Source organism: Hordeum vulgare, chromosome 6H (assembly GCF_904849725.1).
Source record: "Hordeum vulgare subsp. vulgare chromosome 6H, MorexV3_pseudomolecules_assembly, whole genome shotgun sequence".
Classification (NCBI taxonomy): Eukaryota; Viridiplantae; Streptophyta; class Magnoliopsida; order Poales; family Poaceae; genus Hordeum; species Hordeum vulgare.
This window is the reverse complement of record NC_058523.1, coordinates 242,376,561-242,448,649: the sequence shown is the minus strand read 5'-3', so window position 1 is coordinate 242,448,649 and position 72,089 is coordinate 242,376,561. Positions and strand designations below refer to the sequence as shown.

At 43.9% G+C, this 72,089-nt stretch overlaps 2 protein-coding genes across 6 annotated transcripts; both read right to left on the bottom strand.

Moving 5' to 3' along the window:
• Positions 1-20,719: 20,719 nt before the first annotated feature.
• On the bottom strand, positions 20,720-45,378 carry LOC123401431 (E3 ubiquitin-protein ligase GW2). Of its 4 annotated transcripts, none has more exons than XM_045095242.1 (9): positions 44,915-45,378; positions 41,607-41,658; positions 41,465-41,510; positions 41,283-41,364; positions 41,031-41,193; positions 40,835-40,937; positions 31,159-31,299; positions 24,649-24,715; positions 20,720-21,500 (listed from the first exon to the last, which is right to left on the bottom strand). In XM_045095242.1, exons 1-9 carry the CDS (start codon positions 45,110-45,112, stop codon positions 20,934-20,936), a joined length of 1,419 nt encoding a protein of 472 aa, XP_044951177.1. In that variant the 5' UTR covers positions 45,113-45,378; the 3' UTR covers positions 20,720-20,933. The 4 variants fall into 4 exon arrangements, with proteins under 4 accessions (XP_044951177.1, XP_044951178.1, XP_044951179.1 ...); XM_045095243.1 differs by having other exon boundaries at positions 20,720-21,497; positions 44,915-45,377; XM_045095244.1 differs by lacking the exon at positions 31,159-31,299 and having other exon boundaries at positions 44,915-45,375.
• Positions 45,379-66,021: 20,643 nt separating this feature from the next.
• Positions 66,022-68,814, bottom strand: LOC123402697 (protein ALP1-like). 2 transcript variants are annotated; one of them, XM_045096636.1, is made up of 3 exons: positions 68,529-68,814; positions 66,558-66,996; positions 66,022-66,474 (listed from the first exon to the last, which is right to left on the bottom strand). In XM_045096636.1, the coding sequence occupies exons 2-3, from the start codon at positions 66,994-66,996 to the stop codon at positions 66,050-66,052; spliced, it is 864 nt and encodes a 287-aa protein (XP_044952571.1). In that variant the 5' UTR covers positions 68,529-68,814; the 3' UTR covers positions 66,022-66,049. The 2 variants fall into 2 exon arrangements, 1 of the variants encoding a protein (XP_044952571.1); XR_006611328.1 differs by lacking the exons at positions 66,022-66,474; positions 66,558-66,996 and adding exons at positions 67,085-67,838; positions 67,921-68,242 and having other exon boundaries at positions 68,529-68,811.
• Positions 68,815-72,089: the final 3,275 nt, after the last annotated feature.

The window sequence follows — 72,089 nt, the reverse complement described above, 5'->3', positions numbered from 1 at the left end:
GGTAGCCGAAACTAAGGCGACAAAGGTGGAACAAAACACCAGGCTAGAAATCCAAGCCTTCCAACTTTTACCAACTATATAGGTGCATTTTAATTAGCAATAAATATGGTGATATAACATGGAACCCATGTTATCACATGGAAGCAACTCCACATGCAACTAGCAACATTATCCAATGGTTAAGCAAGCGGTAACATAGCCAATAAGTGGTTTGCTAGGTCGTAGTAAGGTTGAAGGTTTTTATGGCAATGTTGGGAGGCTCATATTTAACACGTGGTAGGCAGCGAGACATAATGATAGAAATGAAACAACTAGCATGGCAATGGTAGTAATGGTATCTAGGGAAATGTTCATCTTGCATGTAATCCCTCTTGGAAGAAGGACAAATTCGTGAAGCAGACGAACCGACGTAGATGAACGAATCCTCACATTCTGACGTGCTTGCGGAACTCTATCGAGACGAAGCAAACCGGAAACAAGCATCAACACACGATATTCACCACGACACATGCATGACATGATGCAGTTCACATATGATGCATCATCAGTTTCAAATATACAAGGTAGGGTATGGCAATTCACACAATCAAACACTACACATTAAGTGAAGCTCAATATGCAACGAGTTTTGTATTAACGAAACTCCACGTTTAATTAGTTAGTTCACTCCCGTTTAGGCGCACGACAATATTAAACTTTGTTAAACATGGCAAGGGGTGAAGCACAAATTAATCTACCTATCTAGGGACTTTAAATGAGGCCAGAAACGACATATAGCATCTCCGAACTGACCTCATGCGCTAACTTTTTAATCTATCCAGATTTGTCCTAACCACATTTTATGTTTGTTAAACGGCAAAACAAAGTGGTTCACGTGATTCTACTCGTCGTTCTAGTCCATTTACACATATGGCTCATCTCCAACGGAGCTACGGTTAAATAACTATGAGCTAAACTGTTTCTAACACATCAACACGCAAACCAATGCAAACACCATGGCTAACACTTTAAATATGCATGAGAGTGGGAAAATATTAATCTACGTGAAATTCTAACGTTTTACATATATAACTTGTCATGAACCGATGCTTGGTTTAAAAGATAGAAAGTTTTAAGATCGATGTTTTTTCTGAAATCTGAAATTCCTCGGTTAATTGAAAAAAACGCAGAACGTGAAAAAAACACTAATGGGCCGAATCTGGTGGCGCTGGATAACAGTTCATTGCATATGGCACTCAATAGAGGGGGTTGGGTGCTCGGGGCTCACCCAATGGGCCAGAACCGGCCTGCTGGTGGAGGGGTTGGGCTAAGGCCGCGGGTGGGCCACGAGGCCTAGGCCTGGCCACACAGGCGCTCGGAGGCCGGCCCACGCGAGAGGTTGCGGGCGTTGACCATCGTCTCACTCGTGCCTCCGCATGAGGCACAGGACTTCGCGGCGGCGGCTCGAGGGACAAGGTGCAGCGACCGAGCAGGGCCGGTCGGGAACGAGACGGCGGAGACCGGAACCGACGGATCCGGTCGGTGGCATCCGGATCAAAGCTCCACGACGAGCGACATCCTGCAGCAGAGAGAGAGATTAGAGCAGGAGAGAGGGAAGAAAGGTAAGAGAGGACAACTCGAGGGCATGGCGCTCAGGCCAGGCTGGTGCGGCGGCGGGCGGCACGGCTCTGGCAGCGCGGTGACCTCCATGGTTGATGCCAAAGACGGCGGCGGAGGCTCACGCCGAGGCGAGAAGGAGACCGAGCTTGGGCACAAAGGCGAAGCGTTCCACGGGCAGCGGCGCACGCGGGCTCGTCCGAGCCCCACATGGGCTCGGGGGCGCGGATGGGTTCCCTAGGGCTGGCACGAGGTGGGAGGAGGCAAGGGTGACTGGGTGCACGCGGATCGAGGGGGGCTAGGGTTTTCCCAAATTTGGCATGTGGAAGCTGTTAAATAGGGAAAGGGGTTAGGGTTTGGGGAATTAGCCCGTTTTCGATCTGTACGATCTCGATCGGATGGCTCAGCACGTGGGGATGGTGTTAATGGGCTAGGTGGGTTGTGTAACCATGATGGCTGAGAGAATAGAGGGGTTTTGCGGCCCGGCAACGAGATTTTTAAACACCGAAAAACGTCCGACGATAAACCGATGACGGTGCCGCTACGGTCGACCGTTCGGGTATCAAACGGACTCCGATTGCGACAAAAATTGGTAGGAGGCCTACCTACACTATATTAAGACCGCACGCCAAGTTTCAACCCAATCCGATAATATTGTATACACACTTAAAAAAACAATATTTTATCGATGTCGCGGGCGCGTGCGTGTGTGGTCAAGCTCAAAACGGTCAATGACGAACACGGAGAAAACGAGAAACTAATAACGGATGCAAGTTTTGAAAACACGCGGCAACGGAGTGCCGATGCAATGTCGATGATGCGCATGATGCGACAATCAATAATTAACCCGACGACAACGGAGTAGGAGGGGAATCTTCTGGAGCGTCGGTCTCGGTCTGTCACAGTACAACGCGCAACCTCTACAGAGTGTAAAACTATTCAAATAGCCGTGTGATCAAGGACAGTTGAGTAATCCTTCTTAAACTACGTCTAGTGGTTTCCGCATAAACCGAGTGTGTGTGTGTGTGTGTGGAATATGAGGAAAAGATGGTGACATGGGAATGATGATGCTTGAGCTAAGTCAGATGACTTGACATGATGGGTGGACATGGGATGTCCGACCCTCAGTTAATATTGATATATGTAACATGTTCATCGGGTTACTGCTATGTCTTGTGATGCATGTCGCCAAGGAATTTGATCATACTGTTGCACTAGGGAAAATCATGCTTTCCGTAAAATCAGCATACTCGTGTTATATCATGTTTCAATATTGCCTTGTTTCACAACATGGGTTGTTTGTGAGTACATTCAAAGTACTCATTGGCTTGCCACTGGTTATTTCATTAACCGGGTAAGAAAGAACAGGAGATGATGAAGAGTACCATGGTAACGTTCCTGCGAGCTAGGATGCTTTCTAGTCAGAATGCCTGTAAGTTAAGGCTGATGGCATGGGTTCACGCTTTCAACCAAGATTTTCGCTATTAGTTGAGTTGGTGTGTTGGCCTCAAGGCCCTATCTATGTAAGACTTGACCTCAATGGTCCTTATTTGTGTCAACCAATATGTATTGATGTAACTCTTGTTATTCTCTGTGTATTCGGTGAGCATTGATCTGTGGGATCACTAAGCACGTACATTTAATGATCTCGACTTACAAGTCGGGGTCACCACACACATCGAGCTTGACATTCATTTTGTGCATGAGCAGATGGCTCTCGGCCGCATTCGCGTCCTCCACGTTACTACCGCTCAACATTTCATCAATGTTATGACGAAGGAGTTACCGACTTCCATCTTGGAGGAGTTTCGGTCCAGTCTTCCATCTTTGAGGAGTTTCGGTCTAGTCTGACGCATTGACTAGCGAGGGAGGGGGAGGGGTATTGAACAGTATATTATCACATGTACTTACGCAAGTTAGGATCTCCTTTATTCTTTCCTAACTAAGAGGCATCTCCCGATCCTTTCCATGTAACTAGGATACGGTTGTGATTTGTATTGCCTTTGTACTCTGTATATATGCCACGTCATATGGTCAATGGAAATCGTCGATTAAACATTCTTTTCCCACATTTAAGAATGTTAGAATTAATCCGAGGCACTTCGTCGATCTACCGAGAACCAAGCAATCACACAAGCACGACACCGAGATTTGTTAACGAGGTTTACCGATATGGCTACATCCCCGGGGCATGACTACGGGCGCTCCTCCCCGTGACACCGTCACAATACCGCACCTCGACAGCCCGGGTGCTGGCACTGAAAGTGCGTTATATCGACTAATGGGGGGTGAATAGGAGATTTTTAGAATTTCATCACTGAGGAAATTCCTCACTGATGACTAACTTACAGCGGAAACAGTTAAGGATCAGTTGTGCAATCGTTCACAATAGCAGTATTACAGAGTGAAGATTATGAAAACAGATTGCACAGCAAGCAGGCACGCAGAATACAGATGATGATTTACTCAAGTGAAGAATTTGGGGTTGAGGAAATTCAGAGAAAGTCTTCAGCAAATTCTTCAAACAGTCACAGTGAAAGTCATCAACACATAATACAGAGAATGTAAAGAGTTGAGGAATTAGAACCCGATTCTTGGTGAAGACTGTTGTTGATGACCCAGTTCCAACTGTTGTGACAGTTGTACATCTGGTTTGGAGCGGCTTGGTATTTAAACCAAAGGACACCCAGTCCCGGGACACACAGTCCCTACCGTATTCTCCTTGAGCTAAGGACACACAGTCCTCGCCCAACACTCGTGGTAAGTCTTCAGGGCAGACTTCCAAACCCTCACAAACTCGGTCACCCGGCGATCCACAATTGACTGCTGGATTGCTCTAGACCATGACGCCTAACCGTCTGGAGGATGCACAGTCCTCAAAGGTAAAAGGCTTCAGTCCCACACAGGAACAACTTCTTCAGTGATGCTCAATCACTATATTTGGTTTGTGGTTTCGGTGGGTGGTGTATTTCCTCACTGATGATTTACTCTCGAAAGCTCTGAGGAATTGGGTTGCTCTTATGACAAGTGTCAGTTTCTAGCGGAGCAGCCAGCCAGCTAGTGGTTGTGGGGGGCGGCTATTTATAGCTTCGGAGCATCCCGACATGATTTGACATTAATGCCCTTAAATAATATGACCGTTGGAGTGGATAAGATCAGTGACTTGGTGTGGCTTATCGAAACGGTCGGGACTCTCAACTGTGAGAGTCCTCATGTCACTCATATTCCTCACTTGAGGCTTTTGGTAGGATTTGGCTTGGGTTGAGCATCATGAGGAAATCCATTCCATAGTGTTACTTTGACCCCCTTTAACAGTACGGTGTTCCTATTCATCAAATGCGAAGAAAGTAAAACAGAAAACGTAAATCTTCACGCTTCAATTTCTTCAGAACGATTTTCTTCAGGAACCACCGATCTTCTCAATATCAATATCTTCATGAGGAATATCAATTTCATCGCAAATTCTTCGCGATTCATTTCTTCAGCTTCAGACCAATTTCTTCAACTGAAGACATATATTTTTAGGGATCGATATTCTTCAAATATCTCAAACTCCTCAATGACTTATAGATCCTGTGTACACTTAAAAACACATTAGATACTTAACCTATAAGTCTTCAAACCACCAAAATCACTAAGGGGCACTAGATGCACTTACAATCTCCCCCTTTTTGGTGGTTGATGACAATTAGGTTAAGTCTTCAACAGGGATCAAAAATATGAAGTGTAAATACTCATTTGAGGAATTTGAAAACAAGATTCACAGAGACTCCCCCTGAAGATGTGCATACCTTGAGGATTTTGCTTTTATAGCATATGCACATTGATGATTTATATCATGGAGATCTCCCCCTGAATCTTGTAAATCATGCATACATATAACATATTATATGAAGAAAATGAAGATGCATGATGACAAATGGTATCTGACGAATTTCAGCATGCGTGCATTAAAACTTGAGGAATAAGCATGCGAAGAAAAACGTTCAAAAGCGTCAGAGTACCATCGGGCTTAAGTTACAACTCATTACATAAAAACTTCAGAAGAGCCAAGAGTTTGTAACTTAAATATAGTTCATAAGCCCCAAAAATAATTCCCGTTTGAAGACTAACTCTCAAGTTTCTCCCCCTTTGTCATCAAGTGACAAAAAGGGACAAACTGAGGACTAACACCCGTGAAGACTTCATTGCTTGGCAGTTGATGAAGATCCTTGGCGCTTCTTTGGTGTAGTCTTCTTCCTTGGGCCTGTCGCGGTATCAAGTTGTTCCTCATCAGATTCGGCGGTGCGGAAGGACGAGAAGGAACTGTCTTCAAGATCTGGCACAGGAATGGGCCTGAACTTCTTCTTGGGAGGCCACGACCAGTCAAAGTCCTGCTCAAAGTTCAATTCTTCAAGCTCAGTCTGGGTCTTCAGATGTGCAAGGGTAGCCCAGGTGCGATCAAAAACCTCATGCAGATAGTGATGATTAAGCTTCACACTGTTCTGTGTCTCAGTGAGGGTTTTCACAATGGCACCAAACTGGTGTTTGACCCATTTGTGATTGTGATCCACCTTCTGATGAAGACTGAGAAGAAGTTCTCTGGTGGTTAGCACACGAGGAGGAACAGGGCTTGGCGGACGTGACTCAGTGTCGTCCCATGAGGAATATGCATCTGGTTCTTTGAACTGGCCATCAAGGGGCCTGCTTCCTTCATCAATCACAGACTTGCCTTTTCCCTCAATGGGCTCGAAAGTCTTCTTGTTGACCCGGATAGGAGGCATATAACCAACATGGTTCTGGAAATCTGCGTGAAAGTTGATGCCTCTCCTTGTCCTGAGGAATCTCATGATCCATGGTGCATAGATTTTGTGATCATAGGGGCACATTGCATTGTCAGCCAAAGTCCTCAAGAAGAAATCATGGATATTCATGGGGATACCGTGAATGATGTTGAAGAGGATGTTCTTCATGAGGCCGACGACATCTTCGTCATCATCATGGCCTTTGATTGGCGCTAGCACACTGCAGAGAATGCGGTAGACAGATCGTGGTGTGTACTTTAGCTCATGGATGAGGAATGTGGTTCTTGAGGGTTTTCCTGCAGCCAAAGGCTTCATAAGGACTTCCATCATTCCATTTGGCAGCTCACGCTCACCATAAAGCTTCACTGCCCCTTCTGAAGGAATTGGTACGGGCAGTTCTCTGAGGAGTTCAGACGCTGGAGCCTTGTAGTGAGTATTTTGAGTCATCCAGTCGAACACCCAAGTGTTGATGTCATCAGCATTGCCCGAGATGTGCAGAGTTGAATAGAACTAAAGAATTAGTTCACTATTCCAATCTGATATGTTGGAGCACATAGGGAGCAAACCTGCATCATGTAGTACACTGAGGACTGGTTCCATGCAGGGAAATTCTTCAAGGTCAGCATGAGGAATGTGCCTGTGCTGGAATATCTTGTTGCGGCCACAGAGCACAGAAGCATAGTAGTTCATCTGCGTCCTTGTCCAAAACTTCAGATGCCTCATTTGAGGCTTGTCATAAGGATTCTCTCCGATGAAATACATACGTTCCTCAAAGAAATTCTCTTTCTGAAACTTGGGCCTCTTCGAGAATGGCAGGCGCTGAACTGGATTTAGATTGTGCTGAGGAATGGGAGGGGAAACAACCATGGCAGATTCTGGGTTGAGGACAATGAATTCATTGTGAGGGGTGGGAACATTTTCTTCAGCAGTTTCCTCAGGATGAGGAATTTCTTGTTCTAGCTGAGCATCAGGCTGAGGAATTTCTTCATCCTTCTCAGCTTGAGGAGTTTGATCAGCTTGTTCAGTGGGAGGAGCCTGCTCAGACTGGACATTTTCTTCAGCTTGATTTTCATCAGCTGACTTTGTGGCAGAAGCAGATTCATCAGCTGCTGCAGCTGAGGCTTCAGTAGTCTCTTTCTGAGGAATATGAGGTTGAGGACTGTCATCAATCTGTATTTCCTCATCAGTATGCTCCTCAGAGGCAGCATCCTTCATTTCCTCATCTGCCCTCGTAGTGTGTTCACCAACGACGACCATTTCAAATGAGGGTGCAACATTAAGAGGCACCGGGTCCAGTGGGGCAGATTCTTCAATTTCCTTGAGGCGTTTTGCCTCAATCTTTTCTTCTGCTGAGGAAGCTTTTCTCTTCTTCGCTTCCTTCTCAGCAGCCCTTGTCTTTTTCGCGTCTGATGCAGACGGGATTAACTTCTTCACCTTTGATGTTTTTGGGGAAGGTGTATTCTTAACAGATTCTTCAGCTCGCAGTGAGGAACCAGCTGGAACATAGTCATCAGCCTGCTTTGGTGAAGCAGCTGAATCGGTAGCAGTTTCATCAGGAGCAGTCTCAGTGATGATTTCTTCAATGGCCGGCTCATCAGCACGGCGCTCTTGGTATTGTTCCTCAGCTTGAGGAATTTCCTCCTCAACAGGAGATGCATCTTTTGGCTGTTCAACCAGGGGCTGAGGAGTTGGTGCTGGTGGGGGGTGACGTCTGTTGTAGTCATCAACAGCACTAGTGGCTAGCTTGATGAAATTGCTTTTGATGCTTGTTCGATCTGATAGTTTCTCACACTTGTCAGTCAAGACTTGCAGTTCTGCCTGGGTGGACACCAATGCTTCAGGCGTCAGTTTGAGAACATTTTGCCTGAGGAATTTCTCCTTTCTGGCCTTTGCAATCTTTGCCTGCTTGGCCTTCTGTTCCTTCCACTTGGCTTCGTTTATGAAAGTAGCCACCATGTGGCTTACACCAGGAGGAAGTTTCAAATCATCAATGGGTGTGTTTGGGTCTTCATACCACACGTTGATGAAATCGAGGAGGACCTTGGGGTCCATCGCCAGAGGAATAGCACTGCATGATGCTTGTGCTACCCTTTCTTGTTTGTTCCTGATGATGGCTTCCAGAGTTTCATCATCATATTCTTCACTTCCCTCTGATGCAGACGGGACTGTGATGATTTTGCTTGGGCTGGGCAGAGGTGCAGGTTCAGTAATTGCCAAAGTCTTCACATGGGGTGTTGAAGACTTTGTCTCCGAGCTAGTTGCAGCTGGGAGTGAGGAGCTGGAGCTGGCAGTCGTAGTCTTCACGACTCTCTTCTGTACTGGCTTTGGAGGTGGAGCTGAGGACTTTGGTGTAGATGAGATTGGTGCTGAGGGTTTTGGCGCTGATGGTTTTGGTGTGGACGGTTTTGGAACCGAGGGTTTTGGAGCTGAGGGTTTGGTGACTGAAGCCTGTGCAAACTTTTCTTGGGGTTTTGAAGCTTTTTCCTTTGCTGGCACAGACTTTGGTTGAGGAATCTCGGAGCCTGAGGTTTCTGCTGCTGAGGAATGAGCAGCACCGGAGGCAGCAGCTGAAGATTCATTAAATTTCTTCACTGCTGTTTCTGCTTGCTTCTTGAGCTTGGCCAGATGCCTTTCTTTTTCCTCTGGGTAGTCATCAAGTGTCATAAGACTTGAGGGATGAGCAACTTGATGATCCTCAAGCGGGGCCCTTCTGCCATGAGGCTTTAAGGCGAATTTCTTCGCATACTTTGGAGTCACAAACCTGTACTCCTTCCACTCCTTTGCCCATCTGCGTTCAATTTTCTGCAGCCTAATCTTCCTTTTAGGCATAGTCTCAGGTTCATCATCAGGCGTGCAGTAGTCCATGTATATGTCATCAGGAATGTCCACAGCTGTGTTCTGCTCCAGTTTCTTTCCTCCCTTCTGTTTCCTTTCTTCCTCCATTTTCTTCAGACGAGGAACTTTCTGAGGATTTTGAACTCTTGAGGATTCTGATGAGCCTTGAAGAGTTTCTTCCAGAAACGCTGCAAATGAGTTAATGTGATGAGAACCGAGAGATTCATCAGCTGACATGTGTGTACCTGTGAACAGAGTATAGTTGCGAGGAATTTGGAGAGGTCATATGCGTTCTCAAATTTGAAGAAAAAGGAAAGGTTTGACAGTCTGAGGAATATAACCAGTGGTTGAGGAATTTGCTTAAGCATTCTGTTCTTGGGTTCCAGAGTTGTACATATCCGAAAATTCGCACAATTGAGGAATCTCGTGAAAATCTTAGATGCTTAGCTAGTTCATCAATGATTGTGGTGATGGATAGTGTGTGAGGAATCATGTGCGCATCGTATCTTGAGGAAAAACAGATTTCACAAGGGAGAGGTAAAATTTTAGATCTAATCTGTTGTAAAAATGGGATATAATTACCCTGGAAGGTGCGAACGAAGAACAGAAAAAGGTGGTGTTGGAGAGGTTCTTCGGTCAAGTGTCCAATGCACCCTAACTTGGCAGTAGAGGACGTCTACGGCGGCGGCGGACGTAGATGTTCCGTCTCCGGCGTGATCCTGGCGGCCAGAAGGTTGAGGCAGTGAAGCTCTTCCTTGCCGGCGTCAAGACTTCCAGCGGTGGCGCTAGGGTTCGGTGTGCTGTGGCAGGAGAGCGATGAGGCGAAGAAGATGATACCGAGGGGGTTAAGGACATATTTATAGCCCGAAAGTTACTATTTGGCGCGAAAGTTTCGGACCGAATAGCCCTTGCCTCTACGTCTCCGCAGGACACGTGTAGCTCCCGTACGATGCGGTGGAGATAGTGGAGATCGTGGCTATCCAATCGTGGGAAGTGGGGGTTCAGTTACTGTTCCTTTGAAGAAAACAATTTTTCGAAGATTTGAGGATTTTCGTTACAAAATCATCAGCTGACAAGGATGCAGTGAGGATTTGGAACAAAGTTTCAAGTAGAACGCATATGAAGAATTGAATAGACTGGATAAGTATAGCATAGAGGGAAGATCGATTCCGATCACATTCACTTAGCAGAAACATCAACTTGAAGAAATAGCAATAAGTGAATGCTGTTGAGGACTAGAAATCTCAGTCTACCTAGGCAAATGAAAGTCATCAAGTGTTTTTGAAGATTTTGCAATAGATCATCACAATTAAGAACAGTTGTTTTGAAGAAAAATGCATTGTGAGGAATTTGATCATTTGAAGAAAATCAACTTGAGGAATTTCACATTGGGCGGTGGCGTTGCCCACCATATAAGAAAGTTGATTACAGACGCCGCGTACAATTGTCGTAGGGCCCTGAGAATCAATTTCTTCGTTAATTTCTTCACATTCAGAGTGACTTTCTTCATCGTTTGAAGAAAATCGTTTCATCATGTGTTGCACATCTAAGTCATCAACTTTGCATAAGTGTTAGGATGTGTGCATGTTTTTACAAAACATTTGAAGATTCTAAGATATTTAGCTCACACCGCAACTTGCAAAACCTTTTCTCATCCAAGGGCTTAGTGAAGATATCAGCCAGTTGATCATCAGTCTTCACATGGTCGATGAGGATATTGCCCTTGAGGACATGATCCCGAAGAAAATGATGACGAATCTGGATGTGCTTGGTCTTCGAGTGCTGTACTGGGTTGTAGGCAATCTTGATAGCACTCTCATTGTCACAGTAGAGAGGCACATTCTTCATGTTGATGCTGTAGTCCTTGAGGGTTTGCTTCATCCATAGTAATTGAGCACAGCAAGAACCAGCAGCAATGTACTCAGCTTCGGCAGTGGAGAGTGATACGCAGTTCTGCTTCTTTGAGGACCAGCAAACAAGTGATCTTCCGAGGAAATGGCATGTGCCAGATGTTGACTTGCGATCCACACGGTCACCAGCATAGTCTGAATCAGAATACCCTACCAGATGAAGATTGGAGCCCTTGGGATACCATAATCCTAGTGTTGGTGTGTGAGCTAAGTATCGAAGAATATGTTTCACAGCCTTATGGTGTGATTCCTTCGGTTTTGCTTGAAAACGTGCACACATGCAAACACTAAGCATTATGTCTGGCCTAGATGCACATAGATACAATAAAGAGCCAATCATAGAACGGTATACCTGCTGATCGAAATCTTTACCATTTTCATCAGTGCCGAGGTGACCGTTGGTAGGCATTGGAGTCTTGGCACCTTTGCATTCATGCATGTCGAATTTCCTCAGAACATCCTTGAGGTATTTCTCCTGTGATATGAAGATTCCATTGTTTTGTTGACGAATTTGAAGACCTAAGAAGAATTTCAGCTCCCCCATCATAGACATCTGATATTCTTCACTCATCATATAGGCAAATTCATCACTGTATCTTTTGTCAGTACAACCAAATATGATATCATCAACATAAATTTGACATACAAACAGTTCATTATCATAAGATTTTGTGAAAAGAGTTGGATCGAGTGAACCAGGTTTGAAGCCTTTCTTCATGAGGAATTCCTTCAATGTATCATACCATGCCCGAGGGGCTTGCTTGAGGCCATACAGAGCCTTCTTGAGTCTGAAGACTTTGTCTGGATTCTTTGGATCCTCAAAACCTGGGGGCTGAGCAACATATACTTCTTCCTCAAGCTTACCATTGAGGAATGCACATTTCACATCCATTTGATATAAGATGATGTTATGATGATTAGCATAAGCAAGTAGAATTCAAATAGCTTCAAGTCTAGCAACAGGTGCAAAAGTTTCATCGAAATCTATTCCTTCAACCTGGGTGTAGCCTTGGGCTACAAGTCGTGCCTTGTTCCTCACCACTTGACCGTCCTCATCTTGCTTGTTTCGGAAAATCCACTTGGTGCCGATGATGTTATGCTTGCGAGGATCGGGTCATTTGACGAGCTCCCATACGTCATTCAGCTTGAATTGAAGAAGTTCGTCTTGCATGGCTTGGGTCCACTCCGGTTCCAGAAAAGCCTCAGCTACTTTTGAGGGTTCTGTGATAGATACAAAAGAGAAATGCCCACAAAATTTAACTAAGTGTGAAGCTTTTGAGCGAGTGAGAGGACCTGGCGCGTTGATGTCGTTGAGGATTTTGTCAAGTTCTACTTCATTTGAAATCCTCGGATGAGCTGGTTGAGGATTTTGTCTGGGCTGAGGAAGTGGTGTTGTTGCAATTTCCTCAGGAACATCTTCTTGTCTTTCATCAGCGATGGGGATTGTTTCTTCACCAATTTCCTCAGTGGGAACAATGTCTTCAGTAGGTTTAAGCTTTATTGCTTCCTCAGGAGACAACTTATCTGGATCAGAAGGCAATTGCTCTCTTTGCGAGCCATTAGTTTCATCGAACCGCACATCTACAGTCTCAACAACTTTGTTGTGATAGTTGTTGAAGACTCTGTAGGTGTGCGAGTCCTTTCCGTAACCGAGCATAAAACCTTCATGTGCCTTAGGTGCAAATTTTGAGCTATGATGAGGATCTCTAATCCAGCATTTTGCACCGAAGACTTTGAAATAACTTACATTGGGTTTCTTGTCAGTGAGGAGTTCATATGAGGTTTTCTTGAGGAATTTGTGAAGATATACCCTCTTGATGATATGACATGCAGTGTTGATTGCTTCAGGCCAGAAGCGACGAGGAGTCTGATATTCTTCAAGCATAGTTCTTGCCATTTCAACCAGAGTCCTGTTCTTTCTTTCGACGACACCATTCTGCTGAGGAGTATAAGGAGCAGACAATTCGTGAGTAATGCCAAGTTCATCAAGATAATCATCAAGACCAGTGTTTTTGAACTCGGTTCCATTATCACTCCTAATATGTTTGATCTTGATGCCGAAGTTCGTCGAGGCCCTTGAAGAAAATCGTTTGAAGATTTCCTGTACTTCGGTTTTATACACTATGATATGCACCCAGGTGTATCTGGAATAATCATCAACTATGACAAAGCCATATAGAGATGTTGCATTGGTTAGTGTTGCATAGTGAGTAGGTCCAAACAAATCCATATGAAGCAATTCAAATGGACGGGTAGTGGTCATGATGGTTTTGGAGGGATGCTTGGATCTGGTCATTTTCCCAGATTCACAAGCACCGCAGAGATGATCCTTGAGGAATTTGACAGATTCGATGTCAATGACATGCTTCTTCTTCGCAAGTGTGTGCAAATTCCTCATGCCTGCATGACCTAGTCTTCGGTGCCACATCCATCCTTCTGAGGTTTTTGCTAGTAAGCAAGTGGCCGGTTGAGGACCTGTAGAGAAGTCAACAATGTACAAATCCCCTCTTCTTACACCTTCGAAGACTTTGGATCTGTCAGATTCTATGATAACTACACATCTATATCTTCCAAAGATAACAATCATATCAAGATCACAAAGCATCGAGACTGACATGAGGTTAAAACCAAGGGATTCAACAAGCATCACTTTGTTCATATGCCTATCCTTGGAAATAGCTACTTTGCCAAGTCCCAATACCTTGCTTTTACCTTTATCAGCATATGTGATTTGCTTCAGAGGTGATGGAGTTAGTGGCATATTCATCAGTAGGCTTTTATCACCAGTCATGTGATGTGTGCAGCCACTATCAAGAACCCACTCAGTATTTTTGGGTTTGTCATCCTGCAGATGAATTAGTACAGCTTACCATCTCATATGCTTCAAGTTTGAAGAATATGATACTAATTTCATCATAACAGAAATGTAAGGACGTGTGAAATATTTCTATTTCATCAATCATTAGCTTGCGTCCTATCAAGCATTTCCTCAGGTCTCCAGCAAATTCTTCAGATGATGATTTTCATCTGGAGACCTGACCTGCAGAAGTGATTAGTTTGATTTCTTCACCACCCACATATGAAGGGGTGGCAAAGCGTTCATCATCCTGCGAGCACCATATGAGAAAGGTGGCATTGAAGCTAATGCACTTCTCTTAACACTAGGGGGGTTAAAGTACTCATATGAGTATGCAGAGAACTGGTTTGAGGATTTATGAACATAATGATTTGAAGAATAGCGCTCATAATCATATTCCTTGTAGTTTCCCTGCATGTTAGACGCATAAGCACGGGTATGAGCATAGTTTTGACCAGTTGAGGATTTTGATCCTCTTGAAGACTTTGGTCCTCCTGAGGAATTTGATCTGGGGTTCAGATTCTTCAGAGGTGATGTCATGAGGACATTCACTTGAAGATTTTCAAGACAACTTTTGGGAACCCAGATTTTCCTCAGAGGAGGGCCATTCCTGCAGTTAGTTCCAACATATCGAGCAAATACTTCACCAGATTGATTTTTGAACAGTTTATAGTTGGAATCAAATGACTCATCAGAGGAATAGGATAATTCACATGAGAAGCCAGTTAGATTAGATGGATCAAAAGGAGGCCCAGTAGCAGCAACCCATGAGGTTTTGGGATACTGCTCAGGTTTCCAATAAGATCCATCAGCATTCAGTTTCCTCTCAAAGGCAATTCCTTCTTTCCTCGGGTTCCTGTTCAAGATCTGCTTTTTGAGCACATCACAAAGGATTTGATGTCCTTTAAGGCTTTTGTACATGCCTGTCAAGTACAATTCCTTCAACCCTGCATTTTCATCAGTGACATTTGTATTTTCCTCAAGTGAGGAAATAGACACAACACGTGCAGTTGAAGAATTTGTAGCAGTGGTAGCATTTGAAGATTCTGGTGAAGAATTAGCAGTTTCACGATCAATGCATTTAAGACATGGAGGAATAAATTCAACTTGACTAGCGCTGATCTGTTGAGCTAGTAATGAATCATTTTCAGTACGAAGATCATCATAAGACATCCTCAGCTTCTCAAGATCAAGCTTCCTTTGAAAAAATTCGTAGGAAAGCTTCTCATGATCAGTGAGGAGTGTATCATAACGATCCTGAAGAATATCAAATCTAGACTGAAGATTTTTCATGTCATCAGCGAGGATTTGATTAAGATTCGTTTCATCATTCAACAGATCATCACTTTTGTCTAGCAGTTTTTGAAGCTTTTCCAGAGCAGTTTGTTGTTTAGTGGCAATGATGGCAAGTTTACTGTAACTGGGTTTTTTGTAATCATCATGTTCACAGTCACTTGAATCAGATGAGGAGGCATTATGTGATACCTTTGAACCTTTTGCCATGAAGCAATAGGTTGGAGCGAAGTCATCAGCATAGTCATCAGTATGGATGGTGCACTCATTTTCTTCATGATTGAAGATGGACTTGCTGACGAAATTGGTTGCTAGTGCAAGACTAGCCTGTCCGGATTCTGAATCTTCTCCGGAGCCTTCATCATCACATTCTTCTGATTCTGCCTCGGAATCCATTTCCTTGCCAATAAGTGCCCGAGCCTTTCTGAAGCTAGTCTTCTTGTGTGAGGAGGACTTTGAAGATGAGGATTTTGAAGATTTATTTTTCTTCTTTGAGTCATCAGAACTGTCATCCTTGTATTTCTTCTTCTTTGATTCCTTTCCCCAGCGAGGACAATCAGCAATGTAATGACCTGATTTCTTGCACTTGTGACAGATCTGTCTCTTGTAGTCCTCAGATGCAGATTCTGATTTCCTCATGTCTCTTCTTGATGATTTACCGAACTGGCCTCGTCGTGTAAATCTCTGGAATTTCCTCACAAGCATTGCAAGTTCCTGACCAAATTCTTCAGGGTCACAACTGCTGTCATCTGTGTCTTCTTCTTCAGATGAGGAAATTGCTTTTGCCTTCAGTGCACGTGGTCTGGAATAGCTTTGTCCATATAGATCTCTCTTTTCTTCTAGCTGGAATTCATGAGTATTTAGCCTTTCGAGGATATCAGCAGGATCTAGCATCTTGTAGTCTGGTCTTTCTTGAATCATCAGAACTAAAGTGTCAAATGAAGAATCCAAGGATCTCAGCAGTTTCTTCACAACTTCGTGATCAGTGATGTCTCGAGCTCCCAGTGCTTGCAGTTCATTTGATATGTCAGTGAGGCGATCAAACGTGTCTTGACAGCTTTCATTGTCATGTCTCTTGAAGCGATTGAAGAGATTGCGAAGAATATCAACACGAGAGTCGCGTTGGGTTGATACTCCTTCATTTACCTTGCAAAGTCTCTCCCAGATCAGTGTTGCAGAGCCTAAGGCACTTACTCTTCCAAACTGGCCAAGGCTCAGATGACCACACATGATGTTCTTCGCTTGAGAATCGAGTTGCTTGAATTTCTTCACATCAGCTGCAGTGACACTAGCAGAAATGATGGGGACACCATTTTCCACAATATACCAGAGATCATTGTCTATAGCTTGTAGATGCATTTGCATTTTGTTCTTCCAGAAGGGAAAGTTCTTTCCCTCGTAGGTAGGACATGCTGCAGTCACTTCAAACATGCATGCAGTCGACATAACTAAAACTCCAGGTGGTTAAACCAAAATCACACAGAACAAGGGAGTACCTTGCTCTGATACCAATTGAAAGTGCGTTATATCGACTAGAGGGGGGTGAATATGAGATTTTTAGAATTTCATCACTGAGGAAATTCCTTTTGAGGAAATTCCTCACTGATGACTAACTTACAGCGAAAACAGTTAAGGATCAGTTGTGCAATCGTTCACAATAGCAGTATTACAGAGTGAAGATTATGAAAACAGATTGCACAGCAAGCAGGCACGCAGAATACAGATGATGATTTACTCAAGTGAAGAATTTGGGGTTGAGGAAATTCAGAGAAAGTCTTCAGCAAATTCTTCAAACAGTCACAGTGAAAGTCATCAACACATAATACAGAGAATGTAAAGAGTTGAGGAATTAGAACCCGATTCTTGGTGAAGACTGTTGTTGATGACCCAGTTCCAACTGTTGTGACAGTTGTACATCTGGTTTGGAGCGGCTTGGTATTTAAACCAAAGGACACCCAGTCCCGGGACACACAGTCCCTACTGTATTCTCCTTGAGCTAAGGACACACAGTCCTCGCCCAACACTCGTGGTAAGTCTTCAGGGCAGACTTCCAAACCCTCACAAACTCGGTCACCCGGCGATCCACAATTGACTGCTGGATTGCTCTAGACCATGACGCCTAACCGTCTGGAGGATGCACAGTCCTCAAAGGTAAAAGGCTTCAGTCCCACACAGGAACAACTTCTTCAGTGATGCTCAATCACTATATTTGGTTTGTGGTTTCGGTGGGTGGTGTATTTCCTCACTGATGATTTACTCTCGAAAGCTCTGAGGAATTGGGTTGCTCTTATGACAAGTGTCAGTTTCTAGCGGAGCAGCCAGCCAGCTAGTGGTTGTGGGGGGCGGCTATTTATAGCCTGGGAGCATCCCGACATGATTTGACATTAATGCCCTTAAATAATATGACCGTTGGAGTGGATAAGATCAGTGACTTGGCGTGGCTTATCGAAACGGTCGGGACTCTCAACTGTGAGAGTCCTCATGTCACTCATATTCCTCACTTGAGGCTTTTGGTAGGATTTGGCTTGGGTTGAGCATCATGAGGAAATCCATTCCATAGTGTTACTTTGACCCCCTTTAACAGTACGGTGTTCCTATTCATCAAATGCGAAGAAAGTAAAACAGAAAACATAAATCTTCACGCTTCAATTTCTTCAGAACGATTTTCTTCAGGAACCACCGATCTTCTCAATATCAATATCTTCATGAGGAATATCAATTTCATCGCAAATTCTTCGCGATTCATTTCTTCAGCTTCAGACCAATTTCTTCAACTGAAGACATATATTTTTAGGGGTCGATATTCTTCAAATATCTCAAACTCCTCAATGACTTATAGATCCTGTGTACACTTAAAAACACATTAGATACTTAACCTATAAGTCTTCAAACCACCAAAATCACTAAGGGGCACTAGATGCACTTACAGGCACACGCCGCCGGCTCCCCCGCGTACTTGTGCTACTATGTTGGCATAGGTTACATCATGTGTCTACCCCCGCTATATATGAGAGGCCTAGGATTTAAGTGTCCTGTTTGGACACGACTCCATATCCTATCTAAACACAATACAACTCAGAGTCCAACTGTAACCTACCGTGTACACAATATTCGACACAACTCTAACAAACTCCACCTTGGCGAATACTCTCCACCATCTTGAATTCGTCTATGCGTCAAACTTCCATGTACATTGGACTTGAGCTTATCCATGAGCACCGCTGCTACTCCAAAGACTCCATGTGACTCCACCTTCAACTTGTAGTTCCTTCTTTTCCAGACCATAGTCAACGCTCGAATGAAATTAAGCTCCACATTACTCTAGTTGAGCTCCCAACTTCCAGAGTATCCAACACCATCACACACCGATCACTGACCTGCGTGAAAGTGAACAACTCATATTGGGTGTCGCAGATAAGAGTTACCTGAACTCAACATCATCGCTCTTCCTTGACCGCCCGTCTGAAACTTGAAGAAATTTCACCATTGCTTGTAGTCATCCCGAGTCAAATTTGCAGTTGTCTCACCACATGTATGACCACCAGAGCCCTGGCCTGTCTCCATGTCCCGTGCGTACTGCACGCCTCTCCGCTATTACCGCATCGAGCCTCCGTTGTCCCGATCGAGTCTCGAGGGTCGCGAACCCACACCGCTCAACCCCCACTGCAGAGTACCACCGATCATCACCGACCGATGACGAGTTTCACGCTTCCATCAGACCACTGGGCTCCAGTCCGAACCACATGTCACTCGCTTTTTTCCCGCTGAATAGGCTGCGATCTCCGGATCCTTACACTATAGCCCCTCAATCTAGCTCCACCTTCAACATGACTCCATGGTAGATGATCAATCCACCCCACGCCTCGTCGACTTCAAGCTCCGTGTATACATCACCTTGAATCAACCCCGCGTCATAGTCTTGTCGAAGCCACACAAGCCCTAGAGCCCGCGCCCCGTGTTTCCACGCCCAGAAGTCGGTCACCATCGGCATCACGGTCTTATGTCGTCGTCGCCGAAATCACCGCCTCTTCTGCTTTGACCAACATTCTCGTCGATCCGTCAGACTGTCCAGTCAGACCCAGCCGAAATTAACCGACTGCAACCATGCTCCACCCTGCGTCGTGCCCTCCGCACATCTCCATGCATTGCTTGACGCCCTGTGTTTACATGATCCTGCCATGACGTGCTCCAGACTCCTCCTAGCCTTATACGTACGTCGTCATCCTTGCCACGCACCAGAGACAATCACGCTACCATCCTCGTACAAAAGCATGTACAAAAGAAATAAAAGCCAAAGTCCAGCATAACCTTCCCGTGTGCACCTTAGTGTGAAAATCCATGTAAACTCCTCCAAAAACTCCACCACCACGTGCTCATCTAGGCCTTAGGTCCATTAGCTTTCCCTATCTTTCCTCCGATGGCTAGCTTCAGCCTCTTATGTAGCCTTTTTAATCCAACAAATCCCAAATGCACGAGCAAATTTGCTTTCGGTCTTGCACCACGTCTGCACATGCAGCCCCATAGCAATCACATGCATGCACCCAGCCTCTAGCACACCGAAGCCACCAGCAGGTCCTTTGCAATCGATGGTTGGTTCCAGCTGCGCGCACCGCGCCGCCTGCCCAGCCCGCACGCGGGGCCACGCCCATCAGCATCTCTTACCGCTTGCGCTGACCCTCTTGGGCTTTTGACCCTCTTGGGCTTTAGGCCGCTACTGCGGAATCGTAACCGCCGCCAAGCCAAAGCCAATCGCATCTGTTGTTTCCGACGATCTCGTCGAGACACCCGCAGCAGCACGTTCCGCTGCCTTCCGATCTCGCCGAGTCCGGCCTCTATACGTCGCTGCCACGATCCGATTACTTCTCGAGCAGATAACCCATTGATCCTCGATTCTTCTGTTCCAAAACTCGTCTAGATCAACAACCACAACCTTCGAACAACCTAGCTCATGATACCACTTGTTAGAATTAATCCGAGGCACTTCGTCGATCTACCGAGAACCAAGCAATCACACAAAAGCACGACACCAAGATTTGTTAACGAGGTTCACCGATATGGCTACATCCCCGGGGCAATGACTACGGGCGCTCCTCCCCATGACACCGTCACAATACCGCACCTCGACAGCCAGCCCGGGTGCCGGCACACGTCGTCGGCTCCCCCGCGTACCTGTGCTACTATGTTGGCATAGGTTACATCATGTGTCTACCCCCGCTATATATGAGAGGCCTAGAATATAAGTGTCCTGTTTGGACACGATTCCATATCCTATCTAAACACAATACAACTTAGAGTCCAACTGTAACCTACTGTGTACACAATATTCAACACAACTCTAACAAAGAACACGACAGGTTGGAACTAAGTCACCCAAAATAGAAAATGCACCTACAGCTCGCAAGGGGTGCATGCCTTGTCAGCCCGAAACATTTTTTGCATCCTTCTTTTGGCATTAAGAAGACTGACACATTCTCTTTCCTATTTCTTCCTCATATTCCATTTTACAACATATAAGCAATAATGGAGAGCTATAGCGGGAACTATATCAAACCATGATGCAACACATGCAAAAAGGAGAAATAAAACGGACGAACACGGGGTGGCAAAAAAGGGCAAAAGGAGAGCAGAACAACGACTGTGCACATCATAATCACCGCGTTACAACCATGTCAACCCTTGTGTGTGCGTTCTACCATGAGCTTCTGCTAAAGAAACAGCCATGGAATACATCATTTGTTCTTCGATGCTCTCGGGGCGAAAATGGCTTGCAGCCATACTGTAATTGTCAGCAAAAGGCAACGGTGGCATTGTCCCTGCATCCGCCATGATGTCCGAGCCGGCATAGCTTGTCCCAGCCTCCGCACCCTCTGACCAGTGATCGATTGAGCACTCTCCTTCCTCTCGTACCATTTCCCTTCTGGTGCCACTTGGTGCTATCCCGCTCCAGCTATCTAGTGAACTCTCCACAGCACGCAGGCTTCCACCAGCAATGTTGCACGGTCGGCGGAACATGTCAAAGACTGGAAACGCACTACTACCAGTCATGTAAGAGAAATCCATGCTTGATGGCTGGTGCTCAGTCATAGCAGCAACAGCACAAGAAAATCCACCGGGATGGGGTATTTCTAGAGGAGAAGCTGCAACGAATGCCTGCCGCTCACGTGTTGGTTGCTCAAAAGGCATAAAGCTCCCACAAGCAGGGTTTCCTATACTTCCTTGCTCCTGCTAAGAGAGAAAATGTCAACATAATATTACAAGCATATACGTATTCAAACTTTTCTGTAGTATAAGATGATCCATGAATTTTCCCAATTCAGCAGGGTGTTGTGCAAACAATCAAAGTACATGCACTATTTGAAGGAATTTGACACGAATTTTAGATTGGGCATCTGAACAACATCCAGTTTAAAAGATAAATTGCATCTCAACAATTCTAGAAGGAAATACACCATGTCCTGTAACATAAGTTATGCTTCTTTATGAAATCGAAACAATTTAAAATCAATGACCAGTGGGAAGGTGAGACTAAAATTTGGAACATACGCTTAATTGAAAAAAACAAATAGAAAACATTGGTAGTTTGGGCACATATTTACTTACAAAAATACAAAGTAACTGCAGTGCTTTGAAGAATTTGTCACAAAAAGTAGATTACGCATCTGGACGATATCCAGTTTAAAAGATAAAACCCATCACAACGGTTCTAGAAGGTAATAAGTGTGTACTATAACACAAAATATGTTCTTTATAAATTCAAAACAATTTACTCCCTCCGTTCCTAAATATAAGTCTTTTAAGAGATTCCACTAAGTGACTACATACGAAGCAAAATGAGTTGATCTACACTCTAAAGTATGTCTATATACATCCGTATGTAGTTCCCTAGTGGAACCTCTAAAAAGACTTATATTTAGGAACGGAGGGAGTAAAATCAAAACTTTAATCATGAGTACGAAAGTGAAACTTTCCATGAAAACATATGGTCAACTGAAAAAAGTTAAGAAAACTAAAGGCAGTCTAGCCTCTTATGAAAATTAAGATTATTTTGTTTCTCGTCAAGTGATCCAGGATGGCAAAGCCTGAAAAGATCACCTTGTTCTGCAGTTGATCTCAATCTCAACAACTCTATGTAGTGCTTATGCATTGGTATTTGTATTCTTTTATGTTAGGAAAGCAACTTATCTGTATTGAAGGCCCAAGGGGCATATATATATTACACATCACTTGAGGTGCAAGGAAAGTAAACATAGACTAATAAGGACTCCTAGACTAATACTAATAGACTAATAAGGACTCCTAGACTAATACTAATACTTCCTAACACCCCCCCTCAAATGCAAAGCGTATGCAATAGCATTGCATTTGAAGAAGTGTAATACTAAAAAAACAATGATAATCCAAATCCGCGTCTTGAGAGTGTCGTCGTAGCATGAAGAGTCTTCAAAACTTGTCGAGTCGCCGAAGGAGAGAACGAAGAGATGGCACATCAGAGGTAGACACCGCATCACTTGAAGATACAAGATAAGATAAGTATCAAGAGAAGATGGGTTGTCAAAAGAAGATTGCACATCAAGAGGAAGACACCGAAGAGATGGCACATCAGAGGAAGACACCGCATCACTTGAAGATACAACATAAGTACCAAGAGAAGATGAGTTGTCAAAAGAAGATGGCACATCAAGAGAATAAAGCATTGTGCAGAAAATCATAGTCCACGACAACCGTCGGCGAAAGAAGCTCGGCGGATAAGGCACGATGGACGTAGATCGACAATGCAAAAGAAGTCCAGAAAATCCTATAGAAAAACAACAAGGGCAAGTAGGCCACAAAAGTTGCATAGAGAGGATCAGGACCGGAGAAAGGCTGACGGACGAAGGTATGGTGGACTCGCATGGCATGAGAAAACACAAAATATCAACGGATTTGATGGACGCAGCGGAAAATATAGAAAACTAGAAAACACACACTAGATTAGGGATGATGGCAGCGGAAGAGAAAAAATAATATCATGGCAAAGAGAATAGCAGTAGCACGCAAGCTGGACGTGCGGGAGCAGAACATGCAATCGGGAGCTAGGCAGTACACGCAATCGGGAGCTAGGCAGTACACGCCACGACAAGGTAGCATGCAGCAGCAAGCAGCACATGTGTAGCAGACGCAACGGTGGCCAATAGCATCATGTAGCAGCATGAGCAGCACCACATAGCAGCAGTTTTTTTTTGTTTTGTTTTTTTTTTTTAAGAATCACGTCGGGACAGGAGAATCCGGCGAAAAGACGAGATCCAGCAGGGCGGCGGCTCGATCTGGCGGGATTAGGCGGCGGTAGCGACGGGGATGGGATCCAGCAGGGTGCCCGTGCCTTGATCTGGCGGGATCAGGTAGCGATGGGGACTGCAGCCAGCAGGGCGCCCACGCCTCAGGTAGCGATGGGGACGGGAGCCAGTGCCCGCGCCTCAGGTAGCAATGGGGACGGGAGCCAGCGCCCGCGCCTCGATCTGCGTGATCAGGTAGCGATCTGGCAGGATCAGCGCTGGCCAGCACTTGGTGTGACGAGAGGCAGCGGCGAGATCCAGTACCCAGGAGCGACGCGGCAGGGGGTTGACGTTGACGCGATGGATCCAGTAGGTTGCCTCGATCTGGCAGGCAGCCAGGAGAGGCGGTAGAGAGATCCACGCAGCCAGGAGCAACGCGAGCGACTCAGACGCCAGATGGACGAGACGAATGGCGACTGCGGGGAGACGAGATTGGATCGAAGCACGAGTTGCGCGTGCGAGAAAAAAAAACCTAAGGCTCTAATACCATGTTAGGAAAGCAACTTATCTGTACTGAAGGCCCAAGGGGCATATATATATTACACATGAATTGAGATGCAAGGAAAGTAAACATAGACTAATAAGGACTCCTAGACTAATACTAATAGACTAATAAGGACTCCTAGACTAATACTAATACTTCCTAACATCTTAATCTTGTAACCATTAAAAGTTAACAAGCACACGGTTAGGAACTACTCCCTCTGTAAAGAAATACGTACAAGACTATATTTCTTTACAGAGGGAGTATATGCATGTAAGAAGGGAAATATACTCGTAACTTCAAATATACTATAAGAAGGGAAATAACAAAAATAAGTGGGACATCGTCATTAACTGCCAGCATACTGTTTGTAGAACACTAACACAAATGAACTATTGACAACTTGCAGGACAGAGGGAAAACAGTAAGAATAAAGAAAATAACCGTCATGTTTTTCACAACTCATATAGAAAACAATTTGACCAACAAGTCGCATTCATAACATTATTCAAATCGTACATCTTGCACTAACCAGATACTGTTCATTCAAGGGGCATATAAGAACCTTTTACTTTACCTGAATTGAACGCCAAATCGCTTCCATAACCATCATGTCCTCTATATTCATGTCTATGTTACCATCACTGTAAGCAAAACACAATTTACATAGTGTCACACACCTACAGCATGAAGGATTACCTTGACCATAATCACATAATGCTATATATGCTTAATACAAAAAGGAGGCGGCAATTGTTGCCTCACCGGGGGAAAACATCTAGGGAACATCCTACCACAGAAGTAGTTTTTTTGTTGTTGGGCTCTTTTTGGCTGCTTTGTTTGGCTTTGTCCACTTTGTTTGGTTATGTCATGACTAAATTCTCACCTAATTAAGGGAATGAAGTAAATCTTTTACCTCCATTTCAAAGCAAAACATGCTCATATTCCACCAAAAGATAAAGGCCTTTTTGTGTAAGACTGTTAATTACTTAGTTTACTTTTTCCAAAAGCAACACTTCAATGAGATGCTGATGTGAAGTTTTAGGTTTCAACATGAAAGGAGTTTAGTTTTCTATGAATTCTGTCCAGTCGTACCCGTACGGTGCAAAAACATCTTATATTTTGGGACGGAGGTAGTATTTAATAAAGCTTAAGATGCTGCAGTTTTATGCTGGCACTGATACCCTCCAAACCAGGGCCTTAGTGGAAGTATAAACTAACTACCAGTACAGCACACCAATCTTCTGATAAAGAACCTCAACTTCATTCTGGATCGAGCATTTCCTCCCTACTCTATCAGTTTCTGCAGTTGCACGATTACAAAAGAGGCCCCTCGTTTAGTTCAAACTGAACAGAACCTGTCATTTACTAGTATGTAGCATTTTTTTCTGGAATACGCACACTGGTGCGTATCATATATTAAAGACGAAAGGGTGAAGAGCTCTCCACGGTTATATTACAGCATGTATTACAAGGCGTTGCATCGCCATCAGCCTATGCACTAAGCTGACTACTCGCCATGGGCCCACTCCGGTGCCGCCATGAAGGACGCCGATAAGTCTCCTCGCAAGATACCCGGCTGCATCCAAACCCTACTCTCGCTTGCAATTCGATCCATAAGTTGTGCAAGGCATATACTGCCGCCCCATCAATGACTAGCATTCCTGTGTTTCCACAACTCCCACAAAGTGAGCAGACAAATGGTGCGGATCGTCTTCGCGTGATGCCCATGCGCGCTCTGCCTGGTGCACCAATCCTGCAATGCCTCACCCGCCTGCGGCGCGCCGCTCGGAGTGCCTAAGGCTGTGAAGACTCAGGTCCAAACTTCCGTGCCAACACACACTCCATTAGTAGATGACCGATTGTCTCATCGTGTTGGTCGCAGAAAGGGCAGGCTTCCTGGTGTGGCAGCCCATGTCGCGCCAATCTGTCGGAGGTCCAGCATCGGTTCATGATCGCTAGCCATGCAAAGAATCGGCACCGGAGCGGGGTCCTCGATCGCCATGTGAATGCCGCGGTTGGTGATACCTGCCCTCCGGCGAACTTTGCCGCGTAGGCCGATCTAGCCGAGAACTCGCCGTTCTTCTCCCATGACCACGAGATGGAATCCGCAGCTCCCCCTGAAGATGTACCACCGCTATACTGGGCCAGATGCTCATATATTCCGCGATTCCATCCATGTCGATTACCGGCCCGATGTCCCTGGCCCATCTACCTTGCATGATGGCCTCGAAAACTGTCCTTGCTCCTCTCGTTCGTGTCCGTGTCGGGACCATGATGTACCCCCGCGGTGCCAGCTCTTGTATACGATATCCGTCGAGCCATAGGTCCTCCCAAAACAGCGTGTCACGCCCATCTACAACGACTGCTCTCGTCGCCGCCTGGAATATTTGCATGGATTCCTTCGGCACTGAGAATGTGAACTCCGTCCAGGGCCTATCTCGATCCACTATGTAGCCATAACCACCTAGCTTGCAGTGCCGCATTCGTCCATCCCAAGTCAGGGATGCCGAGGCCGCCGGTCCACTTGGGCGTACATACCCGATCCCAGGCCACTGCACAAGCGCCTCCACCCGTTTCTGCCTTGCCAGCCCAAAGGAATCCACGACAAACCTTTATCATAGTGGAGATGGTCTTCGGTGGTAAGTCCAGAGTCAGCATGGAATGAATCGGAATTGCACAAAGCACCGTCTGGACCAGCATTGCACGGCTGCTCTTCGGAAGGGTCATTGCCTTCCAGTGGGGTTGGTGCGCGGTCGTGCCACCGTGAGCTTTCTGAGGGATAACTGGAGGCCCAAGTATTTGCACGGGAAAGTAGCCTAGAGCATCCAAGAGTCACATACTAGAGCCAACTCCTCCTAGGAGCATCGAATCGGGAGCGTCGCGCTCTTCGCCATGTTAACTTGCCGAAGGCCTGCCCAAAGATGTGAAGGATGGATTCGCAGGCTGACAAATCTCTCCGCTCCGGCTTGATGAAGATAGTGACTTCGTCCGCAAACGTTGAAAGCCGCTGTCGTTATGCCCCCCCCCACCCACCAACCCAACCCATCTATGGATCCACCACGCCCTTCACCTCCCTTCCGACCCTGCCTAACCATCAGCTCGGCTTTGATTCGGGTTCTATTGTGCCCCACTTTCACAAGCTTGACTTCCCAATATATGATGGCTTGGTCGACCCTCTTGGTTGGCTCAATAGGTGCGAGCAGTTTTTTTGTGGACAGCACACTGCAGCCTACCACCTTAACAACGACGCATAATTCTGGTACTTACAGCTCAAGGCGATTTCGGCATGCCGACATGGGAGCGGTTCAAGGAGGCTTGCCACTCAGTTTGTGCCGTCGCCTCGCCCAAATGCCTTGGGTGTGTCGGTGCTTCTGCTGTTCACTTCCTCAGTCACAGCCTACACCAGCAGGTTTCTAGCGCTCATGTGCTGCAACAATGAGCCATTAACACCGTCCCAGCAACGGTTTATGTACACAACAGGGCTGCCAGGTGGTCTTCGCATTGACATCAAGCTTCAACGGTCTTCGCGTTTACCAGCTTGTTGGCCAAGTCTTGTCTACTATAAAGGGGCTGTCCCTCTCAATAAAACAGAGAAGAATATTGACATTTACTTTTATCTACTTTTCAGAAATTAGGGTTGTGTCAGTAGTAGATCCTTCCATAACCATTTGTGTTTTGGACCGACAAGACATATCCACAACAAACAATAAACTTGGTGATCAGTTTAGCCATCAATCCAACATGACACATTACCCAAAGATGCTACTGGTCTATGCAATCTGTCAGTATTTAAAACTTTCAGGTCTGAACTCTCTAGTGTTGTAATGTGCAAGAAAGTCCATAAAAAGAGAAGGTCACTCCTCTTACAAGTACGTAGCGAATTTTTGTGCTCAGTTAATAACCAAAACTCCCTGGCGTTCACCCTTGAGTTGAAGACCAATTATTTATTTTACATAGAGAAGGTACAAATACAGTTTAAGGTGTAGTGGTTAGATCAACAAGGTTTGGCGACATTGTTTCCCCGCAAAGGCCAACCTGTCTGGTTTTCATCCTTGAGTTCTAGACTGTCAGGACCCAACGAAGAAGAAGCAGGCATTCAAATTTGAAGTGTGGCGCCAAGCTTCGTCGGCCCTCCATCGTCGATCCAACGCCTCAGAAACTCCCGTACCGCTTCACGTGTGCCAGATGACGCAGACGGCGTTGATCTCCGATCCGACGGCTTTCCTTCACCCGGGCGTCGTTGTAGCCTTTCCGACACCAGCTGGGAGCGCCGGCCACCTTCTTACCGTTCTTTATCAGTTTTTACCGCACTTTGTAAGGCTATAAAGCCGTGGATCCTAGCTCGTGGAGCTCTTATCTTGTTGTTAGGGTTTCCCCCTTTGCGACGCCAGTGTTCCTGGCCGGCTTAGGTGCCTCTGGATGTACTAAACCCTCGGCTATTTGCCCCTGAAATTCCATTGATGCACCTCTGAATTTACTCTGTTCTAGTGCTAAGACCTTCACGGTCTGACAAGTGGTAATCAGAGCCTTTGGTCCTCGGCGGCGTCTTCGATTGGGAGGCCGAAATGGAGTTGGAGGAGCCGTAAAATCCTCCTTTTCCCCTCCGATCACGGCGGCGGTGACTTTTGGTGGCGCAGGAGGCGGTGATGTTCGGTACAGGTTTGGAGTTGGTAAGTGGTTGCACAAGCTCCTTGCTTGTGTGATAAAATCCCACCTCCCACCCAGATCCGGTGTACTTTGGCGGCGTGGCGACGGCGACGGTGCAGACGGCGGCAGGATCAGCAGCATAAAGGCTGGGTTGCAGCTCAAGCTGTCGTAAAATTCCTCCCCTTGTGGCTGTTGATCTTTCTACAGAAAGGTAGCTTGGCTCCCTGCCAGTCTAAACCCTCTCTGTAGTTTCTCCGCAATGACTGGCTCGGGTGACTCTTCCTCCACCGACCAGCTGGAGTTCACCTCCTTACAGCTCGACGTTCAGTTGCTCCAAAAGAACAGAGAGCAAGACCGTGTGGAGTTTGAGGAGTTCAGAGAATATGTGCAAGCAAACTTCCAATCAGTGCAAAAGTCCTTAGGAGATTTACAGGGTTCACTTTCAAACTTCATCTCTGGCTTTCCTAAGCCCAGAGAAGCTCCACACAACCCACTTGATATGCCTCAAGCTAGTGCCGTAGCAAACACACTACAAGGCCCAGCTCAAAGATTTCAAGACCCTCTGAAATCTCCTGATACTGTGGGATCTGCCACTCTGGTGGACAAGCACACTGGTAAGGAACTCAATCTTGATGGTAGCAACAAACACCCTTATAGACACCCACACTTTGCTGACAAACAACTGCCCCAAGATGCAAAGTCACAACCTGCAGCTGCTCAGAATCAACAAGTTGTTCATTTGGAACAAGAACAGAGGGAGGGGCTGACTACAAGCTTGGACAGAAGAGTGGGAACTCCACAAAGAGATATGGGTCAAGACAACAGAAGGCAGTTAACCTTAGTTAAACCTGCTAAGTACAACATCCCTGAATTTGATGGAGTGGGCACTGACTCTTGGATTCAAACTATAGAGATGTACTTTGAAGCTGCAAGAACTCCAATGGAGCAGAAGACTGAAATAGTTGTTACTTACCTGAAAGGGCCTGCTATTGAATGGTGAAGAGGCACTCGAATGGTGGCTAATACTATACCCTGGTACAGGTTCTGTAGATTTGTGGGAGACGGATTTTCAGAGACCTCAGTATGTGACAATGTAAGAGCTTTCCATAACCTTTCTCAGTCTGGAACAGTTACTGATTATGTCCTCAAGTTTGAGCAAGCTATGAATTTGATGAGGAGGGATAATCCAATGCTGCCCAATGATTATTACAAGAACAGTTTCATCTCTGGATTGCATGACAGCATACAGCATCATGTTCAATGCCATGAACCTCGTGATCTCCAGAAGGCTATCTGGTTAGCTAGGAGAATGGAACAGGCTCAACCTCAAAAGAAACCAGTTCCTTCCCTTACCTGCATCATGTTCAATGCCATGAACCTCCTGATCTCCAGAAGGCTATCTTGTTAGCTAGGAGAATGGAACAGGCTCAACCTCAAAAGAAACCAGTTCCTTCCCTTACCTACTTCTCCCAAGCAAGAAAACAGTTGCAGTTTGACCCTGGTAAAACCAACCCAATCAACACTGCTTCAATAATCCAACAGGCAAGAGTAAAAGGAATTTGCTACAAGTGTAAGGAGTCCTGGTTCCCTAGCCATAAGAAGGTTTGTAAACTGGCAAATCAAGCTCAAATTCAAGCTCTCCAAGAATCTTGCCCTGATGATGCTGAGCTGGTTTACTATACTGAAGTCACTGATGAGGGTGAACCTCCCCCTTCTCCTGACTTGGATGACACACCTCTCCAAATTTCTATGGATGACACACCTCTCCAAATTTCTATGCATGCCCTGATGGGTTTAAGCACTACCAGAAAACTGAGTTTCACAGTCACTGTTATGATGGGTAACACCCCAGCTACTGCTCTTATTGATAGTGGTAGTACTGCTACTTTTATCACACCTAAGATAGCAGCCTTAGCTAAGTGTGCCTTAACTCGTACAAAAAGAAAACAGGTTCTGGTTGCTAATGGTGAAACACTTTGGTCTGAATTTATTGCCTTAAAAGCACCATTCTCCCTGCAAGGCACAAACTTTTCCACAGATTTCAGAGTTCTAAAGCTCCAAGGTTATGATGTTATTCTGGGAGCTGACTGGATGGCTTCTTTCAGCCCAGTGGAATTGGACTTTGATGAGATGCAGGTTAAGTTAACACTGAAAAATGGAGAGAAGAAAATTCTTAAAGATGAAAGTTTCCCCACTGCCACTGTGCAAGAACTGGACAACAAGGAAAATCTCTCAGAGGAGCCTGTGTGTGGAGCTGTCCTATACCTTAACAGAATTTCTGTGATTGAACCTATTGAAACTATGGTGCCTGAACCAGTGCAACAGATATTAAACAAATTCTCCCCTGTTTTCAGTACCCCTTCAACCCTACCCCCAAAGAGGTCCATAGATCATGTGATAACCTTCACCCCACAGGCTAAAATCATAAATCAGAGACCTTACAGACTTCCTCACCACCAAAAGGATATCATGGAAGGCATTGTTAAGGACATGATCAAAAACCAAGTGATTAGAGACAGCAACAGTCCTTATTCCTCCCCTGCTTTGTTGGTCAAGAAGAAAGACATGACTTGGTCCCCTGGTGAATGATTTCAGAAAAGTCAATGAGCAGACTGTCAAAAATAAATACCCCATACCTGTCATTGAAGATTTACTTGATGAATTAAAAGGAGCTACTGTTTTCTCCAAGTTAGATCTAAGAAGTGGATATCATCAGATCAGAATGAAGGAGGAAGATATTCCTAAAACTGCATTCAGTACTCATTGTGGCCACTATGAATATTTGGTCATGCCTTTTCGATTGACTAATGCACCAGCAACATTCCAAATGCTAATGAATACTATCTTAGCTCCCTATCTGAGAAAGTTTGTATTAGAGGGTGCTTGGATTCAAGGAACTAAAACTAGTCTGACTAAAACTAGTCTCTTTAAAAGGCTAAAGTTCCAAGCACCCCTGACTAAAGAGAGGCTAAAACTAGTCTTGAGGCTAAAATCTTTTAGTCAGGGGTACCCCTACTAAAATGTGCATTAGTCCTCTCTCTCCTTATTTAACTCCTCAGGCAAGTTCCGGATTGGAGGGTTTGGAGGATAATAAATGCTCATTAACTTGATTTTAGTCTCTTTAGTATTTGGATCCAAGCATGGGTGAGGCTAGCAAGTTTTAGTCTCATTACTTTTAGTCATGAGACTAAAACGTATCCAAGCACCCTCTTAGTCTTCTTTGATGACATACTCATCTTTAGCAGGAACATGAAGGAGCATTTGGTACACTTACAACTAGTTTTGCAAGCTCTGCAGGAAAATCAATTATTTGCAAAACTCAGCAAATGCTCCTTTGCACAAACTAAGGTGGAGCACTTGGGCCATGTAATCAGAGATGGAGTTGCAACTGATCCCTCAAAGATTGAAGCTATTGCACAGTGGCCCACCCCTGCAAATATCACCCAGCTAAGGAGCTTCCTAGGTCTCACTGGATACTACAGAAGATTCATTCAGAACTATGGTTACATCTGCAAACCTCTCTAACAGTCACTAAAAAAGGACAACTTTAAGTTGGGCAATGAGCAAATGGAAGCTTTCAACTCCTTGAAGCACAAGATGACACAAGCTCCTCTACTTGCACTACCAGATTTTTCACTCCCTTTCATTTTAGAAACTGATGCTTGTGCATATGGCATTGGGGCCGTTCTCATGCAAGAAGGAAGACCCTTGTCATTTTTCAGTACAACAATTGGTCGCAAAGCTGCTGCTATGTCCACTTATGACAAGGAAGCTATGGCTATTATTGAAGCATTAAAACACTGGAAACACTATTTTGCTGCTTCCTCCTTGATCATCAGAACAGACCAACAAAGTCTCAAATACATCCAGGAACAGAAACTCACTGAAGGAATTCAGCATAAATTGTTGATCAAGCTATTAGGCTACAACTTCAAAGTGGAATACAAGCAAGGAAAGAACAACAAGGTAGTTGATGCTCTCTCTAGAGTCAAGTATAAACTGCATTCCTTGATTGCTAGTCAAACCAAACCTGCATGGATTTCTGAAGTCATCTCCAGCTATGCTCAGGATCAGAGATGCAAAGTTTTGCTCTCCCAACTGCCCACCTCTAGTACTGCCCTTCGAAACTATGTTCTTCAACAGGGTATCATCAGATACAAGAATAGAATTGTCATTGGAAATGACAGTAATCTCAGGAACAAGCTGGTAGCTGCCCTACATAACTCTGAATTAGGGGGCCACTCTGGACACAGGGCTACATATCAGAGACTCAAGCTTCTATTCCATTGGTCTGGCATGAAACAATTCATTGTGGACTACATCAAACAATGCCCAACCTGTCAAATCAACAAGCCTGAAAACTGCAAATACCCTGGATTACCGCAGCCCCTACCTGTTCCTGATTTTGCCTGGTGCCACATTAGCATGGATTTTATTGAGGGATTACCAACTTCACAAAACAAAGATATGATCCTGGTGGTGGTGGATAGATTTACCAAATATGGGCATTTTATCGCAATGAAACATCCTATTACAGTCAGCACTGTGGCCACTGCATTCACTGACAACATCTTCAAATTACATGGTCTTCCATCTGTCATTGTTACTGACAGAGACAGGATTTTTACAAGCAATCTATGGCAAGAACTCTTCAAAAGATTGGGCATTAAACTTCAGATGAGTACTTCCTACCACCCACAATCAGATGGTCAAACTAAAAGAGTAAATCAGTGTTTGGAAAACTACCTGAGATGCATGGCTTTTCTTCAACCAAAGAAATGGATGAGCTGGCTTCCCTTAGCTGAATGGTGGTACAATACTAGCTACCACACATCACTAAAGATCACACCTTTCCAAGCACTATACAACAGACCTCCTACCATGCTGGCAGAGACTGCATTGTACCCTCCTGATCAAGCCTAGGAATTCACTTCTATTCTCACTGCAGAACAGATTGCTGCCCAGATTAAAGCTAACCTGCTAAAAGCTCAAGAAAGAATGAAGCACTATGCTGACAAGAAGAGATCTGAAAGATCACTAGAAGTTGGGGATATGGTCTACCTTAAACAGCCTTATAGACACACTACACTCAGTGTCCACAGATGCCTCAAGCTCCACTCCAAATACTATGGTCCTTTTAGAATGATCCAGAAAATTGGACCTGTAACTTATAAGTTGCTCCTTCCAGACCACTGCAAGCTTCACCCAACCTTTCATGTCAGTCAGTTGAAGAAGCACCTGGGCCCAAGAGCCATACCCAACCCCAACCTACCTCTTCTTCATGCAGATGGCACAATCCTCCTGGAACCAGAAAAATTACTGGACAGAAAACTCATTCCCAGAGCTCAGGGCGATATACAAATCCCAGTTGTTCGCTGGCTCATCAAGTGGACTAACCTGGATGAACAAGATGTCACATGGGAGGACGCAACGTTCATTCGAAAGATCTTTCCGGCATTCAACCCTGCCGACAGGTCTGATGTCGAACGGGGGAGTTGTCAGGACCCAACGAAGAAGAAGTAGGCATTCAAATTTGAAGTGTGGCGCCAAGCTTCGTCAGCCCTCCATCGTCGATCCAACGCCTCAGAAACTCCCTTACCGCTTCGTATGTGCCAGATGACGCAGACGGCGTTGATCTCCGATCCGACGGCTTTCCTTCACTCGGGCGTCGCTGTAGCCTCTCCGACACCAGCTGGGAGCGCCGGCCACCTTCTTACCGTTCTTTATCAGTTTTTACCGCACTTTGTAAGGCTATAAAGCCATGGATCCTAGCTCGTGGAGCTCTTATCTTGTTGTTAGGGTTTCCCCCTTTGCGCCGTCAGTGTTCCTGGCCGGCTTAGGTGCCTCTGGATGTACTAAACCCTCGGCTATTTGCCCCTGAAATTCCATTGATGCACCTCTGAATTTACTCTGTTCTAGTTCTAAGACCTTCAGGGTCTGACACAGACCAATTATTTGATTGCACTCATAGGGAAGGTAAGAATACAGTGTTAATGTGTAGCCGTTAGGTCAACTGGGGTCGACACACTCATTGTTTTCCTGCATAGGCCAACTACAAAGCATTCAATCTGAACAAAATATGACTTAAAAAAATTTCCTTTTTAAGATCGTTCCCCTCAAAGAAAATTGTACACGATTGTTCAAAATGATTGGGTTGTACCAATTATTCCACCACATTCATAGAGAAGGTAAGTATATGGTGTTCATTGTAGATATTAGCCAAGTTGGGTTGGCACACTCAAAGCATGATCAAAATACAAATATTCTTTCCCGCATTGAGCCATTGACTAACTAAAGAACATTCAATTTAGACAGGAAATAACTATTGTTAGAGTATATATAATATAGCTATGTATCCTTTTGTATTTATCCCAATATATAAGGGGTTTCCTGCATATAGTCCACCACCTGTACATGTATATATATCGGCCTATGACCTCATGGAAATACAAGTTGCATATTCCTAACATGGTATTAGAGCATTAGGTTTTTTTTCGCACGCGCAACTCGTTCTCTCGATCCAATCTCCCTCCACCGCAGCCGCTGCTTTTCTTCTCGCCGGCGCTGCTCTCGGGTGCCCGCCCCGATTCCCGGCCCCTGGAGCTGTCTCTCGTCACCGCTGCCTCCAGTCTCGATCTCCAGGTCAAGATCCACTGGCGCTTCATGGCTCTGCTCTCGGCCTCCCATCCCGATCTACAGGCAGCGCTTTGACTGAGATCTGCCGGATCCGCGGGTCCCTCCAGCTCCCGCTCTCCAGATCCGCCGGCCCGTCCCCTGCTGCGGATCGCCGGTCCCGCAACCGATCCAGCTCGAGCTCACGATCCGTCTCATGCTCACATCCGTCTCATGCTCACGATCCAGCAGCCGGTCCTGCAACCGATCCAGCTCCAACAACCGATCTGTCTCCAGCTCACGATCCCGTTGCTGCCTGATCCCACCACCGCCTCTGCTGTTGCCTGATCAGCTCAGATCCAGCAGTCAGATCCCGTTGCTGCCTGACCCCACCACCGCCTCTACTGTTGCCTGATCCCGTGGCCCTCTGTGTTGTCGGCTGGTCAACTGCTGGTGCCTCTGTTTACTGCCTATCTTCGTAAAAAAATGTCTGCAGTATCTGGCTAAGTTGATGTTCCTCGCTGTCCGGTGATTTTTTATGGCACCAACTACACCGAGTTCATTCGCTTTATGCGCATTCATATGTGTGGCATTCGTCTATGGAGTGTTCTTTCTGGCGAGGTCTGTTGCCCGCCACGTCCGGTTCCTCCTATGGCCCCTACTCCGTTGTCGCCACCGGTTCTTCCTCCGCAAATGATGCGGCTAAGCTTGCTGATGAGGCCGTTGTTCGTGCTTATGATGAGCATGTTTTGACTTATGAGGAGGCTCTTCAGGCATATCATGGTGCTCTATCTGTCTACACCCAGTGGCTTGATGATGATGCTCGTGCTGCAGTTGTTCTCACTACTAGTGTTCTGCCCCAGTTTGCCTCTGAGTTTCTGGGTCTTCCTACTGTCGTTGAGATGTGGACCCGTCTTCGTCAGCGTTATGAGCCCTCTGGTGATGCCTTATACCTCTTTGTGGTTCGTCAGGAGCATGCTCTTCAGCAGGGTGACTCCACTATTGATGATTTCTATGCACAGAGTTCTGCCATCTGGCGCTAGCTTGATTCTCTCCGCAGTGCTGGTTGTCGTACTTGCCCATGTTGCCAGGCTGTTCAGGCCAATTTGGAGTTTCATCGTGTCTACGAGTTTTTGTCTCGGCTCCGTAAGGAGTTTGAGCCCCGGCGTGCTCAGTTGTTTGCTCGTGGCACTTTCTGAGATTCGTGCTAAGGAGACTCGCTTGCGTGGCGCTGGTTTACTAGAGATTCCCTCTGTGCTCGCTGCTCGAGCCCCTGCTACGCCACTTGTTGCACCGACTTCGTCTCGCTCGAGTGCTCCGCCGCTCTTGTCCACTCCTCCTGGCGGTTCAGGCCGCCCCCGTCCTCATTGCGGCTACTGCAACCTGGATGGTCATGTTGAGTCTCAGTGCTACCGGAAAAAGAAACACCTGCGTCGGGCGCAATCATCATCTTCAGGGACTTCGTCTACTACCTCGACATCTTCAGCCACCGCTTTGACTGAGCAGGATATTCTGAGACTTGAGCGTCTGCTCGCTGCTTCCGGTTCTTCCTCGACGGGTACTGCTGGTTATGTGACTGATGTTCTCGCACTTAGCAACCACCTTCTACACAGTCAGGTACATCCCCATGGGTTCTGGACTCTGGAGCTTCTTTTCATATGTCTTCTCTTTCTTCCACTCTGTCCTCTCTTCGATCGCTTGATTCTCCTGTTCATGTCCTCACTGCTGATGGTACTCCTCTTTCTGTCGTTAGTCGAGGCAATCTTACCACTCCTTATTCTGTCGCTGATGTTGCTCATGTTCCTCGACTTACCATGCATCTGTTTTCTGCTGGTCAACTTACTGATTCTGGTTGTCGCGTCATCCTTGACGTTGACTCGTGTTCAGTCAGGACAGTCACACGCACACTCTGGTTGGGGCTGGCCCTCGCCGCCATGATTCTCAGGGTCTTTGGGAGTTAGACTGGCTTCATGTTCCTTCCGCTGCCACCACTATCGCCAGTTCCTCCGCTTCGGTCGCCTCCGCTATTGGTTCCTTCCAGCAGTGGCATCATCGACTTGGTCATCTATGTGGTTCTCGTTTGTCGTCTTTAGTTCGTCGAGGTCTTCTGGGGTCTGTCTCAGGAGATGTCTCTTTAGAGTGTCAGGGTTGTCGTTTTGGCAAGCAGATTCAGTTACCATATTCACATAGTGAGTCAGTGTCTAAGCGTCCTTTTGATTTAGTCCATTCTGATGTATGGGGTCCGGCTCCCTTCGCTTCGAAAGGGGGTCATAAATACTATATTATTTTCATAGATGATTTCTCTCGCTACACAGGGCTTTATTTCATGACTTCTCGTAGTGAGGTGTTGTCTATTTATAAGTGTTTTGCTGCCATGGTTCACACTCAGTTCTCTTCGCCCATTCGTGTGTTTCGTGCTGACTCCGCTGGCGAGTATATCTCTAAGATGTTGCGTGGTGTTCTTGTTGAGCAAGGGACTCTCTATCAATTCTCTTGTAATGGTGCTCACGCTCAGAATGGCGTGGCTGAGCAAAAGCATCGTCATCTTCTTGAGACGGCTCGTGCATTGATGATTGCTGCTTCTCTCCCGCCTCATTTTTGGGCTGAGGTTGTCTCCACCTCCACCTATCTCATCAATCTACAGCCTTCCGCTGCTCTACATGGTGGTGTTCCTTTCGAGCGTCTTTTTGATCGTTCCCCCGATTATTCGATGCTTCGCTTGTTTGGTTGTGTTTGCTATGTTCTTCTTGCCCCTCGCGAACGCACCAAACTGACCGCTCATTCTGTTGAGTGTGTCTTCTTAGGCTATAGTGATGAGCATAAGGGCTATCGTTGTTGGGATCCTATCGGTCGTCGGATGCGTATCTCTCGTATCTCTCGGGATGTGACTTTTGATGAGTCTCGTCATTTCTACCCACGCCCACCTTCCTCGACCTTTTCAGTGGAGGATATCTCTTTCCTCACTTTTCCTGACACACCTATCACCCCCATCGACCCTTTGCCTATTCGCTCCGTTCCCTCTGCTTCTCCACCTCTTGTCGATTTGCCGCCACCATCTTCCCTGGTCTCCTCGCCTAGCATGTCACCAGATTCTGCACCTTCATCTCCGATGACTTCTTCGTCGCCACCCCCTGATTCTACCTGGGTGATTCATCCTTGGATTGTTTCATCTTTTCCACAGCGTTACACTTGTCGTTCACGTCCTGTGGATGCCTCTACGGATGTGTCGTCATCCTCGTCTCAGTCTACCTATGGCTTGTGTTCTCGTCCTCGTTCACCTGTTGATCGCCTTGGATTTCCACTGCTGGTGCTGTTGTTCTTAAGTCGACTTCTTATCGTCAGGCTGTTGTTCATCCTGAATGGCAGTTTGCGATGGCACAGGAGATTGCTGCTCTTGAACGCACTGGTACATGGGATCTTGTTTCCCTTCCTCCCGGTGTCCGTCCCATCACTTGTAAGTGGGTCTACAAGGTTAAGACTCGCTCCGATGGTTCTCTTGAGCGTTACAAAGCTCGTCTTGTGGCTCGTGGTTTTCAGCAGGAACATGGTCGTGATTACGATGAGACTTTTGCTCCTGTGGCCCATATGACCACTGTTCGTACACTTCTTGCCGTGGCCTCTGCACGCCACTGGTCTATATCTCAGCTTGATGTTAAGAATGCCTTTCTTAATGGTGAGTTGCGTGAGGAGGTGTACATGCAGCCACCACCTGGGTATTCTGTTCCTGATGGCATGGTGTGTCATCTTCGTCGCTCTCTCTATGGCCTTAAGCAAGCCCCCCGCGCCTGGTTTGAGCGTTTTGCCTCTGTGGTCATTGCCGCTGGTTTTTCAGCAAGTGCTCATGATCCAGCATTGTTTGTTCACCTTTCTCCTCGTGGTCGGACTCTTCTTCTTCTCTATGTTGATGACATGATCATCACTGGGATGACCCCAAGTATATTGCCTTTGTAAAGGCTCGTCTTAGTGAGCAGTTTCTTATGTCTGTTTCTTATGTCTGATCTTGGACCTCTTCGCTACTTTCTTGGGATTGAAGTCTCTTCTACCTCTGAAGGTTTTTTTATATCCCAGGAAAAGTATATTCAGGATCTTCTTGCTCGTGCTGCTCTTACTGACGAGCGCATTGTCGAGACTCCCATGGAGCTCAATGTTCACCTCCGTGATACTGATGGTGATCCCCTGCCTAACCCGACGCGTTATCGTCATCTTATTGGCAGACTTGTCTATCTAGTTGTCACTCGTCCGGATATCTCTTATCCGTTTCATATTCTGAGTCAGTTCGTCTCTGCTCCCACCTCGGTCCATTATAGTCATCTTCGTGTTCTCCGATATCTTCGGGGCACGATCTCTCACCGTCTATTCTTTCCTCGCTCCAGTTCTTTACAGCTCCAGGCTTATTCGGATGCTATGTGGGCTAGTGATCCTTCAGATCACCGTTCACTTTCTGCTTACTATCTTCTTCTTGGTGGTTCTCTCATTGCCTGGAAGACGAAGAAACAGACTGCAGTTTCCCATTTGAGTGCAAAGGCTGAGTTGCGAGCGATGGCTCTTTTGACGACAGAGGTGACTTGGTTACGATGGTTACTTCAGGATTTTGGTGTTTCTGTCACTACACCGACTCTGCTCTTATCTGACAGTACAGGTGCTATTAGCTTTGCGCGCGATCCTGTGAAGCATGAGCTCACCAAGCATATTGGTGTTGATGCTTTCTATGTGCGCGCTGGTGCAGGATCAGGTTATTGCTCTTCAGTATGTGCCTTCCGAGTTACAGTTGGCGGATTTTCTAACGAAGGCCCAGACTAGAGCAGAGCATGGCTTCTATCTCTCCAAACTCAGTGTTGTTCATCCACCATGAGTTTGAGGTGGGGTGTTAGAGTATATATAATATAGCTATGTACCCTTTTGTATTTATCCCAATATATAAGGGGTTTCCTGCATATAGTCCACCACCTGTACATGTATATATATCGGCCTATGGCCTCATGGGAATACAAGTTGCATATTCCTAACAACCATAAACTCCTCTTGTGATTTTTAACAAACTAAATCATTTTGTCATTTGTCATTTGCGGCAGGTCTTGTATCTAGTAGGAGCCAACCTTACAGTAGCTCTAGTGCTATGTTAACTTGAATAGTGTAGACCAGGGTGGATTACACAAATGATTGGAATGCAAAATGCAAGTGTTAAGTGAAGACATTCAGGGTCAGAAGTCCAGCAGCTCTTGGTGGTAGGCCTGCCATCTATATTTGTTTCAATGGTCGGTCATTGCTATCTACATGTAATCCAATGGCTAGTATTTTATGCTTCAAATACTCCCTGCTTTTAGAGTAGCTGTCATCTGACATGTAGTATAGCCTTTTGGAACAGTTGGTCCGAATGGCATATGGATTTTGTTGTTAAAATTCAAAAATGAATTTGTCCAACAATATGAGCTTCGGTAAAGTATGAAGTGCAATATAAGGCTAGTATACTCCTATGGAACATAAAACATAAAACAACATACCGAGTATGCCTAGAATGGAAAGACCGCATGTTAGCCTGAGCAGAACATGAAGGCTCAGACGAACAACATTCAGTTTCTTGCTCAGTACATCGGTACGGTGGCGCTGCAACGGACGTAGTAAATTGTAAGTTATCAGATTAAGCTACAGAAAATTTGACATTATTAAATGTGCACATTTGTCATATCTGGTGCAGACCTGAATAGGATGTGCTGCAAATATCTCGATATTCGACTTCTGTTGTTGGAGCGATTGTTCTGCTAGAAGAGCACCTACTCTGTTTTCTTCTCATCTTATCCTCTTCGTCTTGAAGTGCTTGCTGGCGCATCCTCATCTGTGCTTCAATGACTTTTTGTTCTTCCTGTAACAAAATTTATACAAGATAAAAGTAAATGAATTTGGCTTTGTAATATCAACACAAAAACAAACACATTAGGTAATAAGACTTACAAATTGCTCTATGCTCCTTTCCTCCTTTGTCTTTACACCGCGATACTCCACGGCATAGTTGGGGGTTTTGCAGAATGGGCACCTTTATTGGTTAAGTGTTATAGGGAGAATTGACAAGGCCCATACATTACTTACCAATACAGGATATATGAAACAAGAACAGAGATGGGTATGAAGGATACTGTGTAGGCCGAGCAGTATGAGTTGGCTTCATTTGAAGAAAGCACTCTGAAAAAATATGAAACAAGACATGTAAGGATATTTGCACCTAACAAGTACTCCTGTACATACCACTGGTCGTAGCTAGTAGGACAGATACATTACCTGTACATATCCCTTTCGAGCAACATTTTGATCGGTTAAGGCTTGGGTAGTACTACAATTAAGGAAAAAACATGCATTTTTTAGGACAGGGGAAATTCAGTGGTTCCAAATTAGCAGAATCTTATTAACAAGTTAAGAAAAACTCAGGACATGGTAGAAGTGATAAATAACAGAAACTCCTATAATATAGTATCCATCTTTGCTGTAAAAAAATCATCTAGAAATTTTGAGATAATGGTAAAATGTAAAAGAATTGCAGTAACAATCCAATTGTAGTAAATTGCAGTAATGATTAAACTATAGTAGCATTAAACATGTACTTGGTGACACATAAATGCATGCAAAGTCAATACCATTTTCAGTTTTCAAGCAAGATAGAACTATCCAAAGTATCCTGGAAACTGAAACAAGGGCTAAACCCATTCACCAGAATCAGGCATTTTGTCCTTTACGCTCAAGAGCATTTCTAGTACCAAAAGATTCAACACAATGAACGGTTTCACCACAAAAACTCTCTAGAGTCTATAAACATTTCAATTGAAGGTACAATATCTCAGACTAATTAGTCAATCATTTCTTTCTGAATTAGTCAAATTCCATGTAAGATCTGCCATACTCCTTCCCACTAGTGTTAAGAGTTAGTCTTGTCATATACCAAAGAGATGTATGAATGGCAGAACAAGTCAATTTGAGTTTGGCAAAATGTATTAGGATAATCCTTGTGTCCTGTAGTCGAAAACTAGCCAACCCTTATAGGGTATTTTGGTCTCAGGTGACTTGTATAGTAGTTAAGGAAGATGAGATAAGGTGAGCTGTAATAGCTAGCTGTAGTTTCCAGGGCACACAGCTAAGCTGTGAGCTGTGTAGGTCGGCTACTGTAGCAGTTCCGCTATGGTAGCAACTCCCCTACAGCCTACATAAGAAGCAGGCACCCCATATGTAGAATGGAGCTTGAAGCACTTGAGATATCAAATAAAGCTTCCTACTAGTGGTAAGCTCTTTGTGTACGTGGGTGTGAAGCACATCTCTTTAGAGGGAGTCCTGGGCAGCAGCTAGAGAGCTAGTGATTATTACAATTGGCATCAGAACCCTGTGTATTAGCTTGAGTGAGATATGGAGCTAGCAGAGATTGTTTCCCTTAGATATCCTATGCTCACAAAGAGCGGCTACTTGGCATGGTCCAGCAAGATAAAGGAGTTTGGAATGCTGCTTTGTGTTGAGCCAGAAGATCCTAAGGTACCCATAGAGGAGAAGATGGATTAAATGGTGTTGGCTGCCATTTACCAAGGTATACTAGAGGACATGCTCTTCCTGGTGTCCGAAAAGGAGAATCATGCACATAGGTGCTGAAAGCGTGAAGGATGCCAAGATACAAACTCTCAAGACAGAGTTCGAGGGGTTGCACATGAAGGAGTCGGAAATGATTGACGATTTTGCTGCCCGGTTGACAACCGTCGTCAACAAGATCAGGGCACTCGGCAAGAAGTTCGAGAAGACTTGCACCGTCAAGAAATTCCTTCGCGTCGTCGACAACAAGTTTCTCCAAATTGCTTCGACTATCAAACAATTTGGTGACTCAAGACCATGACAGTGGAAGGGGTCCCCAACAAGTTTCTCCAAATTGCTTGACTACCAAACAATTTGGTGACTCAAGACCATGACAGTGGAAGGGGTTTTTGGACGATTGAAGGCACATGAGGAGTGTCTAGGAAGGAGGAACTGGTGACGCTGGCAAAGAGCACTTGCTGCTGACCCGCGCTGAGTGGGAGTCCAGCTTCAAGAGCAATAGAGGCGGCAACGGCTCCAGCAAGAAAAACTGCAAGTTCAATGAAGGAAAGGTTCATTGCTATAATTGTGATGAGTATGGGCATTTCTCTAGGGAATGTCTCAAGCCAAAGAAAAAGGCAATGCAGAGGGGCACATTTTGCTCAAGCATCTGCAGAAGATGAACCAGCCTTGTTCTGATTGAGCAAGGAGATGCTGTCTGGTAAGGTGCGACGCTGGCTACAAGAAGGTAATGCTCCTGGTACGTTGTATCACTGGTGGCTCAAGTTTGTGTTACTGTGTTAGTTGCTCCACAAGAAGCTGAATTCTTGTGTTAGCTGGGTCTACTGAGATAATATGGTCTTGTAATAGGTGTGTCTACAAGACAACATGTTTCTTGTGTTATAGTAGTGTCCACAAGAAACAGAGTTCTCGTGTTAGTTGTGTCCATGAGAAAATGTGTGTAAATATTCCAAGGGGATGTAGCTATGATCATGCAGTACAAGAAGACGAAGACAATCCCAGGTTAAAATGAAGAGAAGACAATCCATACCAGTGAGTTTGGTATCACAAGATTAGGGAGAGATTGTCAGAATTAATCTTGTCATATACCAAAGAGATGCATGCATGGAAGAACAATAAGTCAATTTGAGTTTGGCAAAATGTATTAGGATAATCCTTGTGTCCAGTAGTAGCAGACCAGCAGCTCTTGTAGGTCAGCTACTGTAGCACCTTCCCTACAGCCTATATAAGAAGCAGGCGCCCCATATGTAAAATGAAGCTTGTGGCACTTGAGATGTCTAATAAAGCTTCCTGCTAGTAGGTAGCTCTTAGTGTGCGTGGGTGTGAAGGACATCTCTTTAGAGAGAGTCCTGGGCAGCAGCTAGAGAGCTAGTGATTCTAACAACTAGCACTGCCAAGCACTACTGCACTAACGCATGACAACAATACCACCGGGTCAGCCTACGGAATTAGAATAATCAACATATGCAGTGCTTCAATAGGACTAAATTAGAGACATCCAAACAATCCTAAGATAGCAGCCACCGAGACAGAAAAATGACAGAATTCACCTACAGCATGTGATGAAATAAAAATCTCAGGGCCACTTAAAATACATTTTGGACAATGCAAACACCACATGTGATCTATAGCAGAGTGGCTGATGCAGACACAGGCACCTAGCACAAGTGCTACTACGTTTTGCAAAGAAAAGGTGTTAACGAATTGTGCTACTTGACGAGGAAAATTACAATTAAACTGCAAAACGTGCCTAGGTTGAGTGAAATTGTAGGATTCAAAGACATAAATTAGAAGGCATTGAGTACAATCACGTTAATACTTACGCACCTCCTCCTCACGGCAGCGGCACTCTACGGTAGAACAAATGCAACCACTAATAATGAACCTAAACAATACGCAGTGACGCATCAAACGTTCCATCCCAATGAGATGTAGGCCACCACGCGGGGCACTCAAACAACCACCAACATCTGGAATTTGCAGGCGGGGGAGAAACCGGGGAGAGGAGAAAGATCTGTTACCAGGAAGCAGATGGGACACTCCTCCAGGTCAGCCCCCGCGGCGTCGTCAGCCCCCGGGTAGCAGGGCGCGAGCTTGGCCTCGAGGATCAGCTTGCGTAGCTTCTTCTGGTCGATATCCCTGTGCTCGTACAGCCCCTGCGGCCTCGTGTACCGCTCCTCCACCCCGGCCTTCCTCCTCCCTCCTATTCTGTTCCCCATCCCTCCCAGATCTAACCTCCTGCCACCCCTCCGCCGCCGCCGCCGCCGGAGACGAAACCCTTGCCCTGCGCCGCCTCACTGTAGATACATACGGTATACGCACGCGTACGCGATGTTGCTGGGCTTGGGGAGGGCCGAGGCGAGGTGGGATTACCCTGTTTTTAAAAATGCATTTCCCCTCGGGGTGGGAGAAAAGGGAAGGCAAAGCAAAAGAGAAGGGCGCACGCGACACTCCAGGACAACACAGCTCACTAGGCTTCGGCTTCTCTGCCGCTGCGCTGCGCTGCAAGACATATACAACTCTCGAAAATCTTCCATGTGAAGGAGATTTGTGACACGTAGGGGCTGGGGGCATGCAGATTCTGGATCGTCGACCCGCGACATGGCTTGTATGTTATGTAGGACCAAATCTAGATTTAGATGGTGTAGCGGAATCCTCATTAAAAGGCGGGTGTTTGGAAAAGAAATATAATTCGATGTAAAAATTTGAAAAGTTGAAGTGGAAAATAAAGATGCATGTGTATTGAAGTCTTTATTTTTCTATTCCTTAATGATGCCCACTAATAACAGCTTGTACTAAAGAGAAATATTCGATATAGATGTCTTAAACTACTTTTTTTTCATGAACCATCTGTATTCATATATTACTATTGTAATGTCTTAAAGACATGAATTATAGGCCACGCTGGACTGTTGTCCAAGCCTGCCACGTCCGCTCGAAGTGTCCAGCTTGACAAAAGGTATAGTTTACGAAGCCAAACGTCATCGTGCATCTTCAATAGTCGTGCAATCATCATGCGCTAAAAACATTTTGCACCACCAAAATAACGATCTTTAGTGTGCCGGAGGGCGTTGGCTCCAGCGGCCGCCGCAAAAAATAGCGCACACTAGCCGCTCCAGCAGGCGCGCTAAACTACAGCGTGCGTGAGGAGCCGACGCTAGCAATATATTCATCTTTTGACAATATGATGATATTTTAAACATCAAAACAAGACATAGCATGATTTAAAATCATCCAACCAATTTCATCATGACATAAAAGTTCGAAGACATGCCACATCACATCTCATCATCCAACCAAGTTCAAAATCACTCAACCAAGTTCATGACATAAAAATTCACACAAACAAATGGAACATCAACAATCATGCCGCATCCCCCTCATCTTCGTCCTCCTCTTCCTCCGGTTCTTCTTCCTCCTCTTCTTCATCATCGCGCCACATCATCATGGGGAGCTCGGAAGGTGTTGGCAAGATCTTCAACGGCATCATGCGAACGTACGTGAGATACAACGAAAAACATGCGTCCACCCATGTCACCCGAAGGTGCTCCCATGCCTCCCATGAGAGACGCAAAACTCATGCCTCCCATGCCCCCATGGTAGCTCTGAATCCACCCATGCCGCCCATGGTAACTCCGAAGCCATCCATGCCTCCCATGCCGCTCATGGTAGCTCCGAAGCCACCCATGCCTCCCATGTCGCCCATGGTAGCTCTGAAGCCACCCATGCCACCCATGCCTCCCATGCCTCTTTTTTGGACCAGGACTTCTTCACGGGCAAGGTTGACGTACTCCTTTTGCTTCTCATAGAGGGCAGATGTGTCCATGAAGATCAGGTATTTCTCCCATTCCAATAATCTAGTTTGCTCTTCCTATTGGGGAACGTTGCATGGAAACAAAAAAAATCCTACGTACACGAAGACCTATCATGGTGATGATCATCTACGAGAGGGAGATCAGATCCACACACCCTTGTAAATCGCTAAGCGGGAACCGTTAAGAAACACGGTTGATGTAGTGGAACGTCTTCGCGATCCAAATCGTCGCCGTCCCACGATCCGTCCCGATCTAGCACCGAAGGACGGTGCCTCCGCGTTCAGCACCCGTACAGCTCGATGACGATCTTCGCCTTCTTGATCGAGCAACAGAGACGAAGAGGTAGCTGAGTTCTCTCACTGCCTAGGGTTCCCTTGCCAAATTTGCACCCACCCCCCTTCAAAAACTCCCCCCTAGTCACCCAAACCCTCTAGATCCCGTAACCCTAGCCATCTACCCAACTTTAGCTTGTAGATCTTGATCAAGGGTCCCAAATCGCAGGAAACCCCAAGCCGGACATTCTCCATGGGCAACCCGGACATGTCCTGGCGACCACAGAGCCTTCGTCCCCGAGCTCCAGCCCGGATCTTCCCCGCGCGACCCACCGTTGGAGATCCGACGTCAACCTACGGCCCCGACCACCCTCGCCAGCCACCGGAGCTGCATGTCGCCCCCTCTACGTCACCCGAGTGCGTCGCTGCCTCGATGACCCCCTCTACCCATCACTATCTGCACTGCCCCGCCTCCGCGCAATGTCGCCGCCTCTACGCGCGTGACCCCGACCCAAGCCCCGTCGTTCCGCCCTAGTCTGCCCTTGCTCCACCGCCGCCGATCGCCCTGCTCGTCAGTGTCCGTTCGCGTGCCGCCGCTCGGCACTAATTCACATCAGATCGTCGATCCACCTTCAACCGCCACCCCCGGTCCAGTTTCGGCCTGGCCCAGCCCAGCGCGAGGTGAGCGTCGCGTGCTATCCATGCGCCTGTGTGTGTTGTTTTGCTAAGCAACGCGTGCATCAGTTGAACCAATAGTAGTAGATTCGGCCCATGTATGTTTTTTCCCGTTGTGCGGATTTGTCTATTACCCAATGTTTTGCATAATTCGAAAAAAAACATGTTTTTAAAATGCTAATAATTAAATAACCATGCATCGGATTAAAATGTTATAAATATGTAAAATGACTAGAATTTTGTGTAGATTCATAATATATAACTTTCATGCATGATAAAAATGTTTAACTTATTGTTTTCCCGTAATTTGCGTAAATGCCATAATCTTGCATAATTGTTGTGTCATTTTTTCCAAAGTAAATACCCACATGTTATATATGATTTTTGGGGTAGGAAAATTCATAGAATCAATCTGTGCATTTAGTTTTGTGATTTGAGAAAGTTTGTGTGCATGCTATTTTTGTTGTGATGCCCTTTTGTTATTTTTGTGTGATTTAATCCATGCATAATATGATTTTTTATTAAACATGAGATGTGCCCTTTGTGATGTGTACTAGCCCCTGGTATTTTTGTTTGCCATGAAAATGCATGTTTAGATGTTATTTTCTTGATGCCAACATGCCATGAAATTTTGATGTTCGTAGGGTCAAAATAATTCGAAGTCTGGAATCTGCCATGTTTTGTTGCTAGGTTTCCATGCCTTTTGCTATTGATCTCCCGTCCCTCTGAGGTTGGTGCAATGAAATGAAATGAAGTGCATCATGCCTACCACCACGTTGTAAATTTTCATGCCATTGTATGCCATGTAGCATGTGTTTTTCTTGCTACCAATATGCCTTGGTAATAAAACTGCTATGTTAAAAGCTGTTATTTTCAATAAGTCTAAAATTGTGTTCAAGTAGCCATCTCGTGAGCTCATTTTCTAGTGATCCATGCTTCTATTCAATTTTCTATTACGAGATGAATTGTTGTGCATCATGTAAACTATTGCCCCATGTCTTGTTTATGCAGTTTAGATTCATGTAGCTTGTTGATTTGATGTGTGCAAAATGTTATGTTGTTGTTTCGGACAAATTATGACTATAGCTTGTGTTGGTTGTAATTGTTGAACCGTTGCTCCGTTTTGAACATGTCATATATGAAACTTGACTATAATTTCCTGTAGTTTCATAATATCTTGCCGCATCCATGATTTGGTATGTTTGTGGCTGTCGTTGCATACGTAGCATATTCATCGTGTGTTGGTCTTATCTTCTAGACCGTAGCTCCATTTTAGATGATCTATATATGTAAATCGACTATAATGACGTGTAGAATCACATGGTGCACTTAATTTTGGGGATTAGTAAATATAAAATATGTTTAGTGTAGATCTGGACCAATTTCAAAATTAACATATGGGGTCGTTTTGGAAATGTTATATGATGTTTCCGACCTCATTTAAAATGCCTAGACAGATAGTTCATTTATGTTTCACCTCTTGTCATGTTTAATAACATTTAATATTGCCTTGTACCTAAATGGGAGTGAACTAAGTAATTCAAATATGGAGTTTCATCAATATGCAACTCGTTGCATATTGAGCTTCACTTAATGTGTAGAGGTTGATTGTCGTGCTTTGCCATGTCATGCATAATTAAATGGACATGCATCATATTTGAGTGTGCATCATGCCATGTACATGTTGTGGTGTTTATCATGTGTTGATTCTTATTTCCGTATTGTTTCTTCTTGATAGAGTTCCAAAACCAACTCGAAGTATGAGGATTCGTTCGACTACGTTGGTTCGTCTACTTCAAGGATTTGTTCTTCTTCCAAGCGAGATCTGAGGCAAGATGGCTATTTCCCTGGATACCACTACTATCATTGCTATGCTAGTTATCTCTCTTCTATCATTATGTCTCATTACCTACCACCTGAATGTCAAGCCTCCCAACATTGTCATGAAAAGCCCCTAACCCCTCCACATCCGAGCAAATCTTTGATTGGCTATGTTACCGCTTGCTCAGCCTTCTTATAGCGTTGCTAGTTGCAGGTGCAGGTGCTTCCATGTGAAAACATGGTTTTCTTGAGATATCACAATATTATTGCTATTTATTTTAATGCACATATATACTTGGTAAAAGGTGGAAGACTTGTCCTTTTGGCTTGGTATTTTGTTCCACCTTTGCGGCCCTAGTTGCTTGTGTACCGGTGTTATGCTCCATATCGAGCGCTCCTTACATGCTCGGGGTTGTTATGGGGACCCCTTGATAATTTATATTAGATTAAAACTCTTCAGACAAGACCCAAATTTGGTAGTAGATTTGCCTAATAACTAATAAAATTGCATAGTGACCCGTCGACCCCCGTGGCTAATTAATCAACAACCAGGGCTAGTGCTCCTCATGAGTGTTGGTCCAAACTAGAGCATTGTGCGGGGCCACCCTGGGGTAACTCGGGTGATTTCTATCAGGCCACTGTAACTAGCTTATCCGGTTGTGTCCTAAGAACAAGATATGGGGCTCCTATCGGGTTCGTCGACACATCGGGTGGCCTTGATGGATTTGTTTTACCTTTTATGAAATATCTTGTGCACCAGGATTCTGAGGATAGTTTGGGCTATTTCGAGGTTGAGGTTTTCCATAGGGATTCCGAGGAGACTACGGGTTTTCCATGCTTGAGGTTTTCCATGCAGCTTGTGGCTAGTTCACGATCGTTTATGCGTAGATCACCTCCTCTTATTCTTGTACTCGCAAGTTAGGCACTGAAATATAGGCTTAGTGCTTGTTGCAGCCTCACCACTTAACAATACCTCACCCATTAAGCTTTGCCAGTCTTGATACCTTTGGAAATGAGATTGTTGAGTCCTTGTGGCTCACATATTACTACAACAACAGTTGTAGGTATAGGTAAAGTGATATTTTGACGTGAGCGCGATGATTGTTCTATTTGGAGTTTCGTCTTCTTCTTCATCGGTCTAGGGTGGGTTCGAGGCCGGCAGCCTGGGATAGCAAGGATGCATGTAGTTTTATCATTTGATTTTGTCCGTAGTCAGACCTAGCTCTTCTATATGGTGATTGAATCTATTGTTGTATTGAGATGTTCATGTTCTCGCATGTGGCGAGTGTAAGCCAATTCCATATACTCATCCTTTCTTTATATGTACTTGTAACGATATCCATTCTTGCAAAACGAGGAGATGCGCTTCTATCCCTGTCGAGGACCTCGTGCCAAAATCAGGATAGGATCGCATCTTGCTGTTACACTGAAAGTCTTTAAATATTATATTTGTGATGAGTTGGAGGAGAGAGAAGGGGCGAAAGGGAAGAGAAGCGTGCTACTGATTAATAGTCGGATGTAGCACACGCTCTTAGACATGTTATGAGAGAGTGAGGTGGGTCATATATCAACAAAGTACCCGACAAGTACAATATCCAAGCTCCTAGACATGTTACAATATTATATTCATGATGTTGCAAGTACGAGACAATGTCATCAATTTTTGTATCATTACTTTCGTTGTCCTTGTATAATTGCAAAATGTATTTTTTTTATAATGACCTTGTATACAAAAAATGGAAGGAGTGCATTTCTTGTAAGTGCAAGAACCAAGAGATGTGAATGAAATTGATATTCTATGGTGGAGATATGTAGAAAGTTTGATAATCCTTCTAAACCATGAGACATTAGTGGGTTTGATGGTCACACAACTGTTGTTTCTACCGATTTCTTGAAGAGTAATATTGAGAATGATTCTCATAGTTTGAAGCTAGCAGAAAAATAGCCATGCATATAACACAAGTATCAAGTGAAGCTGGGAAAGCATGCATTTAAAGCATATTGCATATTTATAGTGAGAGATTTGATTATATCTTCTTATAAAATGACTAGATTGTCATTGATTATTAAGATACCATTGGAGGATTGATGTATAGGTGAATATAATTGGTATGACTATGCAATGGATTATCTTATTGATGCTATTAGCAAGCCACAACTGATTGAGTCAAATAGTCCTAACATATACTTATATGGATGTCATTTTCTTCTACAAATAAGTTATAATGTCAATGTCAACTAGTATTAAAAATTAGGTGGTTCAATAATAGTTCAAATTATATATGTATATTTTCTATATTGGTAATCAAGTAGTTGTTGTACCAAGGAGGCATAACAATCTACCTAGAATTGTAGTGTATGATAAGCGGTGGGTAAATCTTATGACTTCCTCTTGCAACAAAATGAGAAATGGTATAACGACGCATATGGTGTTTGCATGGCATGTGTTTCATCATTGAATTAATCATTTAGCTTAAATGTTATGAAAATTGATATATACAATTATCATGTTCCACTTATCCCTCGATTGAAAGACCAGAACTTGTTTCCTATTTGAGAAGTGTGACTGATAGAAAACCAGACAACATTCTTGAAAGCGCAATCATTGCATGAAAACACAATCATTTAGGATTTCAATAACAGTTGTCCAAGATGAGGAAATTCGTACCACAATTCCACCCATAATGCCTAATGATACACAAGGTGGACCAAAATTACTAGAGCTCGTGCATGCCACTTAAACTATTAGGAACTTTCATTTGTTGGAACTACTCTAATGTTCATCCAGACATGATTCTCCTAAATTAAATACTTTTGTATTGGTTGGAAACAAATAACCTAACATGATCAAGACGGATGAACATTGGAGTATGATCAAAATGGAGATGAAGGTGTGCACACGGAATATGACTCGGGCCTGTAGTGGAGCTTACAAGACTTTGAAGCTTCCATAGTGACATAAGAGGACTTGGACGAAATAAGAAAATTGTCACTTCATACATTTTGTTCATAGCTTGGTATAGGTGTTGCAACACCTTGTTGTTGGGCCAGGCCCATGTTGATTTAAATACCATATCATAGTATGTTTTTAGTCCGTATTGGTAGGGGAAATAACTTAGGATGGATTTTAGTTACACCTTTCTAGGGGTGGATGAATTTCCCCCTCTGGGCATTATAAATATAACCCTCGGGCATCGTTTAGACTTGTAATTTGTTTAGTTAAAAGTTAGCCATAGCTGCAACTTTGCTTACATCGTTTTTGTGCAACGACTATGCCAAAATTGCTTTTCGGAACCCCACTTTCATCAATAAACTATCATCTTTGTTTGCAATATCCGGATTGGAAATCTTAGTAATTGTTTGTTCTTAGATTGCTTGCACAAATTAGGCATTTGTGATCTAGTTGATCATGCTCCAATGTGGTCAATAACCTCAGTGAGTATGTTTACTGATTGTTAAGGCACAACATCTTCATACAGTCATAGTCGAATCACCAAAGTCAACTCCACCCAAATTGATAATTACCCCTCGTCGAAAGACCGTTACACCATTACCTCTAACAAATTATATCAAATTTCTAGGTTACTCGATGATATTTTATCAGTTTTTCATAGTTTAGACTACATATTTTCCTCATACCTAGAGTCCAAGAAAAGGCCAAAAAAATATACGGTTAGACCATCCTATCTGAACCAATCTGAGCATGTGCAATCTTATTTGAAGTGCTTTGCATCATTGAGTTTGTGATAGCATCGCCATGTTGAGTTCCTGGTCTTGGTGTCTAGTCCCTTAGAGTTTCGAGTTTTGTTCCTAGCCGCCATGACACCACCCCACGATTCCCACCACTACATACTCCATCGAGATACCATCAAACCACCATGTATCCACCTTCAAGCCATAAAAACACCATATATTTCGCTGCCATGCCATGAAACCACCACATATCATCTACCATGTCGTTAAACCACCATGTGTTTTGCCTTCGTACAATTAAGGTACCACATATCTATAATCATATAGTCAATCCAATCCTAGTTCACCACTAACAAATATATGCATCCAATATGAGTACACATCCACCCCAATCTGAGCCCACTAGAACCACCACATATATGTATCTAGTCTAAGTTCACCTTTGATAACCCCCAAGTGTAGGGGATCATTTGTAGCCTTTCCGATAAATAAGAGTGTGTAACCCAATGGGGAGCTAAAGGTAGAATTAATATTATCTCAAGTTCTATCGTCCAATGATACAACTCTATGCATGCTAATGCTTAATTTACCTAGAAAAAGAATAAAATTAGTTTGTAGGAGTAATTGGATAGGTTTGCAAGATAATAAAGAACACAAAAATATAAGTTAGGGTTGTTTTAATAAATAAAAACAATTAAGTTAGTTTGTTTTACATGAGGGGGACACATAAGCTAACACACTTTTCGTACTTGGATCACATGAACTTATGATTGGAACTCTAGCAAGTATCCTCTATTATTAAAGGTCATTAAGGTAAAACCCAACCGTAGTTTTAAGTATAAAGTCTCATTTATCCCATATGAAACAATTCCCTTACTCGGGCTTAAGTTTTTGTCACTCTCGCAACCCACTATAAGCGAATCATGAACATATTGCAACACCCTACAATAGTAAACCCACACGTGTGCGCGGCACAGAATGCACGACATCGCCATAATAAAACATACAACTCAAACCAATCACGATCATCAATCAACCCATAGAACAAAATGAATCTACTCAAACATCCTAGGTGGCATAATATCATTGGATAATAGTATGATGCATAAAGCACCATGTTTAACTAGAGATTACAACGGGACAAGAAGGGTTACATCACTGCATAGAGGGGGAGAGAGTTGGCGGTAACGACGGCTAAGTTGTTGATGTAGATCACCATCATGATGGTTGATAGAGGCAAAGGTCTCCCATCTTTCCATGAGATGGACCACGATGGTTGATGGAGGCAAAGGTCTCCCGTCTTTCCATGAGATGGTGGCTATCATTTTTTGTGGAGTAGACTTTGACGATCCCACTACGATCATGTGTGGACGTCGTGCCTTAGCAATCGCCAAACCAACTCTGAGAGGTTATTGACCATGCTTGAGTACGATCAACCTCACCACAAAAGTCTATTTCCTGCACGCAAATGAAGAAGCAAGAAACTGAAACTGCAATCTGAATATTGCGAATATATGAGAAAATATTTATTGATGAAAGTGGGGTTCTATGACGTCTTGGTCTGGCCGTGGAACACAAACAAAGGACGTGAAGTTGCAGCTATGGTGAACTTTTAATCTAAAACAAACCCAAGTCTAAAAGGCGCCCTAAGGGTTGTATATATGGGGGAATAGAGGGGGATTTCGTGACCCCTCGGAAGAGCGGTCCGAAACCAACCCTAACTCCCTTTCCCCACACATACAAACTTTAAAATAGCCTATAACGTGGTATTTTTAAATTACATGGGCCTGGACCAATAATAAGGTGACGCAACACCTATAATAGCCTATGGACGAAATTTATGAAGTGGCATCTTATATATTTCGTCCAAGCCTTCATGCTCTAATTATGGTGGCTTCAAAGTGCGAAAATCACCACTAGAAGCTCCATTGTTATTTCGCTCGCGCGCAACTTCTTGTCCATGCTTGTTCCCGCTCTAATGGCGATCCTTCTTGTCCATGGTAGCTCCTTCATTCATAAGTAAAACAAAAGTATATAATTTAGCAGCATCATATGTTCATGAACATTAGAAGGATTTCCAATAAACAAAAGTACATAGTGATTCAATTGGCGTGCGCAAGCTCTAGTAATTGGTCCAACATGTATATCAACAAGAGGTGTGGGTGTAACATTGGTATTGATGTCCTCATCATGCTCCCCTTCTTGAAAGCAAGTCATCCTCGATGAAAGATCATCTTCCTAACCCAAATAAGGTTTCAGATCTGTAATGTTAAAAGTGGGACTAACCCCAAAATCTGCATGCAACTCAAGTTTATATGCATTATCAATTATTTTTTCTAACACCATAAAAGGACCATCAACAAGTGGCATTAGCTTTGATTTGTGCAAATCAGAAAACCTATCCTTACGCAAATATAACCAAACAAGATCTCCAAGTGCAAATATTACATGTTTTCTACCCTTCCAACAAGTTTATATTTAGCATTCATACGTTCAATGTTTTCCTTAGTTAAATCATGCATTTTTAAGATCAATTCAACATGTTTTAGCATCAAAATTAACCTTCTTCGAAGATGGAAGAAGCAACAAATCAATATGTGCACGAGGTAGGAAACCATACACATTACAAAAGGGCACATCTTAGTAGTAGAATGTCTTGAATGATTATAAACAAATTCAATATGAGGCAAGCATTCTTCCCACATTTTCTGGTTATTATTGAAAACAACCCTAAGCATAGTAGACAATGTTCTATTGACTACTTCGGTTTGTCCATCAGTTTCGGGGTGACGAGTAGTACTAAAAAGCAGTTTAGTCCCCAACTTAGCCCATAAACATCTCCTAAAATGGCTAAGAAATTTAGTATAACGGTACGAAACAATTGTATTTGGCACACCATGCAAGTGAATAAATTCATGAAATAACAAATCAACAACATTAGCAACATCATCACTTTTATGACATGGTATAAAGTGTGCCATTTTCGAAAATTTATCCACGACAACAAATATGCTATCCCTCCCCTTATTTGTTTGAGGTAAACCTAAAAGAAAGTCCATAAATATATCCTCCCATGGAACACTAGGTATAGGGAAAGGCATATATAAACCATGAGGATTGAGCCGTGACTTAGCTTTTTTGACATGTAGTGCAGCGAGCAACAAAACTCTCAACATCCCGTCTCATCTTTGGCCAAAAGAAATGTGTAGAAAGTATGTCCTCTGTCTTCTTCACGCCAAAGTGTTCAATTAATCCTCCTCCACACGCCTCAAGCAACAACATAAGACAACGGGGCTAGCTGGAATGCATAACTTGTTAGCACGAAACACTAATCCGTCATTAATGATGAACTTGTTCCATGTTCTCCCTTCTTTACAATTCTCCAACACATCTTTAAGTTCATCATCATGCACATATTGGTCTTTGATAGTCTCCAAACCAAATATTATAAAGTCAAGTTGTGAAAAAAAGTATACCGACGAGACAATGCATCAACAATAACATTTTCTTTACCCTTCTTGTGTTTCATGACAAAAGCAAAAATATAAATGAATTCAACCCATTTAACATGTCTACGGTTCAGTTTTGCTTTACTTTTAATATGTTTCAAAGATTCATGATTAAAATGTATAACAAATTCTTTGGGCCATAAATAATTTTGTTGTGTTTCCAAAGTCTGAACCAGAGCATATAATTCCTTATCATAAGTAGAATAATTCAGACTAGGCCCACTCAATTTTTCAAAAAAGTATGCAACAGATTTACCATCTTGTAATAACACACCTCCCAATTCAATTCCACTAGCATCACACTGAAGCTCGAAGTCTTATTAAAATTATAAAGTTGGAGTAAGGGAGCATGTGTTGACTTATCTTTCAATACTGTGAAGGCATCTTCACGTGTAGTACCCCAAACAAAAGTTACATCCTTCTTTGTAAGCTCATTGAGAGGTGCAATAATGGTGCTGAAATCACTCACAAAACGCCTATTGAAACCAGCGAGTCCAAGAAAACTCCTCACTTGTGTGATCGTTTTGGGTTGTGGCCAACTCTCAATAGATTCAATCTTGGATTTATCAACTTCAATTCCCTGTGGGGTAACAACATAGCCAAGAAAAGATACTCGATCGGTGCAAAAGGTGCATTCCCAAGGTTACCAAACAGACGTGCATCACATAGAGCAATAAAAATAGCGTGTAAATGTTCCAAGCGTTCCTTCAAAGATCTAATATAAATCAGTATATCATCAAAATAAACTACCACAAATCGTCCAATGAAAGCCCGTAAAACCTCATTCACTAATCTCATGGAAGTGCTAGGTGCATTAGTTAACCCAAAAAGCATGACTAACCACTCATATAATCCAAACTTAGTTTTAAATTCAGTTTTCCATTCATCTCCTATATAATCTTTGTCGGGTAGCTGGTGTACTTGACGCATAATCTCCTTCTTATCCTTTGAATTTGTATGGTAAGGCACACGGTTTTGTAGCGATACACCAGGAATTAAGTTAATCTGATGCTCAATCCCTCTAAAGTTGGTAATCCCAGTGCCGCATTGTGTGGAAAGACGTCAGCGAACTCCTGCAAAATGTTTGTGACAGCGGGAGGCAAAGAGGGAGGCACGTCCATGAATGAAAGTAAGACCTCTTTGCATGAAAAGGCATAGCAAACAGATGTAGTAAAATCCAGATTAGTAATATCAGATTTAGTGGAAAGTAAACATCCACTCTTCATTTTTATTTGACATGCAACACTAGATGATGGTTTATTAGGCTTATTGTGTTGCTCAAATTCCTTTGCCACAATCTGATTTTTACTCTTACTTTGCTCCTCTTTTACTTTACTAGCTCTAGCAATGTCATCTTTCATAATATGTTTAGGAGACATAGGAAGCAAAGTTATATTTTTATCCTTATGAACAAGGGTATATTTATTTGTCCTACCATGATGTACATAATTTTTATAAAATTGCCATGGTCTACCAAGTAAAATGGAACATGCTTGCATGCATACCACATCATAATCAACATAGTCAGAATATGTACCAATGTTAAAATGCATACGAGCAGTACGTGTTTGCTTAACCTTGCCAGTGTTGTTGAACCATTGGATGTAATAAGGATGAGGATGTGGTATGGTGGTGAGAGACAAATTCTCCACCATCTCCATGCCAGCCAAGTTGTTGCAACTCCCTCCGTTGATGATAATAGAGACAGAACATTCATTCACAACTACCTTTGTATGGAGCAAGTTGTGCCTCTGATTTTGCCCAACATGTGTCACACGCACACTCAAAACACGTTGAGAAACTCAACTTTGATACATCTGAGCGTGTTCAACAACCATGTATTGTGTCTCTTGTTTAGTATCTATGACACCCTGTTCTTCACTTGCAATAAGAACCAAAGTATCCTCATCATAATCGCTAGCGGACTCATATCTACCATCCCCAGTAACAATCATCACATGCTTGGATGGGCTTTCCCACGCATAGTGACCTCCACCCTTGAAACGACGGCAAATAACATCACATGTTTTCCCTTTTGATGGCATGGACAAAGAAGAGCTTTGTGCAAGCCCTGAAGGTGTGCCCTTAGTGGAGGGTGGTGGTGGAGCTGCCGGTTTACTTGTATCTATGTTGGAGTTGGCGGCTGAAGTAGGCGATTCTGCAGCAGGACTTGTGGAAGTAGATGATGTATGTGATGTCCATGAGGAAGATCAACATGCAGAAAAGTTAGTTCTCACCTATGCATGTCGATCCTGCACTTCACGTTCAACTTTGCAAGCAAGATGGAATAAACAAGTGATAGTGCTATACTCTTTATACTCTAAAATAGTCTAAAACTCTCTATTTAATCCACCCATAAAACATGCAAGCATAGCTTCATTCTCCTTAACAATACGACATCTAATCATGCCAGATTGTAATTCCCCATAATATTTCTCCCGATAAATTTTCTCCTTGTCTTAAACGCTGCAAACTTTGAAGCAATTTACATTGATAATATGGTGGCACCAAATGATTATGCATAGCAGTTTCCAAAGTAACCCAAGTAGCACAGATATTACCATGATGTATTCTACAATGTTCAGACCACCAAACACAAGCAAAACTAGTGAATGCACAAACTGTAAGTGCATCTAGTGCCACCCTTTGTTGGTTTTGGACTATTGAAGACAAACGTGGCTGAGGGACTAATGTGTTTGTGAGAGTTCACACGATAACACAGATAGAAGTCCGTGGAGATTCGGTTCAATCGTTGAAGATGACCGTGATAAGCCACAAGTGTAGAAGATCGTTTGTAGCCTTTTTCGATAAGTAAGAGTGTTGAACCCAATGAGGAGCTAAAGGTCGAATTAATAATCTCTCAAGTTCCATCAACCACCGATACAACTCTACGCAGGCTAACGCTTACTTTACCTAGAACAAGTACGAAACTATTTTGCGGAAAATAAACTAGAAGTACTTAGTAGGTGTAATAGATAGGTTTGCAATAAAATAAGGAGCAAGTAAATAAAAGTTAGGGGCTGTTTAGTAGAAAACTTTTTTGTGTAACACAAGATAAAGATTGTCCATAGGCAATTGAATATAACATGATAGATACTTATCATATGCAATGAGGGAGGTATATGCTAGCACACTTTTCGTACTTGGATTATATGCACTTATGATTGGACTCTAGCAAGCATCCACAACTACTAGAAATAATTAAGGTAAACCCAACCATAGCATTAAACATCAAGTCCTCTTTACTCCCATACGCACACAACTCTCTTACTCGGGTGTAAGCTTTTGTCACTCTAGCCACCCACTATAAGCGAATCATGAACATATCGCAAACCTTCCAGCGTGAATTCTTCATGTGTGTGCCTCACGGGGCACCTTAGGACAGCCCCATATCAACACACAACTCATATCAATAACATGATATCAAAATTAACCCGTAGAACAAAATAAATCTACTCAAACATCATAGGATAGACACACATCATTGGGTAATAATATATAGCATGAAGCACCATATTCAAGTAGAGATTACAATGGGGAAGAGAGGTTTTACATCGCTACATAGAGGAGGAGAGAGTTGGTGATGACGACGGCGAAGTTGTTGGTGTAGATCGTTGTCACGATGGTTGCCCCGGTGGCGCTCCAGCGCCACCGGGAGAGAGGGGGAGAGAGTCCCCTCCTTTTTCTTATTCCTTGGACTCCTCTCTAGGTGCGAGGTGGTTTCTCCTCTGGTCCATGGACGCCATGGCTCCCGGAGCACAGCAGCCCCTCTTAGATTTGATCTCTCTCTCTCTGTGTTTCTCTCCTTTTTTGGTCACACGGAGTGACAAATCCTAGTCTTGATCCATGCTAACTCAACGGACACCTTCGGAGATGCCTGTAGAGTACCTTTATAGTCACCCAGTAACGTTGCAACGTTTGATACACACAAGGCATTTCCCCGGTGTCAGTGAGTTACATGATCTCATGGTCATAGGAATGCATACTTGACATGCAGAAAACCTTGTCCATCACATGATTCTCCTAATGATGTGATCCCGTCATCAAGTGACAACACTTGTCTATGGCTAGGAAACCTTAACCATCCTTGACCAACATGCTAGTCAACTAGAGGCTCACTAGGGACATAGTTTTGTCTATACATCCACACATGCATTTATGTCTCCATTCAATACAATTATAGCATGGATAATAAATGACTATCTTGAAACAGGAGATGTAATAATAACTATTTTATTATTGCCTCCAGGGCATCTTTCCAACAGTCTCCCACTTGCACTAGAGTCAATAATCTAGCTTCACATCTCTATGTGATTTACAATGTAATGAATCTAACACCCATACAGTTCTGGTGTTGATCATGCTTTGATCGTGGAAGAGGTTTATTCAGCGGATCTGCAACATTCAGATCCGTGTGCACTTTGCAAATATTTATGTCCTCCTCCTTGATGTAATCGCGGATGGCATTGAAGCGTCGTTTTATGTGTCTCGTCCTCTTGTGAAACCTTGGTTCTTTGGCTAGAGCAACGACACCAGTGCTGTCACATAACAGATTAATTGGGTCCAGTGCACTTGGCACTACTCCAAGATCTGACATGAACCTCTTCATCAAGACACCCTCTTTAGCCGCCTCTGAGGCAGCTATGTACTCCGCTTCGCATGTAGAATCAGCTACAATGCTTTGCTTGGAATTGCACGAGCTTACCGCACCCCCGTTAAGAATAAATACGTATCCGGTTTGAGAGTTAGAGTCATCCGGGCCAGTGTCAAAGCTTGCATCGAGGTAACCCTTTACGACGAGCTCTTCGTCACCTCCATAAACGAGAAACATTTCCTTAGTTCTTTTCAGGTACTTCGAAATATTCTTGACCGTCACCCAGTGTTCCACTCCTGGATCACTTTGAAACCTGCCTGCCATACTTATGGCCAGGCTGACATCCGGTCTTGTGCACAACATTGCATACATGATAGACCCTATGGCTGAAGCATAGGGGACGACACTCATCTTTTCTCTATCTTGTGCAGTTACTGGACATTGAGTCTTACTCAACTTTATATCTTGTAACACAGGCAAGAACCCCTTCTTGGATTGTTCCATTTTGAACTTCTTCAAAACTTTATCAAGGTATGTGCTTTGTGAAAGAGCTATCAGGCGCCTTGACCTATCTCTATAAATCTTTATGCCCAATATGTAAGCAGCTTATCCTAGGTACTTCATTGAAAAACTTTTATTCAACTAATCCTTTACGCTTTCCAAAAACTCTACACTGTTTCCAATCAGCAATATGTCATCCACATATAATATTAGAAACGGTATAGAGCTCCCACTCACTTTCTTGTAAATACAAGCTTCTCCAAAAACTTGTATAAACCCAAACGCCTTGACCACCTCATCAAAGCGTTGATTCCAACTCCGAGATGCTTGCACCAGTCCATAAATGGATTGCTGGAGTTTACACACTTTGCCAGCATTCTATGGATCGACAAAACCTTCGGGTTGCATCATATACAACTCTTCCTCAAGAAACCCGTTAAGGAACGCCGTTTTGACATCCAGTTGCCAAATTTCATAATCAAAAAATGCAGCTATTGCTAACATTATTCGGACAGACTTAAGCATCGCTACAGGTGAGAATGTCTCATAGTAGTCAACTCCTTGGACTTGTGAAAAACCGTTTGCCACAAGTCGAGCTTTATAAACGGTCACATTACCCTCTGCGTGTGTCTTCTTCTTAAAGATCCATTTGTTTTGAATAGCCTTTCGACCTTCAGGTAATACTTCCAAAGTCCATACTTTGTTTTCATACATAGATCCTATCTCGGATTTCATGGCTTCTAACCATCTGTTGGAATCTGGGCCCACCATTGCTTCTCCATAATTCGCATGCTCATTCTTGTCCAACAACATGATTGATAAGACAGGATTCCCGTACCACTCAGGAGCAGTACGTGCTCTTGTCAACCTGCGAGGTCCGACAGTAACTTGATCTGAAGCTTCATGATCATCATCATTAGCTTCCTCATCAACTCGTGTTGCCTCGATAGAAATTTCTTTCTGCCCTGCGACACCATCTTGTTGAATTAGAGGTTCCGCAACCTCATCAAGTTCTATCTTCCTCCCACTCAATTCTTTCGTGAGAAACTCTTTCTCAAGAAAAGCTCCGTTCTTAGCGACAAACACTTTGCCCTCGGATCTGAGATAGAAGGTATACCCAACTGTCTCTTTTGGGTAACCTATGAAGACACACTTTTCCGCTTTGGGTTCCAGCTTTTCAGGCTGAAGCTTTTTGACATAAGCATCACATCCCCAAACTTTAAGAAACGACAATTTTGGCTTCTTGCCATACCACAACTCATATGGTGTCGTCTCAACGGATTTTGATGGTGCCATATTTAAAGTGAATGCAGCTGTCTCCAATGCATAGCCACAAAATGAGAATGGCAAATCAGTAAGAGACATCATAGAACGCACCATATCTAATAAAGTACGATTACGATGTTCGGACACACCATTACGTTGTGGTGTTCCAGGCGGTGTCAACTGTGAAACAACTCCGCATTGTCTTAAGTGAGCGCCAAACTCGTAACTCAGATATTCACCTCCTTGATCAGGTCACAGGAACTCGATCTTCTTGCTATAATGATTTTCAACTTCACTCTGAAATTGTTTGAACTTTTCAAACGTTCCAGCCCCATGCTTCATCAAGTAGATATAGCCATACCTACTCAAATTGTTAGTGAAGGTGAGAAAATAACGATATCCGCGTCATGCCTCTATGCTCATCGGTCCACATACATTAGTATGTATGATCACCAAGAAGTCACTTGCATGCTCCATTGTTCTAGAGAACGGAGTCTTAGTCATCTTGCCCATGAGACATGGCTCGCATGTGTCAAGTGATTCAAAATTAAGTGACTCCATAAGTCCATCAGCATGGAGTTTATTCATGCGCTTAACACCAATATGACCTAAGCGGCAGTGCCACAAGAAAGTGGCGCTATCATTGTTAACTCTACATCTTTTGGTCTCAATGTTATGGAAATGAGTGTCATCACAATCGAGATTCAATATGAACAAACCCCTCACATTGGGTGCATGACCGTAAAAGGTATTACTCATATAAATAGAACAACCATTATTCTCTGACTTAAATGAGTAACCGTCTCACAATAAACAAGATCCATATATAATGTTCATGCTCAACGCAGGCACTAAATAACAATTATTTAAGTTCATCACTAATCCCGATGGTAACTGAAGTGAGACCGTGCCGACGGCGATCGCATCGACCTTGGAACCATTTCCCACGCGCATCGTCACTTCATCCTTTGCCAACCTTCGTTTATTCCGCAGTTCCTGTTTTGAGTTGCAAATGTGAGCAACAGAACCGGTATCAAATACCCAGGCACTACGACAAGAGCTGGTGAGGTACACATCAATAACATGTATATCAAATATACCTTGTTTGTTGTTGGCCGCCTTCTTATCGGCCAGATACTTGGGGCAGTTGCACTTACAGTGACTAGTCCCCTTGCAATAATAGCACTCAGTTTCTGGCTTAGGTCCAGCCTTGGGTTTCTTCTTCGGAGAGGCAACAACTTTGCCACTCTTCTTGGAGTTACCCTTCTTGCCTTTGTTGTTTTTCTTGAAACTACTGGTCTTATTGACCATCAACACTTGATGTTCTTTCTAGATTTCCGACTCAGGGACTTTCAGCATCACAAATAACTCATCGGGTGACTTATTCATCCCTTGCATGTTATAGTTCAATACAAAGCTCTTATAGCTAGGTGGGAGTGAGTGAAGAATTCTGTCGGTGATAGCTTCTTGCAGGAGTTCAATCCCCAGCTCAGCTAGATGGTTAGAGTACGCACACATTCTGAGCACGTGTTCACTGACAGACGAATTCTCCTCCATTTTGCAAGCATAGAACTTATCGCAAGTCTCATACCTTTCGATCCGGGCATTCTTCTCAAAGATAAACTTCAACTCCTGGAAGATCTCATATGCTCCATGACGTTCAAAATGTCTTTGAAGTCACAATTCTAAGCCATACAAAACTGCACATTGAACTAGTCAGTAGTCATCCTTACACGCTTGCCAAGCGTTCAAAACATCTTGGGTTGCCGTAGCGGGTGGTGCATCACCTAGCACAGCATCAAGCACATATTGCTTTTGGCCAGCTTGGAGGATAAGCCTCATATTTCGAGTCCAGTCAACAAAGTTGCTTCCATCATCTTTCAGCTTAGCCTTTTCTAGGAACGTATTAAATTCAGGGTTGCTACTGCGCGAGCCATTGATCTACAACATAAAATTTTGTAAAGATTACTTAGACTATGTTCAAGACAATTGAGTTTAGCTAATCATATTACTAATAAACTCCCACTCAAGTGTATATCCCTCTAGTCATTCGAGTGTTGCATAATCCAAATTCACTAACTCAAGTCCGATCATCACGTGAGTTGAGTATAGTTTCAGTGGTGGACATCCCCATGTTGATCATATCAACTATATGATTCATGCTCGACCTTTCAGTCTCTTGTGTTCCGAGGCCATGTCTGTACACGCTAGGCTTGTCAAGTTTAACCCAAGTGTTCCGTGCGTGCAACTGTTTTGCACCCGTTGTATGTGAGTGTTGAGTCTATCACACTCGATCACCACGTGGTGTCTCGAAATGACGAACTTGAGTATCTAGTATGATCGCATCATACTTACGCAAAGCCACAACGGTGATATGCAAATTTATATTTAACCTTCTCCAAGGATCACCTCGGTCAAATCCGATTCAACTAAAGTTGAAGAAACAGACACCCGCCTGTCATCTTTATGCAACAAGTTGCATGTCAGTCGATGAAAGCGGCCTCTCGTAAGCGTACGAGTAAAGTTGGTCCGGGCCGCTTCAATCCAACAATACTACCGAATCAAGAAAAGACTAAGGCCCAGTTCTTTTCGCCTCTAGCTTATGCAGAAGCCACTGTGGAAATAAGTTCTGAGAAGCTGTGGTGGAAATAAGCCGAGTAAGAATAAGCCCTCGAGTTCTTTTTAGTCTGTGTCCCTTCAGCTTATTTTCTATGTGCGGGGTGAGAAGTCTGTAATACCCCTGGACTATAATTCTATTTTCATTAGATATTATTTGAGTTATTTTATAGTGTTTTACTGCACATACGAACATGAAGTAGATTCAAACATGGATAAATTGTAACAAGTCCACATAAGGAAGATCATCGTCACGCATACAGACATCATAAAGACATCATTTCCACACATACAAACATCATAAAAACATCACTGTCAACCTTGAGAACAAAAGGAAGATATTCTAAATATTGGAAGGTTCTCCCAAGAAAAGCATACACCATAGAGCTAGTCATCAAGGAAAGACACTCGCAGCAATAGCATCTCGTACACTACCCATATTGCCTTCATCATAGGGTGCAAATTGATGAGACGCGCTCTCCTCATGGACATAAGATCCATTCTCAACCATGGTGAAATGCTCATCGGGTAGTTTGCTCTCACGGATGTAGTTATGTAGACAAGTGCATGCAGTAATTATCATTGTTTGTGTTTCAACTTTGTAACGCCTAATGCCAAGAAGGATTCGCCATTTCATCTTGAGAACACCAAAAGATCTTTCGATGACATTTTGTAGTGAAGAATGTAGATGATTAAAAGTCTCATTTCTCCCTCGTGGAGGTACTTGTTGGAAATCATGTACATGGTACCGTTGTCCTTTGTATGGTGCTAGATACCCATCTATGTTTGGGTAGCCTGAGTCAACAAGATAGTATTTTCCTATATAGGGAACAAAAATACAATGAAGACGAGTAATATAAAGCAAAAGGATAGTGTAAAAGGATGCATGTACTAGTCATTACCATTCGGAGGGTGTGGGAAACTAGGATATTCAACTCGTGCATCAGCCCATACACGCGTATCATGAACAGATCCAGGCCATCCAACAACAACAAAAATGAACCTCATATCGAAATCACATATTGCCATGACATTTTGAGTGGTGACACCTTTTCTATTGTGATATTTGGGCTGCTCTTTACTTGACATGTTGCAAGTTGACCTTAAACCGTATTTCTCAACTAGAGTGTCATGCAATGGGTAAAACACCGACCTCCGTATCTTGAACATGGAGTAGAAGGCTTTTGGATCCATCTCTTTCTCTTCAACCCACTGCAACCCTGTCATCGCCGGTGCTCTTCTAGGTGCATAAGGCAGCCTCTCTTTATTTTGAAGATAATGTGCCATTGCAAGAATGTAGAAATCAATTTCTTCATCTTCATCCTCAGGATACATATCCATCTGTCACATAAACAACACAATATACATGCATTATAATTTGGTCCACATAAAAATAAATAATTTGAGGCATCACACATGATACATTGCATTGAAAACAAAAACAAAGATGAGTAATGCATACAAGTTGATATCAAATAATCCGGTTTCCCAACATTACAATCTGAGTGCAAACAAGAGGTTCCAAATAACATAGGTTCACGAGAGTACAAGTCGATAGGAACTAATTTTATTGAAAGCAAATAACACCACATATGTTCTAATCTTTTTTCATAAAGACATCCCATGTTCTCTTTATCCATTCAAGCCTCACACCAGTAGCCTCATCCTTCAGGGCACTGAATACATCATGATGTTCCTTCTTCGTAAACAGCTATAGAGCATAGAAATACACATCACTTCCAGGTCGACCTCCATCGTTCACCACTATGGTCGTCATCTCTTTGATCTCAACTCTCGCATGATCCACATTTATTTGCGACATCGCCGAGTTGCGGCTAATCTCCCTCCTCTCCCAAAGGTCAACCATACGGTTAAATACCATTTTATCATCACTCTCTTTTGCTGCTTTTTTGGACCATCTTGGGACTAGGTGAATAAGAGCATGATCTCTTCTTTTGACCTTTAGATGAAACTTTGTTCTGAGTAACTTGGTTATCATCTAATTCACAACCTGAGTCAACCACATTATCCTCTTCGATGTTAATTTGAGAGACATCAACTTGAGACGAGGGAGTTGCAACCCTTGCGTAGGCATTTGTCACACTATGGTCATCAAATATTAAACTCATTCTTTGCTCATCCACTAATTGAGCATATCGAAACTTGGCTGCAATCTCATTTCTCTGCAAAAGTATCACACTAATATATTAATTAACAAATTAGAAGGAAAAGTAACAAATGAAAGTAATATATATGCATCAATACCTGTATTTCATTTTCCCACCATTCGTCGGTAGCCGCAATGCTCTTAGTAACTGGATCTATTCCAATGCGAGATGCCTTTTGGTTCAACGATCTTCCAACAATTGTACTCTTTTTTTAGTAAATCCCACCTATTTTTGAATTGCTTGCGAACATAGTTTCTTTTTTTCCGTTCATTGAACTTTCTTATCATATTTTCATACCCAATTGGGCTCAAATGTCCATCAGAACGATTATTTGCATTCACTTCTTCAACACAAATGTCAAGGAAAATCTTATGGGCAACAGGATCCCAATTTGCTTTCCTAGATTTACCTTTATCCATCTATCATAAAATGAACGTTACAATTAATCAAACAACACATACCCCGTAGCTCTAACAAAATCCCATTGTATAAATTAATCAAAAAACACTCACTGCCATAACACAAAATTCATAAAGGAGATAGTATTTATGGTCAAACAAATACATACACGTACATAGCAGTTAGAAGTATTTATTTTCACTCTTTATATCGCACATATCATACACATGACATGCTACAGAACTTTCACATGCCAATCTGAAGAGAAGTATGTACAAGAAAGATAAAAGGACAGAACCTGCTTACCTTGGCAAGAGCTTGGACACGGACGACTAGACTGGAGCTGGGCGTCAAGATCAGACTTGTACGTAGGCTGGGGTTGCAAGATGTGCAGCAAGAACAGATCGAGCAGCAGATGTACGAGTGAAGACCGACGATGCCAACGTTGGAGCAGGGTAGCGACGTTGGCTAAGCTCCCTGCATGACGTCGGCAAGGGCGACGACAGCGGCGGCTAGCAAGAGGCGACGGCGGTGGGAGGAAACCTAGCAGACACGCGAAGCAAGGATGCGTCGAGATAGCTCAGGTTATGTCTTTCACGGGTGGCATTTGTTTTGTAATAATTAGCAACCTCAAGGGCACAGAGATATACTCGTTTGATTTTTAATGGACTGCGCTCGGGAAGCTGCTCCCGAGTAGCTTCTCCCAAACGTGAAGGGGCTCGCTTCGGCTGGAAGTTAAGCCGGACACTAAAAACAAGTTCTTTTTTATTTCAGCTTATTTTTCATCACAAACTATCCATAAGCCAGAAAATAACTGAGCCTAAGGGGAGCAGCAAATTAAACATCAACGCCCACAAACTCTTTTGTGTTCCACTTTAGATATCATCTACACATGAACCTAGCTCATGATGTCACTGTTGGGAATGTTGCATGGAAAACAAAATATTTCTACGCACACGAAGACCTATCATGGTGATGATCATCTACGAAAGGGAGATCAGATCCACATATCCTTGTAGATTGCTAAGCAAGAAGCGTTAAGAAACCCGGTTGATGTAGTGGAACGTCTTCGCGATCCAAATTGCCGCCATCCCATGATCCGTCCCGATCTAGCATCGAACGGACGACACCTCCACGTTCAGCACATGTACAACTCGATGACGATCTCAGCCTTCTTGATCCAACAAGAGAAACCAAGAGGTAGCTGAATTCTCCGGCAGCACGACATCGTGGCGGTGATGACGGTGGACCTACTTCGCCCAGGCTTCCCGGACCGTACCAATCTAGCTACGAGGTGTCACGAAGTAGTGGAGGCAGAGAGGGCTGCACAAAGGCTTGAGGTACAAAAACCCTAAAACCCTCCATTATATATAGGAGGAACCAAGGGGTGGGTGGCTTGCCTCCTACTCCAAGGAGGAGCCTTCGTCCGAGGCAAGGAGGGAGGAGTCCTCCAATTCAGTTTGGTGGAGGACTCCTTACTATCTTGTCCACCTCCTTCCTTTTTTTTTTCTTTTCCTTCTTTATTATTTCCTTAGCCGAAATAGCCTTATTGGGCTGGCCTCACCAGCCCACTAAGGGATGGTGTGCCACACATGGGCCTATTTGGTTCTCTCCCGGGTGGGTGGCTCCTCCTGGTAAAACCGTGGAACCCATTTGCCACTCCCGGTACTTTACCGGTAATGCCCAAAATCTTTCCGGAAGCCAAATGCAACAATCCTATATATCAATCTTTGTTTCCGGACCATTCCGGAGACACTCATAATGTCCGGGATCTCATCCGGGACTACAAACAACATTCATTTACCAACATTAATAATTAAACTATACCGAAAACGTCACCGAACCTTAAGTGTGCAGACCCTACGGGTTCGAGAACTATGTAGACATGATCAAGACACTCTCCGGTCAATATCTAATAGTAGGACCTGGGCATCCATATTGGATCCTACATATTCTACAAAGATCTTATCGGTTGAATCTCTATGTCAAGGATTCACACAATCCCGTATATCATTCCCTTAGTCATTCGGTATGTTACTTGCCCGAGATTCGATCATCGGTATCGCCATACCTATTTCAATCTCGTTACCGGCAAGTCTCTTTACTCGTTCCATAATAAAAGATCCCGTGTCTAACTCTTTAGTCACATTGCTTGCAAGGCTTGTTTGTGATGTTGTATTATTGAGTGGTCCCAGAGATACCTCTCTGTCACACAGAGTGACAAATCCTAGTCTTGATCCATGGTAACTCAACGGACACCTTTGGAGATGCATGTACCTTTATAGTCACCCAATAACGTTGCGATGTTTGATACACACAAGGCATTCCTCCGGTGTCAGTGAGTTACATGATCTCATGGTCATAGGAATGCATACTTGACATGCAGAAAATAATAGCAACAAAATGACACGATCATATGCTACGTTTATAGTTTGGGTCTTGTCCATCACATGATTCTCCTAATGATGTGATCCCGTCATCAAGTGACAACACTTGTCTATGGCTAGGAAACCTTAACCATCCTTGACCAACATGCTAGTCAACTAGAGGCTCACTAGGGACATTGTTTTGTCAATATATCCACACATGCATTTATATTTCCATTCAATACTATTATAGCATGGATAATAAACGATTATCTTGAAACATAAAATATAATGATAACTATTTTATTATTGCCTATAGGGCATATTTCCAAGACTTCCATGGCCAATTTCTTCTCCTCCAATGCCACCTTCCTCTCCTCGGTCGCCACTGTAACGACTAAGATGCGGCCCTTTCCTATTTTGGGGGCGATGCCTCAAAAGGGAAAGGGGCACATCTAAACGTTTCGCAAGCGAGATAATCATGACATTACATAACTGAAAGAGTGACAAGTAGGGCATACACTTGCCATGTGATAAGAGTATAGCATCAAGCTTACAGACACACATTATCCAGAGCATAGTTTAGTCCCGCTACGGACAACTTGAAACAAGTAAAACTATGACATCCCGCATGCTGGCCCACGATTATGACCACGGCCTCAGTCCTCCATATAATTCACGTACAGTCGGCCAAAGTCCTCATCGAACTCCCACTTCAGCTGGTTGTCATCAGGATCTCCTGCATCAGGCGTACCTGTACCTGTTGGTGTTTGTAGAATCCGTGAGCCACGGGAACTCAACAATCGAATGACCTTGGTAACGAATCTAGCCAAGTTATTGTGTGAGGAAGGTTTAGTGTATGGGTTTGCAACAACCTAAGCTTATATGGTGGCTATCTTACGATGATCAGAGTAATCATATGGTGGTCTATGCGAGCGATCGAGGACTAGATTGATCACTAAGTGATCCTGAACACCTACTTACGTCAAACATAACCCCACCGTGTTCTCGCTCGGAGAGCGATCTCCGAAGGAGACAGTCATGGTTACGCACACAGTTAGCAGTTTTATTAGAGTTACTTCAAGTTGTCTAGAACCGGATGTTAACAAAATATCCACATTTGCCACATAACCGCGGGCACGACTTTCTGAAAGATTAAACCCTCCAGGGGTGCTCCAACTAGTCCATCACAAACTGCCACGGGCCGCAAAGTAATCCTCTATCATGAAACTCGTGATCTTGTCGGATTCCTTAGAGGAAAACCTCAACTTTGAGGAGACCCAAAGTTTCACCGGAATCCCTATACGCAAGATATATTGCTAAGGTAAGACAATTCTAGCAGGACCTCCCGGTGTGCCGATGACCCGATAGGAGTCGCGTATCTCGTTCTCAGGACAACACCGTCTATGCATAGTGGACGATAACCAAACGACTCGGGTTGCCCCGAGGTGGCATCGTCGACTACTAGGTGGGTGGACTAACACTCATGAGGAGCACTGGC

Bases quoted from the DNA above. Each gene is read 5' to 3' on its own strand.
- LOC123401431 (XM_045095242.1), bottom strand. From the start codon at position 45,112: ATGGGGAACAGAATAGGAGGGAGGAGGAAGGCCGGGGTGGAGGAGCGG. The intron at 41,194-41,282 runs GTAAGTCTTATT...ATTTTGTTACAG, and splicing joins AAAGGAGCATAGAGCAATTT to GAAGAACAAAAAGTCATTGA. The intron at 40,938-41,030 runs GTCTGCACCAGA...CGTCCGTTGCAG, and splicing joins TTGCAGCACATCCTATTCAG to CGCCACCGTACCGATGTACT.
- LOC123402697 (XM_045096636.1), bottom strand. From the start codon at position 66,996: ATGGATATGTATCCTGAGGATGAAGATGAAGAAATTGATTTCTACATT. The intron at 66,475-66,557 runs GTAATGACTAGT...TTCCCTATATAG, and splicing joins TTTCCCACACCCTCCGAATG to GAAAATACTATCTTGTTGAC.